At 37.6% G+C, this 72,089-nt stretch overlaps 1 protein-coding gene across 1 annotated transcript; it reads left to right on the top strand.

Moving 5' to 3' along the window:
• Positions 1 to 15,705: 15,705 nt before the first annotated feature.
• On the top strand, positions 15,706 to 40,544 carry st8sia3 (ST8 alpha-N-acetyl-neuraminide alpha-2,8-sialyltransferase 3). The gene is made up of 4 exons (XM_039750460.1): positions 15,706 to 16,223; positions 20,673 to 20,795; positions 23,960 to 24,517; positions 38,127 to 40,544. The coding sequence occupies exons 1-4, from the start codon at positions 16,060 to 16,062 to the stop codon at positions 38,407 to 38,409; spliced, it is 1,128 nt and encodes a 375-aa protein (XP_039606394.1). The 5' UTR covers positions 15,706 to 16,059; the 3' UTR covers positions 38,410 to 40,544.
• Positions 40,545 to 72,089: the final 31,545 nt, after the last annotated feature.

The following is a 72,089-nucleotide window of genomic DNA, read 5'->3' as shown; positions in this document are numbered from 1 at the left end:
CCCAGTTAAGCAGAGTGGGGGTCTCATACTTATAATTTATGGCCTGGAGCAACCTCTTAAGCAGAGTTTTGTGACCATAGGCAAGTTGTTCTTCCTCATCTCCATCTGCCCTTTATCCTTCTCTGGGGCCATGTCACCAGAAGGGACAGTTCTCTCACCCCTCTTCCAACCTTCCTGGACTGGGCCGTCTCCTGTGAACTTCCAGTCACCCTACGGGGCAACTCTTTTATGATGCACTTACAATATTCCTTCCTGAAAAAAGAACAGAACAGGCTTTGAAGCGTTCAGAGTTCTTAATCCCCTTTGCACGCCTGAAGACGCAGAGCAGACTGTAATAGAATAAAACCAGATAAAAAGTAACCAAATTCGACAAACAATCCTCTAAAATTATATTTTGTTAATATTTATTGAAAAAAAATCAAATTAGACAATATTAAATTCCTTTTTGTGAAATCTGTGCATCCCTAAATTGTTTTGCCCCTTTTACTAGTGATAATTTTAAATAGATTTTATTAATTGATCTGACTTTCAAAACACCAAGGAGGACCACTCTTTTCCACAAGTTTGTGATATTTTGAGATTTTGTTTTATATAAACTAGGGGACTTTGCCCCGCCAACCCTCATTTTTGTTTTTCCGGATACACACGTTTAAGATTTTTTTTTTCTGAAAAAACAATATTTTGAATCTTTCAAGTCTCAACATGCAGAATCTTTCTAATGAGGTCAGTGAGACATGTGTTTAATGTCCATAATTCAGGATAGCTTTCTCTCTTTGGAATTTCAGCACAGACAAAACGATCTACATCATCAGCAGTTAATTTTTTTGCAAAGTAACCAATAAATGCATGTGAGGTAAACTCCGTTTGTGAAATTCTCTTGACTTAAACTTCAGAGCCTTACAATGTCCATATATTCGATCTCTATTCGCCATTTCATTATTTCTCTGAGTAATAATTTCTCTTTCTTTGTGCTAATACGATGTTTACTTTCTTTGTGTTGACACTGTCATTTTTTTCTGCTTTCATATTCTGTATCTTGCTCTCCATGTGTTTCGCGCATATGTTTTTTTTGAGTCTTTTGAAATTAATTTTTCATTATCTCTAACCTGCTTTGCATGTGTTTGGCACCCTTGTTTTTTAATCTCTGTGTGATGTTTTACTTTGTTTTCTACTCTTTATCTTTTATTTGTGACCTCGCTTTGTCCTGCTTTTTTTTAATGACAGCTGTGCCATGGTGATTATTTTCCCTTTTCCAAGTAATGTTTGCTCTCCTGCAATCTTTACTTTCTTTTTTTATACTTTCTAATTTTCCTACTTTCATATTCTTTAACTTTCTCCACATGTGTATCACGCCAACTATTATTTTTGAGCCTTTCGAATTCCACTGCTTTCATAATCTCTAACCTGCTCTGCCTGTGTATAGCGCCAACGTCCATATTGAACGTGCTTTTTTTTTCCAATTCCACTTGTTCCGGGCTGACAATTACTTGTCATTACTTTCATAATCTCTAACCTGCTCTGCATGTGTATAGCGTAAACGTCCTGATTGGATGTACATTTTTTTCAATTCCACTTGTTCCGGGCTGATAATTACTCTCCTTATTTTCTGAATTTGCACCTAGATTATTCTTTTTCTTTTTTGTCTCTCCAATGCTTTTGAGTCTCTTTTCTCTGCACTGCTTTCTTCTTTGCTTTGTTGTCTATGTTTCATTTATAACGTATTGTCCTTATATGCTTTATATGCGCTGAGAGTCCTAGATCTGTGTGTGCTCAAAGCCATAATACGACTGAGTGTGTGACTAGCTGCCTCTGCTCTTATTTGGTTGTAAGTAGGGTGGGTCTTGCAAGAATCTCATGTTCTACATCATCGCAAGACGGTGCTGGGTCAATCTCTTGGCACAAAGTCTCATGTTTAAGGTCCCCGCGAGATGGTCCGTGGCCAATCTCTCTAGTCTTGCGGGACTTTTAAGTGTCTTCCGTTATCTTAATGTGAAGATCACTTATCGTCGCCCTACTGTTTCTCTCCAGGATTTTTTTTTATAATAGAGAGATATGTCCTTAGGTCCCACAATGTTTTTATGGTTTGGATATTGAATTTGTCATTCCAAAATCTGGGAATATTGTTAGATTACTAACTAAAGAATACAAAATAAAAAATAAATGAATAAATCCACAATGAAAAGTACATATTCAGCAGGATGTGTGCTCCTTACCTGCTGTGAAACCTGACAATCAGTGCGGTGTAAGATCTAATTTCAGGTTCGGTTCTTAGTCACTAATTTTCTCTAGAATGTTCTGGTAATGTGCACAATTCCTAGAAATGAAATATTAGCATGATGTCCAGGTCACAAGGGGAAAAAAAAAACCCTCCATACTTAGCCAAATATCGTCACTTCTGACGTGACTACCTCACTTGGTCAGGTTTTTATTTGAAAATGCCACTGTCCTATGCGCTGGCTAAGATCGCACAATAACAAAGCATCGGTCATTTTAATGCAAGAAAAGGAAACTACTGTATATACTAGCGTATAACTCGAGTCCCGATCAAAAATGCGACACTTAATTTTGTTCTTTTATATCTTCTTGCTTCCTTCAATGCAATGCATGTGCAATTAATTTAAGAATAAACTATGATCCCCCAAAGTTAACAGTGCTGCTAATACTGCTATCTTGGTTGATCAAGCTAATCTTGTTCTGTGCATTTATATGTTAAAGAAAGTCAACATCAAGTCATTGACAAAGCATCAGACATTGAGACTATGAAGTGATCCGATCTAAATTATGATGCAAAACATTTTAGAATTTGTTTCAATGTTGTATAATAACGTGTCCTGGTTTTTTCCAAATTTTTTCTTATCAATTCTAGTGTTAACTAGTAAACAAAATAATAATTAAAAAAAAAGGTTTGCTTCTGCTATTTGTATGATAACTCCATGGTGAAATTTCCCACTAAGTGGATCAGTGATACAATGCTGTTATTGACCTTGATTGAAAGACTTTCAAGGTTTATTTTGTTTTGATGAACACTAAATAGGCATGAGACATATCGGGTAGCATGGCTGTTTCACAGCACTTGGGCTTCAGCTAAGACTCTAGTTTGAATACTTACCCAGTGCGTGGCATTGTCTTTCTCACACAGTTTGACATGATTTTAGTTTAATTGATGAATTCAAATTGTTCATTAGTAAGGGGTCATATATGCATGTATAGTATATGTGTATGTATATACTCGCGTACAAGTTGGGTCTTGAAACCTGAAAAATCGACCATAAAATCAGACCCCAACTTATACACCTGTTCAATAATACAACACATAATTATTTTATTTTTTTTTTTAACATCTTCTTGCCTCCTCCAATCTTGCACCAGTTTCTCCGACACATTGAGTTTTGTTGCAGCAGCGCAGTTACCAATTTCTTTCGCCACTTCAAAAACTTTTAATTTAAAACCAGCTTCATATTGTAATGACCCGGCAGTCAGCGTTAACAGCATGGTGCATTATGGGTATTTCGTTAGAGTTTACATTTTGTATTAATTAAGCAAGGCAATCGATTTCTTTTGCACTATAAATGTTATATGTGATTATGTTTCAGTTAGTTGGGTGAGCTTGGGTCATTTGCAGCCCAGGTATATAAAAGTGTTACAGTTACCATTATGGAGAAAGATGTGTTGATGAATGACTTTGGCTATGGCCTTGCATGTATTAAGCTTTGTTTTTGACTCTCTGCTCTATTAAAGAGGTAATAAAGGACAGAGCTCTGTCTTGCTAGATATTCCATCTACGCAATTAGTTACGGAGACACTCGGGGTCGTGCGGTGTATGGGACACGAGTGTTCGCCTACTTAATGAGCTAGGTACAGCTGCGTGTATGGCGCTGGCATTCCGCTAGCCGATAGCTTGGGGGAAGTGCGCAGCAAAGTTCAGCTCCGAGAACTTCAATACTCAATTACCAGTTATTACAATATTTTCTTCTGATCAAACGCTCCATCATAGATAAGGGATGCTCTTACGATAAAAGAGTATGAGGGTGTGAGATACAAAAAACACAAAATAGTGCAAACGTTGCTTCAGTATAGTTTGGGTATTACCATGTGGTCACGTGGGCACAATACATAGAAAAAAAAGGCAGTGTGCTCCGTGGTTACTCTCTCAGGTGGGCATTAGCATATCATAACCTCTTGAACCAATAGCGTGAGCTTTCCACATTTAACTTATATGAGCGACAATATAAAATACTGGAAATTATACGGTAAAGCCCTGACTTATCCACTTAAAACGTGAGTATATACGGAATTAAACACATGCAGTTTCCTTTGAAGACCTGAGAGGCTTGTCCTGAAACAGCACAGCACCTACTCTCACTTGGACAAAGCTGGCACCACAGTCAGGACCATTTTCTTTAACTTCTCCAGTGTCTTTAATACCATTCTGCCTCACAGACTAGGGAGAAAGCTAAGGGCTATGCATCGGGGCACTTTCAAAGTCTCCTGAATCATGGACTACCTGACCAACAGATGGCAGTTTGTGAGGCTTAAGAGCTGCATGTAAGAGATGGCAGTGGTGTGTGATGTTGGGGCCCCTCAGGGAACTGTCCCATCGACCTTCTAAACAATGGACTTCAATTATAATAACAACTTGTGCCATCTACAAAAGTTCTCAGACAATTCATCATTGAGGAGGTGCAGAGCTACAGCATACAGGACTGGTCTGACAACACAGTGATGCTATATAAGAAGGACCCAGAAAGACCCAGGTCTTCTGATGTGTGCAGTAAGCTATTGGAAATGTTTCACCTGTCTGCTGCTTTTACTGCTTTTGCAAGTAAGTGGAGCCAACTGAGGGGGTTTTGGCCATGTAGGTAGAATCAATTCTTGATCCAATTTGAGTGAGGGTGGATATGAATCTCCAGCCCCCTGTGATAGAACTTATTTGAGGAAAGTACTGTAATTAAGGGAAAGCACTCTACTTTAGTTAAATAAAGTGCAGATTGGGATTATACTATCTGACTATTTTCATCACATATAAGAAAATTAAGGTTCTAAGGCATTTTACTGTACAGCAAGACGTTATAAATGATCACCGCAACCTTAAATTAAATTAAGCAGATTGAGGAAGGCCCAAGTGCATTTATATAGCTTTATGAAATTATTAGAAACTAGGGCACCAGCATTAAATTAAAAAAAAAAAATCTTCTATTACTATCATGTGCCATCCTGAAACATATTCATAAATTTGAGGCACCCTGCAAAATGGTAAACAGTTGCTTATTTTATTATCAGGTTTGCTGACAGATAAAAACGCTTCCTTAATGGTATCCTGGTCAACTGCAGTAATAAATTTACAATGCATTTGCAATACTGCACAGATGTAAATAAAGTAGAAGTTTTATTCTTAAGGCATTTAACTTAATGAGCCCTGAACAAGTTAAAACATACTGTGCTCTTCTTAGAGAATCTATGCATCCTCTGAGCACACCTTGTTCAAATGTAAAATACGCTGCAATCTCTGAGAACTTTTCTTGAATTACCACAAACTCTGTGTGCTCAGTAAATAGGCTTGGGGTCTGCTGTCTGTACACAATTATTTTACAGATCATTCAAAACTGTTTAGCCATTACTGGGGTCTTCCTTCTAACTGCAATAATTTTTATGAGGCTTTAATAGCACAAATCCATTTTTCCTCTGCATTTCCTGACTTGCCAGAGTTTTCTTTGTCCAACATATATATGTGGAAAAATTAGGAAAAAGATAAATTTCATGCTGAAAAGCAAGACAAAATAAACCGATATTGCCATACAAACAAGAAGGGTCTAGCTGCAGCTTGCAATACCTACGATATAGATCATCAGTTAATGCCCACTACGTCAATCACAAAACGCCCTTTAACTCCGATAAACCTCCTACAACCCTAATCTTAACCATAGTGTAACAGGGCCCTAATGTTAATCATAGTCTAATGCGATTGGTGTGACGTGACTGAGGTTGAGGGCATTTCATGATGTTGGGGCATTACATGGCTGACCTCATAGGTACTGCGGTCTGCAATTACACTCTGTTGATACAAACATATATGCCTCAGTTAACGAAAATAGATGCACTGTTATTTAGTTAGTTAGTTAGTTAGTTAGTTAGTTAGTTAGTCATTAGTTCCTTATAAGAAACTTTGTTATCAGATTTAAATGTACCATAGGAGGAATATGAAAAATGTTAGTGAGGAAAGAGGTCAAGGAGAGCCAACAAAAATTTGGGGTGTTATGTAGGCCACCCCACTTATAGCCAAAGTCCATAAAAAGAAAAGAACTGAGCATGTGGTGGCACAACAGAAAAAAGTATGACTAAAGCTTTTTATGGCCTCAAGGGCTTTTCAGTACAGTCAGCTCTCTCAAGTGGGGCAGATTCCGGAAGCTCCAACATGTGGGGTTTACTTTCCTGATGTGAACTGCCACGTCCCTGCAGCTCTCAGTTTCACATGTTTCCAACTGGAAGAGGCGAAGCTTCTGAGGTGCTGTGAGGGTTTCATGGCACTACAGGGGAGAAAAGATACAGCACAGTTAACAACCCCTTGTGGTCTGGTGGGGTATTGCATACCTGGTTTGAGCCTGGAAGATGGTCTTCAGATGCCCAGGTGGGACAATACGTAGAACCCCAGCTCAGAAAAAATCAGGATGGTATGCAAAATGCAAATAAAAACAGAAAGCAGGGAATAGTAAATGACAGTAAATGTTCTTTGATCTAAAAGCAATACAACAGACAATTATTTGATGTTACAACTTTTTATTGTTTTTTTCAAAAATATTATTATATTATTTTGATACTGATGCTTCAAACATTTTCGAAAAAAACTCTGGGCAGTAAAGAATTTGCTATTTTGTAACTTTACCTTACCTCCTCATGACAATGAATAAATAACACTGAATACATTTAGGTACAGAAGACATCAATTTAATGAGTGTTTCAGGTGTAATTTTGTCCCATTCTTCTTAAAACAGAGACAAGGTTTGCATCAGTATGGGGTCTTCATTGTTGCATTCTCAGTATGGGACAAGTCGTCATTGCAGGTAGGCTAGTTGAGCACCCGTACCCTCTGCCTATGCAGCCATGCCTTTGTAATCTGCACAGAATGTAGTTTGGCATTGTTTTGCAGAAATATGCAAGGATATCCATGGAAGAAATGCCATCTTGAAGTGAACATATGTTGCTCTGAAATCTGTAAGTTCTTTTCACTATTAATAGGGCCTTCATAGAAGTACAAGTTAGCCTTACCTAGGACACTGACACAACCCCGTCCCATCACAGATGTTGGCTTCTGGACTTGTAGCTGGTAATAGTCAGGATGGACCTTTTCTTCTTTGGTCTAGAGGACACAATGTGCATTTCCTTCCAAAAGACCTGAAATATTGATTTATCTGACCACACTATACATTTCCACTGTGTGATGATTGATCCCAGATGCTTCATTTTTGTACCATACTGTTGTACCCGCCATTTGTGGATGTACAGTGTCATATGAAAAAGTTTGGAAACCCCTCTCAGTCTGCATAATAATGTACCCTATTTCAACAAAAAAGACAACAGTGGTATGTCTTTCATTTCCTAGGAACATCTGAGTACTGGGGTGTTTTTTGAACAAAGATTTTCAGGGCAGCAGTATTTAGTTATATGAAATTAAATAAAAAATGTGGGTACCGTTGTAATGTTGCTGATTTGAATGCATGTAACTGCTCAATACTGATTGCTTACAACACCAAATTGGTTGGATTAGCTCGTTAAGCCTTGAACTTCATAGACAGGTCTGTCCAATCATGAGAAAAGGTATTTAAGGTGGTCAATTGTAAGTTGTGCTTCCCTTTGACTCTCCTCTGAAGAGTGACAGCATGGGATCCTCAAAGCAACTCTCAAAAGATCTGTAAATAAAGATTGTTCAGTATCATGGTTTAGGAGAAGGCTACAAAAAGCTATGTCAGAGGTTTAAACTGTCAGTTTCAAATGTAAGGAATGTACTCAGGAAATGGAAGGCCACAGGCACAGTTGCTGTTGAACCCAGCAGGTCTGGCAGGCCAAGAAAAATGCTGGTGCGGCATATGCACAGGATTGTGAGAATGGTTACAGACAACCCATAGATCACCTCCAAAGACCCACAAGAACATCTTGCTGCAGATGGTGTATCTGTACATCGTTCTACAATTCAGCTCAATTTGCACAAAGAACATCTGTATGGCAGGGTGAAGAGAAAGAAGCCCTTTCTGCACTCACGCCACAAACAGAGTCGCTTGTGTTATACAAAAGCCCATTTAGACAAGCCAGATTAATTTTGGAACAAAGTCCTTTGGACTGATGAAACAAAAATTTAGTTATTTGGTCATAACAAAAAGTCCTTACATGGCGGAAGAAGAACACTGCATTCCAAGAAAAATGCCTGCTACCTACTGTTAAATTTGGTGGCAGTTCCATCATGCTGTGGGGCCTTGTGGCTAGTTCAGGGATTGGGGCCCTTGTTAAGGTCGAGGGTCGGATGAATTCAACACAATATCAACAAATTCTTCAGGATAATGTTCAAGCATCAATCACAAAGTTGAAGTTACACAAGGGTTGGATATTCCAACAAGACAAAGACCCAAAACACAGTTTGAAATCTACAAAGACATTCATGCAGAAGGAGAAGTACAATGTTCTGGAATGGCTGTCACAGTCCCCTGACTTGAATATCATCGAAAATCTATGGGATGATTTGAAGCAGGCTGTCCATGGCAGCCATCAAATTTAACTGAACTGGAAAGATTTTGTATGGAACAATGGTCAAAAATAACTCCATCCAGAATCCAGACACTCATCAAAGGCTATAGGAAACGTCTCGAGGCTGTTATATTTGCAAAAGGTATTGAAGTAATATCTCTGTTGGGGTGCCCAAAATTATGCACCTGTCTAATTTTGTTATGGTGCATATTGCATATTTTCTGTTAATCCAATAAACTTAATGTCACTGATGAAATACTACTGTTTCCATAAGGCATGTCATATATTAAAAGGAAGTTTCTACTTTGAAAGCTCAGCCAATGATAAACAAAGGTCCAAAGAATTAAGAGGGGTTCCCAAACTTTTTCATATGACTGTATCTGTATATAGTGTTAATTGATAAAGGTTTACCTAGGAACTCTAGAGCTCTTGTGGTTATATCACTTATTGATGAGTGAGGGCTTCTCATGCACTGCTGTCTGAGGGTTCACTGATCACAGACAATCAGCTTAGACTTGTGCCCTTGCCCTTTATGCACCAAAATTTCTCCTGGTTCTTTCAATTATGCACTGTTGAGGGTGAAATGCCTAGAGATCCGTACCAATCTGTCTTTATATGTTTTACCTGCATGATTGTAAATGTGTGATTATGGTATGGAAGGTGTTACAGAGTATGCGGTTCTAAGGTCACTGCAGGTGCCATTCACTCCCTAAATTTCAAAGGACAAGCCACATTCATGTCCTTGACATTAAGTCTTCTCCGTTCAGAGTGGCTATTGGACTTCCCCACAATTTGCAGACAAGACTTGGAGACCAAGACTCTGCAGTTTAAGATTAATGCTGTCCTCGTGTCCTCATCAGACTGCTCCCAGAAGAGTGGTTCACCAGTAAGAATGATGCTGTCAAAATGTGAAATTAATTTCATCAAATATGAAGTCATACTCTACTCTGACAAAGGAATGGCTATTTCCATATAGGTAAGGGGTGATCACCTACTCTAAGTAGAATTGTTGAAGGATTTCAGAATTTTGCTCAGAAGTGAGGGTAGAGGTGATCATGAGATAGCACATGCAAGTGACCAAAATGAAGTTCTCATAAAGGGTTGCTGCTCTCACTGTCCATGACAGCGTGTGGCGTACCACTATCTCTCCAGATGAAGAATAGCTTGTCACAGTGGCTTGGGCATGTTGTTTGGATGCCCCCTGGCACCACCCACTATAGGTGTAGCAGGCATAGCTCATTGGGATATGCTCTGCCCTTAGAAAAACTTTATCATATGGCAGAAAATGGTGGCTTTTTTCAAACAGCAACATAAGTGTACTTAGTGTGAGCAACAGGCAATGCAAATGATATGACTCCTCTATAAAATATTTTTCTGAGGCTAATTTATAATTAGCCAATAATCTGCAATTTTCCTCAGGATAAATAATCTATCTAACTATCTATTTGCTGTCTGAAAAGTATGGCTACTAGTATAATTCACATCAATTTATATTTTAAATAATAATTTTCCTTTTACAAGCCCAGAGCAGTATACACACAAAGAAGATTCTCAAACTCAGTTAATCTAATTCAGGATTCTGGGGGCCAAATCCTGTCCCACCAGAATTAAGTAGGAAACAATCCTAGAGAGATTACACAGGACTCACTCACACAGAAAAATCCATAACAGATCCAATCTAGAGATGCCAACTTGCCTAACACATCTTTTGGTGGTGGTCTTTGGGATTTATGAGGAAAAACTGAACCTGCAGAAAATTGCACACATGTAGAAATGGCCAGAACGTGAAAATGTCAGACATATTAGAATAAATTGTACATGAACAGGCCATTCACCCCAGCAAATTTTTCCAATCCTATCCACCTAACTTTTTTATAGTCAAATCAAGTCAGGTTTTGAAGACCCCTAAAGTCCAACACTCTACTACATTACTATGTAATTTATTCCATGTGTCTGTGGTTCTCTGTATTAAAAAAAAGTTTCAAACATTTATGCAAAGTTTTCCCCTAACACGTTTTCACCTTTGTCCCCATAGTTTTGTTGAACTCATTTAAAGGTACCAGTCTGAATCCACTATACAAATTTTTTCCAAAATGTTAAAACCATAAATCATATCACCAGTGCCAGGGCTGATGGACGTTGGCCCTCAATGTCCATAGCGGATAGTCATTATTATTAGACTTTAATGACCTGTATGTATGGGGTCTACTCAGTGGCTGCAGTGCATATCCCTTCAATAGCACAAATGGCGGCCCTTTGGGCTTGTAAGGGATGCGCTCCATGATGTACAGGGCGTGTGCTCCTAAAGATACTACCCTCTCAGTAACTTCAGAGTTAGATGACCAGGGGGTCCTCTGTAGGTTTATTTACATTAATGGTGGCCACGCATCATTATCATCAAATCAAGAATTATCATCAATCAGGTTGGGGAGAGGCTCCACCTCAGTGTCCGAAGCGTGGACTGAGAAGGATTAATTTCATCAATCTAACCTCGTAACTCATACCCTGCAGAGTTGCTCTCCACTAGACTTTTTCTAGTGCTGCAATGTCTTTTTTGTAATATGAAAACCAAAACTGCACAGAGTACTCCAGTTGAGATGGCACCAATGTGTTATAAGCTAAAGAAAAACCTTCTTTGACTTGCACTCTACATATTGTGATATATATATATATATATATATAGTGAAATATTGAGCCTCGACACAAAACAGACGTTTGGGGCAGCCATTCGTGTACTTGACCTTGGCTGCAAAATGAGGCAAAGTATTCAGCACAACAATGTGCAGAACGGAGTCCAAAACAGAACTGATCAACACAGGAAGGCAGTGGGGCTTTATAGGGAGGTTTGCGGAAGTGATGTCGACCTCGGGGCTGAAACAGGAAGTTATGTTGTCCTCTGGGCCGGGACATGAAGTGATGTCATCCTCGGGGCCGAGGTGGAAGTGACGTCTTCATATTCATGTAGGATTTCCCGTGTCTGGTCTGCAGGGACAAAATAAGAGGGTTGAATGCACCCCACCAAATCTTGGCTGGGCATGAAGTTCCCTTCTTTTGGTCCCTGTGGCTGGCTCCCATGCGCATGTGTGTAACAATATATAACCTAATCTTCTGTTAGCCTTCTTAATGGCTTCTGCACACTGGATGTAGATAGCAGATGAGACCACAATGACTCCTAGGTCTTTACTGTGAGGAGTATTCATTCATGTATTCATAGCTAACATTTTAACTTATTACATGTAATATTTGACATTTACTTACATTTAACTTCAACTGCCACAAATCTGCCCAAGACTTTATTCTATCCAAGTCCCTCTGTAATGATCTGATTCTAGATTAGCTGCCATCTAGACTAGCATCATCTGCAGACCTAACCAAGCTGTAATTTGTATCCCTCTCCAGATAATTTGTAATTCAAAAGTAACTGATCACAGGAGTTGAACTCAGGATGCTGTATCCTCACACCAGAAGTGCTACTCACAAACATCCATCCATTTTCCAACCCACTGAATCCAAACACAGGGTCACAGGGGTCTGCTGGAGCCAATCCCAGCTAGCACAGGGCAGGAACCAATCCCGGGCAGGACACACACAAACGTCAATTTAGAATTGCCAGTCCACCTAACCTGCATGTCTTTGGGAGGAAACCCACACAGACAAGGGGAGAACAGGCAAACTCCACGCAGGGAGGACCCGGGAAGCGAACCCAGGTCTCCTAACTGCAAGGCAGCAGCGCTACCACTGTGCCACCGTACTCACAAGCAGTAGAGATAAAACAAAAAACAAAAATCCAACAACACATAAAACCACCAAGCTGAAACCCACCACACGCATGCAACTCCTGCACATACCCCAAGTGGTAGGAGTCTGGAAAACAAAAATGGCAGAGTTACTTAGATAATCTTAGTTTAATGTTTACTATCACAAAATATTACGTATAATAATATGTGTTGATTTGATAAGTCTGGTAGCACAGCGGAATAGGGAATGACATCTTTATTATAGCTAGTGATAATATTCATAATATTCAGTATATTCACTCTGTGTAAATAGTTGATAGTGTCACGGGCAGGAAGACTCGAGGAGCCCACAGTAATTGTTGGGGTGCCAGCTGGGCAACTCAGTTTAATGATAGGAACACAATAAAATTGTAGGTCACCACTGAAAGAAAAGTCAGCCAATCCAGCCTTTTTGTAACAATAAAAATCAGCCATGTGGAGTGTCGTTTTAGGATATTTAAAGGTTACTGATAATTGCTGAATATTTCTTTACTGGTTGTCCCAGCTGTCTGAGAGACACTCCCAGAAGATTTCTTTTCTGCTCAATCAAGAAAAAGTAGACTTTAAACTTTTAAAGTGAAGCACACATTTTAATATTTTTAATACCTGGGCAGCTCTTCCTGTTTGTTATGTACTTCTACCTCATGAAGTAATTCATTACATTTCTTGTGAACACCCTGACATCCAGCAGCTTACATTAATTCAGCCTTTTCTTTTTCTGATGCCTTTCCTGACAGGTCTCTCCTACAGTGTCGCATTGCCTGCCAGTATTCAAGCCCTCGTTCCTCCCTATATGGAGGTTGCATGTTCTCCCCATGTTCTCTGCATGTCTGGGTTTCCTCTCATAATCCAAAGACATGCAGGTTAGGTATAACTAACTGCTGGTGCTAAATTGTCCCCTGTTGGGGTTCATTTGGCCCTTCACCCTTTTCTGAAATTGTTCCTGCCTGTGCCCAGTGCTTGCTGCCCTGGATAAGTGGCTTTAGAGAATGGATGGTTCTACCATGAAGTGTCAAACTCTTAAGCAAAGCTGAATTGATTACCTACAAAATGAAATAAATAGTACACAATATCTTGTACTTGTCTAGTTTAACATATGATACAAAAGTAAAATATACTAAAGATAATTCAGTAGTCTTTATCTGATGTATGTTTGCGACTTTGACATTTGAAATATTAGGCCGAGTTTACTCAGGGCTGGATTAACCATTATGCCTGTCTGGGGCATCGAGGGAAGGGGGGCACTATGGAAATTTATAATTGCTGGATTTACCATGGTGGTGCAAAACTGCAAATGGTGCAGCTCGACAACTTCCACAATAAGGGGCTCCCACATTAAATTAAAAATTACATACATATATACACAACAGTAAAAATAAATATAAAATAAAATATAAAGAATGGAGATACCTGACAAATCTAAATCAGCCCCGTGTGAGTGGACACTGCAATCCACTGATGCCCTGTCCCAAGTTGTTTCTTTCATTGTGTGCAGTAATACTGGGATAGGCTCTGACCCCCTAAAACCCTTAACTGGATTAAATGGGTTTCAGAAAAATATGATATGGGCGGCATGGTGGCGCAGTGGTAGTGCTGCTGCCTCGCAGTTAGGAGACCTGGGTTCGCTTCCCGGGTCCTCCCTGCATGGGGTTTGCATGTTCTCCCTGTGTCTGTGTGGGTTTCCTCCAGGCGCTCCGATTTCCTCCCCTAATCCAAAGATATGCAGGTTAGGTGGATTGGCGATTCTGAATTGGCCATATTGTGTGCTTGGTGTGTGGGTGTGTTTGTGTGTGTCCTGCGGTGGGTTGGCACCCTGTCCAGGATTGGTTCCTGTGTTGGTGGGGATTGGCTCCAGCAGACCACCGTGACCCTGTATTTGTATTCAGCGGGTTAGAAAATAGATAATAATAGCGGTTAAGTACTGCTAAGTATAGAAGCAGATGTGTCACGTAAGTTGTGAGGATCTGATCAAAGGCTTTGCAATCTGGAAAGGTAGGAGAAAACCTTTCAAATTGAAATAAAGCAAAAATAAGCATTACTTTCCATCTTACTGTATATTTTATTTTAATTCAATAAATAAAATTTAATTTTACGGTTTATTACTGTTTTTTTTTTAACTAGATAGATATGGGGGGGCACCAAAATCTTTTAAGTGCTTAGGGCTTCTAAAGGTCTTCATCCGGCCCCTGTCTTTATTTGGATGTGTTTAATACACTAAATGTATATTTTCCTTACTCACTAAAACATGGAGCTACATCTACCTAAATAAAGTGGGTACAAATTGTTCCTTCATTTCTTTTTGATGCCTGAGAGTTTCCAATGCTATTCGTACAGATATTGAAACAAATACTTAAATAAGTTTCAGTCAGTAAAACACACCAAATGTTAACGACCATTTAATGTCTTATTTATTATCTGTGCCTGGCTACAATCAGTTTAATAAAGAGGTTAAGTAAAATTTGATGTGTAGTTCGTCATGCAAAAGTATACAGTTGTAACATCACCGCTGTTTTTTTTTTTTTTAAGAATAACATTCATGTTAATTTTTAATTCTTCTGCAGAGCACGAGAATTGTAAAATGCGCTTTTATGAGTATAGCATTTGTATAATAAATAACTATTAAAATGCTGTACAGTGTCGGGTCATCCATCGTCAGCGGGAAAATCTACAAGAGTCTATCATATCATCATAATCGTCTTCTTCTCATTAAAATGATCAGCCACCTTTGAAATCTGCTTACACTGACACAAAACCCTCGTGAAGAGGCTTAAAAAGGATGTTAAGTAATAAGAGCCTCATTAACCCAAGACCCGTTAATTTAGTCAAAATTATTTTCAGCATTAGACAGAATCATCCCCGATACAAATTAAATGGAATTTCTTTTTCTCAGAGCCCTGAAAAATCCAGCCAGTCCTTACGCAAGCGTCAAAGGCTCTTTTTTCATGTCGGAGTTAACGGTTTGCCTGACGGATTCCCAGGCGTGCGCCGGACCGACAGTAGGAATGGGAGATGGGCAGGACGCGCACACTCGAGTATAATACACGCCACAAAATAGTGCCGTCCCAGCGCTGGGAGTGCCACAAAAACCCTTTAGGTGCTCGGATTGCAGGGCTTTATTCCGTCTTTTTAATCAAAGGCCGTGTCCCCTTTAAATATCTGGCCGAGTTAGTTAATTAATTAAATCCACTGGCTTGTATCGAACAGAAACATTATTCCAATCACATTTATCTTGCAGTCTGGGAAAAGGGATGGCAGGTTTCTCTGGAGCCGTGCTTGAGAATGAGGGGGTATCTGATCACAGACGTATTACCAACGCAACCAGCTGCCATTTCAGCCACCGCAGCTCCTACGAGCCCTCCATTTTTCTCTAATTCTTAAAAAAAAGAAAGGAAAGGAAACGGGCTAGAGTATATATTTATTTTTGGGATCTGCGCACTTCCTTCTTTCTCTATTCAGCATTTAAAGGTCGCTTTTTAATGGACGTGTGTATATTGATTCCTTCTGATTTGTGATTTGTTTTCAGTTTCACGGTAATGAAAATAAAGCCACAATGGTTCGCATTGCTAGCGCGCTGGGTGTAGTAATGCTAAGCGTCGCCTTGATCATTTTATCCTTGATCAGCTACGTGTCAATCAAAAGAGATAACATCTTCACAACCCCAAAATATGCGGGTTCGGGGGCTCCTCGGATGTACATGTTTCACGCCGGATTTCGGTAAGTGTGCATGATTGGGTGTCTCTGCTTTGCCGTGTCCGAGCTCGTCTGCTGTGAGCTAAACTGCTCCGATTACCCACTACGTGCCAAAGTCGATAAGATAACGTGTTTTCTTGCAATTATAACAGCCTCGAGAAAAACCGACATCATTTTTCATAAGCGGGCGACAGTATTGTTTGAAATACGCAAGTCGTACATCATAGGAGGCCTTCAGAAATACAATGTGGAAGCCGGGCGGCGCAGGCGCCCTCAAGACGGCTGTGGCGAAGCCAAGCGTGGGACGAGCCTTCCACAATGGGGTCGTTTCGGTTTTATCCATCCATTGAGATAGATAGATAGATAGATAGATAGATAGATAGATAGATAGATAGATAGATAGATAGATAGATAGATAGATAGATAAATTAGATATATGTTAAGGTGTGTTGCTTTGGTTCCGTGTTAAATACAATTCCTAATATGAATAACGATATGCACCCATAGAATAATTTTGGAGAAAGTGCATTACATGTTTATAAAAATTCGATCACAAGTCCACAGGAGCTGCTTCATATACAATTATTTACTGGCAAATATGCTATTGAGGAATAGGTAATCGAACCTCTGTGCGGCAGAACTTAATGAATAGATACTGCATTTCGGGAAATATTTGGTAATTTTTGAAATGAAATGTCAATGTAAGCTTTTTTAGGCAAGGACCTTCAATACAATGAGAATATTCGCCCCGACTCGGCTAGAGCGCGTGCCGATTGCGCACATCTGCATCGCAGCCATTGTTTTATATGGGAGCCGTCCAGGGTGCTGATATACCAGTGTGCTCCCCAACACCCACTCGCCATCCCACCTCCTGCCACCTCCCCAATTTGATTGTTCTTTTTTGTTTACAGTCTCAGGGACCGGCAGCCATTTTGTAAATGTGGGTGTTGAGATATGAAGATAACTGATAAACCGTTGATTTTGTCTTTTAAGAAAAACAATAATTGACTACTAAATTGTATGAAGAAGTGGAAAATTTCGATTACTGTGACTTCTTTGTTCTAATGTACAGAGTAGCAAAACCACTATTGTATATTACTCAGGGGTAATGAAGTGACATATATACAATTTTATCATTTAGTATTTTAGAAAAATAATTAATTTCAAGCTGCAAAATACCAGTCAATCTGACTTTATTTCTGATAAGCACCTTTCACTAAGTGTACCCTGGCAAGACAGCTTGCAAAGCATACAACACTATAAAAAACAAGAATAACCCCCATGACACTCATACTATTAAATGTGATAACTATTATCATAATGAGCAGCTATGAAACTGGTTAAGTTTTTTCAAATAGTGATAGCTGGGATATAGTCTTAGCACACTACTGCTTAGTATTAATCAATCAATCAATAAATAGTAATACCCTGTACCACCCACTTTAAAACTATTAACCTTTAGTGTTGTTTTCTTACAGATAAAAATATTCTATAAGCAGTGTGATGCCAGTTTGAATGTTGTGCTTTCCTAGTAATAGCGCCAGGTTTTTCCTCAGTATACATAATGTCATTAAATCAACATATGGAAAATTGAGAAATTTATACTTTTTTTAAAAAAGTTTTGAGACTTTAAGGCAAATTTGAAAGTGTATAAGTGTAATGTGTATATCTTGTTTTTCGTATATAATTGAATTGTTTTTTGTGATTTTCAAATTTAACAAATCCTCATCTTGTTCACAAACATGTTTTTATCATTCATTTGTATAATAAATTGTGTAAAAATGTTCTGACAAAAGGTAAACATGTTTAAATATTAATGCATTCTCAATTTTTCTTCCTATCTATAGAATGTTTTTAAATTAATCATTTAAATGTACTATTTGATGCAAAATATTGTATTTCAAACAACATTCCATACAAGCAAGTCAAATTTTACAAAACTAGGATCAAATCAAGTCAATATATGATATTATTGTAATAGATGATTGTTAGTAATGATCGATTTTGATATATGGCCTTTTAATCCATTGGCTTCACAAAACAGAGTTAAAGGAATGCTCCACCCAGAAATGACCATTTTTGATATGTTACATGTCCCGCACTTTTAAAAATAATGGCACTTTACTGGGTTGTGTAGTTCCTTATTGAACCTTCGCTAATCAAAAGAGCAGTGCAGTCTGGGAAGGGTTCCTTGCATATGAAATCAGTTCTTTGGATTTTGAAAAGATTCCTAATTTGTGGATGAAACAAAAATCTTTAATGCGCAGTTGGCTACCTGGCAGTATGCTAACAGATCAGGAAAACCTGAACTTAGTGAGTGTCATTGTATGTACCAAGAGTCCTTTAAAAAGTATGAACCCATTGGTACTGTACAAATCTGTTACCATCTAGTCACCTGTTATGGATCTCACTAAAGAAAGGCTCTTTGTAGAACCTTCACACGGATATTTCTATTAGGAAACAAAAATGCTTCCCCTATGGCATCACTCTAAAGAACCACATTGGCACCCATTTGTAGTGATGGTCGAGCAAAAAATTAATATAATGTTTTCATACAGGAGAGTGATAAAAATAGTTTCAGACGTAATACAAGCCAATGGTGCCCATGGTAAACAATGTGGAAAACACAAACGGAAAAAGAAAAAAATAAATCTTGTTACTCATGTTGCATTTTCCACGGGTCAGATATGCAGTTGTGTTCTTATAACATGCAAAACGCAAGCATTTTTAGCTAAAACATTGTTAAATAAATACTTCTTAAAAAATCAGTGCACATCATAAACAGGAAATACAGTTCACATGGGATTGAGCATTGTGACTTAAAGATCCACCTCTCCTCCTCATTCATTGGTCAAGAGGCCTGCCTGGATAACTGTGACATTATTAGGATTATGTGATATGAGTAACATCAGTTTGTATCCTTTTTCCTTGGATGTTGTTCATGTTGTTTGATATTGCATAGTATTGTTCACCATTAGCTTGTATTATAGCATAAGCTTTTTATTTTATGTTCTCCGTCATCACCACAAAACACATGGAGTAAGCAACGTATACAAAAATCCTGTTTGGGTAGAGTATTCCTTTAACAAGAAAAGCCATTCAGAATCTTTAAAATAAAATGCAAAGTAACTTTCTATATCAACACTTAGTTGTAATGAAAACCACAAATTACAGTTCAGTAATAATGAATCTTATATATCACATTTCACAGTATACACTCTCACTAAGCAAATAACATCAACTACAATAGCAATTAAATGATCCACTTTATGTGGACTGTAATTGTATAAATGAACATACACTGAAATCAGCATCAGAATACTTCAAAATGCGTGCAATATAACATGAAAGCATAGGCATAGAATAAGTATGGGAGTTTTATAGTGCACATGAAAGAAGAGACACATATTTAGTCTAAATATAAGGTTTAATAAAATTACTAAAACAGATGCTGGTAGAGAAGCCCAATGAGCATTTCTCAGATTTAATATGGATCTGCTGTTCTTTTGCCAACGGTTTATAATGCTGTAAAGTTATTGCATGAATCTCTTATTTATACCGTACAAGGTGCATCTGCCTAAGGATAATTTTACGTGGCTAGAAACAATAGAGAGTTGTGCAGTAATAATAATATTCCACCCTTTGATTTTCAGAGCCTGCTTATTCAAATTCAGCATCAGGTGCCATAGCACCGGGCACAAGTCAGTAATCAGCCTTGGAGGGGCACCACTTCTCTACACTTGGAGCTCCCCTTAAAGGTTCCTGGAGCCCGTCCTTTCAGCAACAGGTGCAAGACGGAAAATAGCCCAGATGGCAGGCCTTCTCATTGCATTCATGGCCTAACACACACACAGATTTACACAGACAAACATACTGCACTTACTTACAAAGGCTCAGTTCAGTAGTCAAGTGTTTGTTTTTGAACTGTGCGTAAAACAGTCGTGAATAAGGGAAGAGCTGTGCTCTCTCAGGGGGTTCATAGACGAATGACAAATAGTGAATAATAACAGTGAGTAAAAATGGAGGTTAAATCATTGTGGTATAAAATGTGGCACTGAATAAATTATTTCTAACTTTTTAAGATTTCTTTTAATTTTAACAAAAAACTGTAAATGTTTTATATGATTTTTCACTTCTTATCATGTAGAAAGAATATTAATGTAGAAGATATTTACAGAATGTATAGAACTATGAAAACAATGTTTAGACAAACACTTAGACACCATTTTAGATTTGTGTTTGGGATAATGGTAAGCTAATTTCATTAAAAACAAAACAAAATGGGAATGGAAACTTCAAGGGGAGAAGAAACTGTAGTCAAACAAATGAAAATCAGACATGCAACTAATTAATTAGCTTCTGAATTGATTGTGTTAGGCTGGGGTCATTGATTAAAGCCACTCTTAGCAGCTGTCTTTCAGCACTGCAGCTTACTGACTGCTTTCTAATTGAAAAGAAATGGTCTTTTTATAGGTCACAGTTTGCAATGAAGTTTCTAGATCCATCTTTTATTCCACTTACAAATGCTTTAAATGAAGAACTGCAAGAGAAGCCATCCAAATGGCAATTCAACAGGACAGCTTTCTTACAGCAAAGGTGAGGCCAATTTAGATACAGAAAAATAATGGTTTAGGAATTTGCAGAAAATGTTTCAGTTAATGCTAGTTTGTAAAAGGAAATGTCACATTTTCAAATAATTAGTTCTCTTAAAATATCCTAATTAATTCAAAGCTATAATGCATGCGTAAATAAGCAGCCTACCTGCATGTTTAATAATAACAATTCATCATCATTATTATTATTAAAATGAAATTGTGTACCTTTGCTGATTATTGTCTGGTGTAATAAATAATACACATTAGAGGCTGAGGTATAGTCAGTTGAAGTAATATTTATAGTATTCTGGATTCCAAAATCAAAACGTTTCCCATTCAAAATAGAAAATCATTAAAACAAAGTAGCCTTAGACAAATAAACAGGTGTCATAGATAGATAGATAGCTAGAGAACAGGCACTATGCAATAGATAGATAGATAGATAGATAGATAGATACCTAAGAAACTGCAAATAATTAGCAGTTACTGCCCTGAGAAAAAGTAAGCACATGTCCCTGAGAAGTGTTTAGCCTTATAACATATATGAAAATAAGAAAATGTGATTCTTTGTGCAATGATACCAAAGGTGACTTCATCAGACTAATATCACTAGAAGCTATTTCAGTCAACAGAAATGTAACTCGGATTCGGTACTGTGTGGTGTCCACTATTTTGGCAGAAATTACATTAATTAGAATTACCTTTACATTGATTTACTGATTAGATGCTTTTACAAAAGCAACATACAAATGTGGTCAACATAATCAGGTTAACAAGTTTAGGGACAGTTTTGAAACACGTGCTACAGGTCAAGATTTGGCCTTTCTTGTCAGTTGCCCTGTCAGATATTTTTACTTAGTGGTATCTTAGCCCATTCTTTCAGGCAGAATTTTTTAATTATAACATTTGTGTTGCCTTTCTTGCATGTATAGCCTACTTATATGCCTTCCACAGCATTTTAATTGATTTAGATCTGAATTTTAAATCTGCCTTTGTTGTTGTTAGGTTTTTTGTTGTAGACTTGGACAAGTGTTTTGTATCATTGTCTTATAGCAAAATCCATTTTATGTTCTTTGTTGCTTTTAAGCAGGATCCCTCAAGTGCTGCCTGAGTATTTTATGGTACCTTGCAGAACTTATGGCTCACTTGCACATGTTAAAGTACTACTTGGACAATCAAAAATATTATATTATAGTACTAGCCCAAAAAACAACATGGGTCGTTCAACATACCAACCAATAACATATAAAAAATGGATTTATCGTGTTATCAATCACAGTGTAGAGATACAGTAAGTGGTGTGGTGTATATGAACAGAATGCTGCTCTGATTCCCATTACCCCTTATTTTTTAGTGTTTTTATTGATTTAATTGTTTCACGTGTGTATTTTTTAGATAATTCACTTAAGAAGTGATATATACTGTAGATAGATATGGGTATATATATATTTATATATATATGTTGGTTTATTAAGTTTATTAAGCTTTTCAGCTTTTTCACTCAATAATGCTCAAACCCTGAAGAAGCAAGGCACCCGAAATCATAATGGTCTTAATGCTCTTGTCTACAGAAAGGCAGCTTTTCATATTTGCCAAGCATTACATTTGGCATTACGCCATAACATCTACAACGTTGCCTCGCCTATCCAGCTGATATTGTCCCAGAAGTTTACTTCTACCCCAGATTTCTAGCAAGCCTTAGTCGCACATTTATGTCCTTTTTTGACAGCAAAGACTCCGTCCTTTCTAACCTTTTATGTACACAAAGTGTGTTCAATCTTTCCAGCTGCTGACATTAATTGGATCCTTTGGATCCTCTGATATGACTCTGGAGTTCCCGGAAATTGCATTATAAATAATTTGGTCAGCACATGGGCTGACTTTGATGGGGATGCCTGCTCTTGGTAGATTTTTCTCCATCAGTAGATACCCTGACTTTAAATTCCATTGCAGTTGGTTAAAAATCGTTGGTGACACATTGGCATCAATAATCATTCACCGTAGGGCCTCGAAAAGCTCTATTGATCTTGGCATGCTGCCTTATCACTCACCTGTACAGTCTGGATTAAACTAGACCAAGTTTCTCATCTTTAGGTGAAGCTGGGCCCTTCAAGCTGCTTTGAAATGGTTTTCAAATTATGTGATCCCCTTAGACACACTGTAACCAGTTTAGGAGGGGATTAAATTAGAGGTGTTCTTTCTTTTCCTGTATTTTTTTTGGATTATTACACATTAACTATTTATATAATGGTTATATCCCTTACTATGTTAAAAGGTAGAACACTGTTTCAGGGTGTGCTGACATTTTCCAAATGCTATGCATTGTGGTCAGCCATTTCATCTCTACTGCTGCAGTCTAACAGGGCAGACTGCATATTTTGATGTTTCCATCTTAGCAATGGCAGAGTTTTAGGCAGTTAGCAATATCTTATTGAAATTAAATGGCTCTTGTACCAAATATACTTTTTACAAGAAGCGCTTGATAGAAACCGATAAAGTGAAAGGTATAAAGTAATACAGTATGAAAGCCAGAGAGAAATACATAGAACTAATATCAAAGCTGCTACATGCATGGATGGCTACGTTATTTAGTATAGCAGTGCTGCTGGAAACAGTAATACCAGTATTAATGGGATAAAATCCAAAGAAAAAGTAAATGTGTAAAGGAAGGGATTTTGTTAAGATTTATAAGACATTTGGTGTGATGTTAACAAACAGTTAAATGGAAATGTTTCTGTTAAACCGCAAAGAAATGTGATTTTCCTCAATCTTTTGGTATACATTTTAGAATTTTTACTGCTTTTGTATTATACTCAGTTTGCAGATGAATGTAATTATTAGAAATGTTTCTTTTATTCAATATAAGTTCCAGGAGCCAGAGTAGAGTTGGCTCCTTCTTAGCCCACAATGTAACTTGGATAGGCCCCTGACCCCAACAGCACTTCACTGGCTTTAAAGTGTATGTGACTTGTTAACATCAATGTAGAACTCCAGCCATTATTCTGTACTACGTTAACTGACAAAGCCTCAGCATCTGGTGAAATGCCCTGATAAATTGAATTTATTGTGCAGAGAATGCCCTGATAAATTGAATTTATTGTGCACATTAGAATAAATGTCCTGACTTAATGTTAATGCATTATTTATGTGTGATCTTCTCTTTAGGAAAGAAATTCTACGCTACATCGATGTAGCAAAAAACTTCACCTTGACCAAGAGTGGTGTCCGAGTTGGCCAGCTGATGCATTATGATTATTCCAGCCATAAATATGTGTTTTCCATTAGCAATAATTTCAAATCACTTCTTCCCGATGCATCACCTGTATTAAATAAGCATTACAATGTCTGTGCAGTAGTAGGGAACAGTGGCATACTTACAGGTAGCCAGTGTGGACCAGAAATAGACAAGTCTGATTTTATTTTCCGTTGCAATTTTGCACCCACCGAGATTTTCCAAAAAGATGTTGGAAGAAAGACCAACCTCACGACTTTTAACCCCAGTATTCTTGAAAAGTACTACAACAATCTTCTCACAATCCAGGACCGTAATAACTTTTTTCTTAGTCTGAAAAAATTGGATGGTGCCATTCTTTGGATCCCAGCTTTTTTTTTCCACACATCAGCGACCGTCACCAGAACCCTGGTTGATTTTTTTGTGGAGCACAAAGGACAATTAAAAGTGCAGTTGGCTTGGCCTGGAAATATAATGCAGCATATTAACAGGTAAGGAGCTGTTTTTTTAAATCAACTATATATTAAAACACGAAGGTCTGTGTCTATGCCCGGTTCCTCCAAGCAATTTGATAGGTTAGTTTGGCTTTAGTAACGCAATCGAGAGAGGAACTGCATGTGTGAGACGCATGTGGAGGAGTAAAAGGGTAGGGGGCATGCTGAGAGTTGCCTTCAAAGACAGTAAGAGTAAAAATAGACAGAAGGCGAGCAAGGGGCCTTGAAATGACAGAGTCTGAGAAGCTGGCTTCATGGGAGCTCTGGTCAAGAGAGGTTCAGACACAGGTGAAAGGCGGTCAAGATATGCATAGGCAAGCAATATCAAATATTTTTAAACGTACGCAACTACATGTCTTCATCTGACTAGTACTTGATAAAGGAGTCAAGATTTGCTTTAGTTGCTCCTCAGCTTCCTCTGCCTGCTATTTTCCCTTGATGTTTCCACTTTGTATCTGTTACTTTCAGCACTAATTATACCAAAGTCACTGTTATGTTTTGGACTTCAATGTGGTTCAATGAATGTTATTTTCAGAATTTCTACATGTTTATTTCTAATGTGTGTTTATTTTGTTTATTCTGAAGAAGTCATTTTGTTTGGTATGGTGACCAGTTCCATTTTGTTTACTGTTGTTATACCTGTTGCTGGTCACAATGACACATTATGCTATTTTGGACTAGCTGTGCTGCCCATCTAAGACGTAATCCATGTAGACCTCAACATTAGCGTTTGCAGTGCACAATGCAATGCGTATGTCTCTGTTACATGTCGTTTGGTGTAGGATTTGTAAAAGCAGTGGTTAATGTTTGGGATGTACCTTCTGTTGGAATGACAAATGCAAAAAAATATTTGTGATGTGCCATGCTTTGGAATGACAGAGACGTAGCAACTGGACAGACACACTGACTCTTATCCTTTCATTCAGGTGGATGGCAGCACTCGGTAGATTCTTAGAGAAAAAAAGAACAAGTGGTAAATATTAGGGCAAGTTAGGAGCAATTACTGAAGCTAGTGTTAAGAGATATGACGGGATTGTTAAGAGAATTGTAGTTTAATGTTTTGGTTTTGATGATTTATTCTGAAGGCTTTTTAATTTTGATTTTGGCTAGCTCTCTTACCATGACTATGTTATTTTGTTTTATCAATTAAGGTCTTAACTTCTCCAGGGTTTTATTGTTTCAAAAAGGTGAGCAAAGTCTCACTTTCAAAATCTAGCCTTAGCTTTTCCCTTAAACTCAGAAGCAAACCTCAGCCTACACAGACTAAGAATGAGTAAAAAGGCTAAAAAACATTCAAAAACTAAAAAAAAAAAAATCAAAAAAGAAGAAAAAGGGGACACCAACCCTCAGCTGTGGTGTCAAGGGGACCCACCTCCTAAGGTTCATCAGTCAAGGCACATAATAAATTACTACAGAATAAATATAATGCAAAAATACAATAAAATAATCCATCTATACAATAAAACAATAATTCCAACAATAATCCTAAAAACATAAAAACAAGGACAAAAAACAAAGTAAGAATTTCTAAATGAGAAATAGACACATAGAAAAAGATTATATTAAATAGAAAGGAGACTTGAGCTGGGGCATAATAATACTCACATCAAAGAGCAGCAAAAGGTTGGGCTAATGGCAGAGACCCAGCAAACTACTATCCTGCATAATCTTCTCCTATTCAACACTAAGTCGAACTTTTACCTGGTAAAAGTTTGCATTTATTTTTCTATTTTCTAGAGTCCTGAGCTGTAAAAACTTTATTATCTGTCCATTTTGTTAACATGCTTATTGCCATTAAAGAGTCTGTGCAAGTCACATCTTCATGGAGTGCACATCAGCAACTAGCTAAACTCAAACCCTTAAGAGGTAAAAGTAAATTGCTTAGCAACCATGAAAGAAAATGATTCTTTTCTTTGTCTAAACATATCACATACGTACTGCATAATGAAGTAATGTGACAAACTTTGGCCATCTCTTAAAATGATTTAAGAATGTGTATTGTGATGTCTATCTATATATGTGTGTCCGAATGTCACGATAGGAATCTTTGGGCACAAAATCTGAAAAATAAATACCTTAATATAAATGAAACTTGGCACAGTTACTATTGCTTAAAAAGATTAGAAATCTTTGATTTTCTGCAAAACTATTTCATTAGATTTTGATGTACATACTACAACTATGTATAGGGAAATGCTGTGACATTTGCAAATAACAGCTTGATTCAGGGAAGTCACGTACAAGAGTTTTATTTGTAAAAGTTTTTCTGTTTAGCTACATTGTGCTGACCCATCAGATTAAAATCCCACATTCGTGGCAAGTTTCCTCCCCAGAATTTTGGACATTACAACAAATGTTAACTATAAATTGTGATGAGTTCTTGAGAGGTCTCAAAAACTGTGTTTCTACTAGTGTGACAAACTTGTGATCAGCAGGAATCTCATGTTGTTTCACCATTTCTAAACTAAATGGCCAAAATGCCATTTCAAGATTTATAGGAAAGTCATGTACAAGGTGCATTCATATTGTTTTTATTTTTCTGGTTAGCTAGATTGTGATCTCATGATGCCAATCCTTTAGGTTAACATAGCACAAGTGTAGCAGTTTTCCAGGATTCTGGACCTTACAATGCATTTTAACTTTAAATTATATCCTCAAATTGTTTTCTGTAACATCTCCAATTCTTCAATGAGACTTATTTCTTCTTTTATTTCTTCTTCTTCTAAAGCTTTTCCCACTTTCATGTGGAGTCACTATATTGGACCAGCCTCCTCCACTCTCATTTGTTCTGTATTTCTTGGCCTGATAGCCCTTAGGTCTACCTTCACAAAATTCACTTTCTCTTTGGTCGTCCTGTTCTCCTCCTTTCGCACACCTCCATATCCATGATTCTTCTCCCCACACTGCTTACCTTTCTTCTCATGACATGCACATACCACTTTAACCTTCTTTCCTGTATTTTTTTTTACATTACCCCAACTGTAACTGTACCTCTGATTTTCTCATTCCTGATCTTATCAAGTCTTGTTAGTTCACAACCCTAACCCTACGCTTAACCCAATTTCCGATTTTTCCAACCTGAATGAATTATGTGGTTTATTTCTACATGTAGCTCTACATTTTCTGTTGTTTTATGCAAGATTTGTGAAGTTTTCCACCCTTGTATGTCTTTCTTACTAGAGGCTAAGTTCTCATCGTGTTCTTGTCCCTTAATTGTTTTACTTTTTTTTCCTACTAATCCTGAGGGCCCTGTTCTTAATAGCTCTTCTCCACTGCTTCAGTTTCCTTTTCACAATATTCTTAATGGTGCCACTCTGCACAATGTCATCCACAAATAGTAAACATCATGGGGCTAAATGTACTCTTCTCCTGGTAGTAACATCCATAACTAGAATTAAAAGATAAGGGATCAGTGATGATCCTTGATATAATCCAACCTTAACTGCAAACCCATCTTTCATGTACATCTCTCTTGTGTGTTGGCACCCTCAAACATATCCTTAACTATCCTCACACACTTCCCTGATAATCCCACCTCCCTAATACATCACCACAGCTCTTGAAATCCACCTAGATTCTTAGATGGCTTTCATGATATCACACAGAAGCTTTACAATCAGAGTAGTTCTAGTAAATTGTTGGATATTTTAAAATAGACGGTATGTCTTGTTGGAAAAATTGGTATTTAAAGAAAAATATCTGAAGATATATGAATCATTAAATCATAGATACTGTACATGGAATAAGTTACCAAGTAGTGAAGCTGACAGTAGTACTTTGAGCACCCTCGTGACTCAACTTGATTTTTCCATGAAGAGTTTGATGAATAAAGATAGACAAGCCATGTTGTGCTGAATGGCCTGTTCTTGTTGTAATTATTCATGGTGTTTGTAAGGGATGTTGTTGTTCTTTATTTAGGTGAGTTTGCATGTAATGCACCAGCTATGTCTATCTGTCTGCTTATCTGCATGGAACAACTTAGCTCCCAGTGGGCTGATTTTGTTGAGATTTGGCACACTTATCAAAGAAATTTATTGATACAGTTCAGTTTGAGTTGAGATATCTCAAACAGATCTAGAAATTCAATTGTACCTTTCGAGCAGCCTGTAACAGCTAACTTTTCCATTGAAACAAATGAGTTACTATCTATCTATCGCAGTGATTTTCAAGTGGTGTGCCATAGCACACCAGGTTCACAGTTGTGCAGCAAGCGTTTTTAAAACAAATGAATTAAAGACGTCCTCTAAAGAAATAAAACACAAAAGAAGTCTACAATGCAATTTTTATACCATTTTACATGATTTATATATCATTTTAATAATATACATGTGAAATATAAAGCAATAAATGTATGATTAAATGCACTTAAAGCCAGTTTATATGTCTCAACTTGTCTCAAATTTGAATACTAAAACATATTTTGTATAATCAATTTATATGAAAATTTTCTTCAATAATATACACATTATGTTTATGCTACATGCGCACTATGCCTTGCTCCAATGAACATGTCTTATTCTTGAACACATCTAGTGTTCCTATTTATCCCTCACTATGCCGTAGCTGAATATGATCACACATACACATCACACATATTATAATAATAATAATAATTCTTTACAGTGTTTTGTCACTACTCAATGTGTTTTGCAAAAAGCACGTAGGGAGGACCTGGAACGCAAACCCGTAATCACCTTACTGCAAAGAAGCAGCGCTACCACTGTGCCACCTGCTTATAATACAAGTAAAGGAACCTGATAATTTTGAGTATTATTTTTTTTTTACAAAGTATTATAAATACATAGTTTGAAAAAGATTTTTAAAAAGCCACTTTGGAGCAAATAGGGTAGGTAATTACTATTATTTTTTTTTCTGTAAATCAATCCAAATTTTACCTATTTTGTTGTCAGATCTGCAAAAAATGTAACATATTTTTGGTGTGCCATAGTATTTTGGTAATTATGAGGGACATTCAAAAAGTTTCCACACTTTTCTTTACCTCTATTTCTTAAGAATTTCAAAAACAAATTACATCACTTTTCTACATAGTCACCTTCATTTGCAATGCAATTTTCCCAGCGTCATACCAACTTTTTAATGCCCAATTACTACACCACCCGCTATCACTGTTTCCAATGAAAATATAAAAGTGCAGAAACTTTTTGAATGTCTCTCATAGTTTATTTGTGCAATGAAATCACTGATCTATCTAATTGTTCAAAAAACAATTGTGACCAAAAAAGAGAAAATCGGAACACGTTTGGACTACAACAGTATCATCACAATTCTAAAATATGTATAATTGTCTATTAGGCTGTCAAGAATTTTGCACATGCCTGTCCTCTTCCACACTGAATCATAACCTTAGATTGTCACATAATGTTTTTCTTAGCATTCTGATAGTGAAACAAAATGGCAAGGCATCCTTCGACTTTTATGGTCAAAACACATATATTAGAATAGTATTGTTGAACTGCCAACTGGGCAAAATACTCTGCAGCTGATTTTTGTGGTGAAACGTTAAAGGATGCTACAACTAAGGTTGATACCCACTGCATTATAAATTCAAGGATTTTATATCATATCAAGACATTAATGAATAAGTTAATTTAAATAATTTAAATACTATGGGATGCCCTATGGGGTTCTGGGTGGTCTTTTAGTTTTGGGGACCCTCGAGTTTTTTTTTCCTCAACAATCAATAATAGCTGATATTTTTATTTTCCTCTTCTTCCTGGTCAATTGACCATACCAGACATTACATTTACTTATGTGGCTGACACCTTTACACAAGGTGACTTACATCATTTGACATGTAATTCTTTAATTTTATTTTATTTTTCCAATTGGGGCACAGCCAGGTGAAGTGAGTTTCTCATGGTCACACAGTCACAGCAGATTTGAACTCACAACCTCAGTGTGTACAATCCAAAGCCTAAACCACAACCCCACACTGGCTACCATACATTGACTTTGGCTGCTCTAACCATGAGAGGCCTTTATCTTTCTGTTGAAATGTGTCTGTTGTTATTTCTGAAGCACTTTGAGCTTTGCCTCTGTTTAATAATATGCTATATACATGATGTTGGGGTGTAAAGACACCGGGGGCCTCATGTATAACGTCGTACATAGAATTCACACTATAATGACGTAAGCACAAAAGCTGAAATGTGCTTACACACAGAAAAATCCAGATGCAGGAATCAGTGCGTACTCCAACTTCCACGTTCTTCTACTCCATAAATCCTGGTCGGCGTGAAAAGTAACGCTTGTGCACGCGCCTTCTGTCCCGCCCCAACTCCTCCTAGAATTACACCTCTTTGAATATGCAAATCAATATAAATTGCCCTTAAGCTCAGCCTTCTGTGAAAAGACAATAGGAAAAGCACGGGGAAAATATAAGAATTTCAGCGAATACCAAGTGGAGGCAAAGAAAAAAACATACTATTTGTTTATTAAAACTGGGGTACGATCAACAAAAGGAAGTTGATCGAGTGACATAGCGTGTTGGAGTAACTTGAAAGCTCATGTTCACAAAGTCGCACAGTGCCGGAAATAAAAAAAGAAGTTGTCAGATATCAAAGTCACCATGAAAAGGCGAGTCGTAGCCCACCGTCTGAGTGCCATATGAAAGCTTATTAGGGTACAGGTAAAAAAAAAGGCACACAGTGGAGAAAAAGCACGAAATGTCAACTTCAATCTCGAAATTTCCACTTTGATCATGTAGTTTATTTTGTCTTTAAAGTAGAACATCATAAACTTCATCTTAAAATCGTTTAATTAACCAGTTTCTAAAATCATATCGTAATTAAAGTAGCAAGTTAAATGCTTTGTTTTGTATGTGATCTTCCATGTGCTCTTTGTATGTGAATCACTACTTGCTTCTTAAACCGGCTCTCTTCATCCGACTGGACACAGAATCCATTACATTAGTGGTATTACAGCTCTCTGAATAACTAAAATACTGAGATGTATACGTGATGTCATTTTCATGATGATAGGAGTTAAAGCACGTTATTAAACATGGGTTTCAAGGCGCAGTGATTTTGCGCGACCTTCAATGAAATTATTTATTGCAGCAGTACTCATGGGCGGCTCTAGGCTTGTGGCGGCCCCGGGCAGAGAAAGAATCAGTGGCCCCTTCGCCCGCCAATGTCAGTATGGTATTTTATGCACAGTGGATGGCCATGTCCGTTGCAGACACTGCATAGCTGTCTTGTGCTCATGACACAAGTGTTTAACTTTTGTCGAAATTTGCCGCTGCGTTTTTAACTGTGTCGTTATTTTCTCTTTCTGTTTTATATTCAATATATGTTGGCGTGGCTGCCTCTACAGTCCTTGCTCTTCTTTCTCCAAGTAACTGATCGCCACACAATCAGCTCTGTAATAGACGTTAAGCCATCTGTAAGGTTAGAGCGCCGATTCTTCAAAACATTTGAGGAATATTGAAATATCTTCATAGTATATGTTTAATTATTCTATCCTTCACGCCAGTCCCAGTGAAGAATATAGATTATTAAAATGAAGTTAAAGTTTTATCTATATAATATAATAAACATATTTTGCTGCATTTCATCTTAAAAATGATATCATCATCATATGTAAATACGCGCTTTATAAAGTGGCGCAGGTTGTGCAATATTATAACTGTAGTACAAGGTTACAGTGGGGTGATTGTACTTATAAGTACAAACAGTTCTACAAGGAGCAATTGATTAAGTGCGTTTAAAGTTCATGGGATGAAACTGTTTCTGAACCGCGAGGTCCATACAGGAAAGGCTATGAAACGTTTTGCCATGGCTGAGGTAGCGTGTGCCTGATGCTGTATACCGATAATTCTCTTTCCGATCAGCTGCTGCTATGATTCCCAACTCAGATACAGTGATATAAATACTCCGAGTGGTGCAGTGAGAGTAACATGGAAAAAGATGATCCGCTGTGGCAACTCCTAACGGGAGCAGCTGAAAGAAGAAAAGGAAGATGGTGCAGTGAGAGTAACAACGCTAAACCAGTTATGGTATTTGGAATACTATGGCTATTCCCTGGACCATTATATTGTTACAAGTTAATTACAATCAGATGCATTACACTAATAAACAATATGCGGTTAGTTAAAATAAAATAAAAGAGTAACCACACAGGAACAGTAGCACTGCTTTGACGCTGGGTGTCGGCAGTCTGCAAAACCGAGCGGAGAACTTGCATACGACAAGGTATGAGGTACCGTGGAAAAGCATGTGGCTTTACACCAAGTGTAGGTTTTATACATTGTGTTTATACATCGTGATTTGAATGTGGGAAAGTTCTTACGCAACATTTCTGTTCGTACGCATCGTTTATACATGAGGCCCCAGGTTAGCGCTAGGTTTAGGGTCACTAAAAAAAATGTTAGTAGTGATTCAGTGGCTTAACCAGAGCGTTAGTGATCCGAACAGTGGGTGTCAAATATTCATAATCTTCCACTATTTATTCATTCAGAACGGAGTAAAAAAATGTACCTTTTAAAAAAGTTTAACAGTATGAGTTTCCTATTAATAATGAGGTTCTCACAGTGTTATGGTGGTTGCCTTTCAAAGTCCAGCAAGAACTAATCATAATTTGCTGCATATGTGGCATGTCAGTCTACTGGGTCAGCATCCTGGTATCATAATTTAGCTAAACAGAAACATAAAAAATGAACATACGTATCTCATACATGACTTTCCATGCGGTCTTAAAATGCCTTCTTTTCTATTTTGAGATATATCAGATACATTTTTAGATATATGAAATACTTTCTGAGATATTTAAAAACAACCCATGCATTTTTAGATCTCAAATATATTTTGAGAATTTTTAAAATCTTGAATTTTGAATCTCAAGATTCTTAAAATGTAATTAAGATCTCTTTAAATGCAGTTGTGAAATCTTAAACTTGACTCACCTCTTAGATATATAAAATTAATCTTCAGATATCTTGGGGTGGGTTCCTTCTCTATTGGACATATCTCAAATTGTATTGAAAGACACTTTAAATGCACTTTAAGAAGACAGGAATTATTTGAAATATCTAAAATACAAATAATAGTGTCTTGATATTTTTTGCAATACGTTCTTACCATTTGAAAATATGCCAGATTGACTTCCTCTTTATTTTACGATACATCAAATAAATGTTAAGGCTTATTAAAACAGGCAGGGAGTAATACTAATATCATTAGAGATTTCACTCAGATTTTTTCAGTTAAAAAAGTCAAAGTAAAATTGCTCAAGATATACCACATTTAAGATATCTCTAATGAACAGAAAAGTGTTTGAAGATATCTTGAAAGGTATTTCAGGTATTTGAAAAACAAATCTGAAATTTAAAATCGGCGTTTGGTTTAATGTCAAACTTGATGCCTGCTTTGTTGATCCTGTCGTCTGAGAATGTCAGATTACATGACCAGCAGCCGCAGGGAATGACAGATTAGATGACTCTGTCAGGACTTTCCAGCACAGTTTCACATTTCCAAATATTACAAACCTCGTCCCTTTTTTTGATCAGCTAATGAAGTGCTGCTAGACTGTGCCAGTGCTCTATGAAAAATCATCCGCATTCTTTATTCTTCATAGTTGCATTATATGCATTGTATTTCCGCACAAGCTCACATTTATTGTCAGCTCTCACATACACAGGAGCCCACTCTTACAACTAAAGACAAAATCAAACTGATGCTGTCTTACGGCGTATGGGTGGACTCGTGCCACCTCTACGACTCGATCTGACAAAGTCAAACAGGTGTTAGTTTACATGATTGTTTCAGCGATTTCCAGTCACAGACTTCTTTTACGTAATCATTATCCTGCAGCCACAACATACTGCATATCATAGTCTGATATCGAAGCAACTCAGTCTAACCAGTCTTAGACTCTAACAGGGCCTTTAAATATCATAAATATGTTTTATATCTACCGTAATTGATAATCTAGCACATTGAGCAAACTAAACCATTATAATAAGCAATGAATTTCCAAGGTGTAGTTTTAACCAGTGTAAATGAATTTTTTTGTCAATCTTTCACCATACTCTTGCTCAGAAAAATCATCAATAAATTATATTTTTTGCTGTAGATACCTTTTTAGTCAGATTTCAGATTTAAAATGAATAATCTATATACTCTAATAACCCAATGATTGTTGAACATGAAGTGCGTGCAGAGACTGATTGAGTAACACTGATGACAGCTTGATGATGGTGCAAGTCAAGAACAAATACACATTCGTTCAAAAGACTAGTTAAGCCAGAGAGAGAGAGACCTTTAAATAATCCAACAAAATCCTATTAAAGCAAAGCGCCAAGCAAGATGTTGTTGTAACCAATCCAAAGCTTAGTATATGTAAGGCACTAAGCTGTATTTTGGAAATTGATCTTTCTTTAGCTGGAAAAAGAGCGATCATACAAATCAGAGAATGGGCAATAGAAGCACAAACAAGATGTCATTTGATACTCTCGTCAATACTGAAATTCAGCCTTGCATGCCAAGAAAAGTATTAAACACTTCAAGAGTTAAGAGGATTCAAAGAAAAAAGTCATCCAAAGATGTGTTAGCACCTTGATTTGCAAAGTTTTTACTGGGTTGACTTGATACGATTTAGCTTTCCTCTTAAAAACCTGCATAACATTCATAATTTTGTTATGTTTTTCATTTGTTTGTAATGTACCTAAATCATATAGTGTTATATACTGTAGCACATACTAAATATGATAAAGCCAGAAATCTCTAAATCTGCCCACTCTGTGATTCTGCTACAGTTATAATCCATCGGTTCACGCATGCTGAATAACAGTTCTAGTTATGGTATACCACCATGTGTTTGTTCACTCCTACATGTTCAGAACTTTTTTATTCAAATTGAAAGAAAAATATTCTGAGTGCATCAGTTTAAAAGACTACTTTTGACCAATGAGCCAATATCAAATTTAACACATGTCAAGGGTAAGTTAAAGGATAAGGGATGCTAAAATGAAATGTGGTTTGGAAAGAACATGCCACAAGGTTAAATGCATGAAAGACCAAAGTAATTTTGGATGTAAAAAGACAATAGGTGTGCAAAAGGTGAGTGCATGGCCAGCGGCGTGTGTTGTAAAAATGTTGGAAGAAACGCAAAGTGAAAGGAACTCCTGAGGAGATACTTAGTGACTTGTAGAGAGAGAAGTACTACTTAGATTAAATAGGCTAAATTTAACGAATCACCAAGGCCAGATAATAGTTATCCTTGAGTGCCCAAGGTAGTTAGTGAGTACACATTATATATCTTGGCGCATACTTATTGAAAATCTGTACACTGGGGAAATTCTTAAAGACTGGAGGCTAGCAGATATTTTTCTGTTGTATAAAATGGCTGATTAAGCAGATCCAGGTAACTGTAGGCCAGTAAGCTTGACATGCATCACAGATAAATTAATGGGAGGAACGATTAGTGAAAACATTGAGAAACACGTAACAAGAACAAGAGCGTTAGAGAAACGTTAGCATGCGTTCAGTCAAGAAAGGTTGTGGTTCGACAATATGTTGGAAATATGTGAGAAAGCAACAAAAGCATATGATCAGAGAGGGTCAGATGATATTATTTATATTGATTTTCGGAAGGCATTTGATAAGGTCTCATGTGACAAGTTGGGAATCAAATTAAAAGAAGTGGAAATTCAGGGCATAGTGTGTAGGTGGATGAAAACTGGCTAAAACACAGGAAGTAGAGGGTTATGGTGTGAGGAACCTTGTTAGAAATTGGAGATTTTACAATTCATGTCCCTCAGGGATCTTCCGTTTTAATATACAGAAGGATCTGAAAATGAATATTAATAACAAGCTGGTTACATTTGCAGATGATATCAAACTAAGTGCAATGGTAGATAACCTAGAATTCATTGATTCATTACAGTGGGACATGAATAGCATACAGGCTTGGGCATATTTGTGGCTGATTAAATTTACTGTAAGTACATGTAAAGTATTGCATGTAGGAAGTAAAAATGTTAGGTTTGAATACACAAAGGGAAGTCTGAAAATTGAAAGTACACCTTATGTGAAAGGATTTAGGAGCCATAGAGAACTCATTGCTGTCAACTGCCAGACACTGTTCAGAAGCCATTAAGAAGGCTAACAGAATGTCAGGTTATATAGTGCCTTGATATGTGGAGTACAAGCCCAAGGAGGTTATGCTGACGCTTTATAACACACTGGTGAGGTCTCACCTGGAGGACTGCATGCAATTTTGGTCTCCAAACTACAAATAAGAGATAGCAGTGCTAGAGAAAGTTCAGAGGCGTGACTAGGCTGATTCCAGGACTGCAGGGGATGCGTTATGATGAACAGTTAAAAGAGCTCAGCCTTTTCAGTTTAAGCAAACAGAGATTAAGAGATAACATGATTGACATTTTTAAAATTTTGAACATTAATTGGTACAGTGGATCCAGGCTGTTATTAAAAATGAGTTCAACATGAACAAGGGGGCATTGAAACTTGTTAAGGGTAAATTTCCACACAAACTTCAGAAAGTTTTTCTTCACACAGAGAACCATAGACACATGGAATAGTTTACCAAGTAGAGCAGAGCAGGAGGGAGTAGGACTTTAAAAAAATTGGTATGCTAACCCAAATCCTAATGCCAGAAAAAATATTTTGTTTGCGAAACCAGAAGTCCATCAGAGAAAATATCTGTGAAATGAAATAGATTTTCCTAGTATCAGATGCTTAGGAAACCTTTGACCAACCTTTATGCTGGCACTCTAAACAACATCATGCTTTAGGCCCTCCTGGGTTCTGTTGGGTTGGATCACCGCGGCAATGACAAATGCCAACTCAACAAAACTCTGGCGCTCATAGATAAACAAAATGGCATCCCAATAAGATGTTATAAAACTTTGGCTTATTACCTGTTGTGAATTTTAAAAAACCAATATGAAATTCACTTTCTGTAGGGTTCGAAACTCTGGAATCCATGTAGAATATGTGCTCAACAGCCGTAGAGAAGGCAGGAAAAAAATAAAAGAAATTAACTCATTATAACTCTGGAGTGTTGAGCTTTGTTGGGCTGAAATTTGTTGAAAGTTTTCAAATGTTCAAATGTTTGTTGTCTTTTTCACAGGCACACAGTGACCAAGCCAATTTCTCATGGAAGTTGCAATGTCATTCTCAGGAAATTACATTTGACGTGTTGCGTGAGAATTGCATGGCAACTTCTATAAGTAAAGTAATTGACTTTTTTACTAATTGGATCACCGTGCTGGCCCTACGACTTCTGCAGCATTTTAGATACTAATTTTCTAGCAGAAGTGTTTCGCTTAGCCGATGGATTACCCACACTTTTCTTTCAGCCTCACTGAACAATTTCTGAGCACATGGGAAAAACCAAATGCCTGGACTAATAATAAAACTCTAAAACTGTGATATGTTACACAAATGTGCCATGGCAGGCCTTATAATTTACTCAATGTACATTGTATGTGCAATTCAGTAGACCACATCACAAACATTATAAAAGATGTGTTTTGGTTTTTCATGTCTTCTGCTTACTGTATTGAAAATTGTTTGAAATATTTTAATAACCAGTTTTTTCTTGTTTTGTGTCATACCTTTAACAGGTACTGGAAGACTAAGCATTTAGCTCCTAAACGTCTGAGCACGGGCATTCTCATGTACACTTTGGCTTCAGCAATGTGTGAAGAGATCCACCTTTATGGATTTTGGCCCTTCGGTTGGGATCCCAACACAGGAAAAGAACTTCCATATCACTACTACGACAAGAAAGGGACCAAATTCACCACAAAGTGGCAAGAATCTCATCAACTTCCAACCGAGTTTAAGCTGCTTTACAAAATGCACGAGGAAGGGTTGACCAAACTGACTCTTTCACACTGTGCCTAGTAAGTCAATATTATTAAAAGTGCCAAAATATCATTAAGTGATGCCCTACCTGGGTCCATTGTGGACATAATAGTGATCACAACTCACTTCATAATGTATTGTGTTACCAGACGCAGTGACTTAGTATGTGCAAACTGACCGCCAGTCTCGGAATTACGGTTTCAATTATTTTGTTTGCACATTTAAGGGACCAATTTTTTTTTTTGGAAATGCTGAATTAGAAGATTTATTACTGTTATGTTGAATGGGTTTGGAAAATATTTTACGCATGTAAGCCACAGAGAAAGTAAGAAAATGAAAAACAGTGAGTGAGGGCTGGATTATATGTATTCCTTTTGAACAGATTAATTTTCCCCAGAAAAGAAACACTGAAAAAGTTTGTGAACCTTTTCACTTCAAATCTGTTTGCTCAGAATATGTAAAACAACAAATCTCATAATGTCCACAAAGCTTTGAGTGCATTGTTTTAGACTCAAAGCACCACACAGCCAACATCATAACAGAATGAGAAATAAATAATGGCATATTCAGCTCTTAAAATCCAACATGTTAGGCCGAAGAAAGTTCATTCATTTAGGAGTCAAAACGATAAAACTGCCAGCATGTCTTTCAGGAGGACTTAGTAGGGCACCACCTCATTGTATTCCAACTCTCATCACTCTGCATTGCACTGTTTGCATTTTGTGGACAAATTCTCCTTAAGGGAACTATATGAAGGCATTTCCACAAAAAGTGTCACACACTTGTTACAATGACACTTCCTTTTTATGTATTTTATAATGTTGTCCAGTGTAGTATTAGGATGGTATGAGTTCAGGATTCACATAACTGTCTTTGAATCAGTGTGGCACATGTTTAAATGAAGTGAGGGAATGGTGGGCGGCTTGTCAATGAGGAGAAGCTAAATGATGCATGTTATAAAAAGTATCCGGATGAGGTATTGGGACACCGTGAATGGACTGAATGGTCTTCTCAAAATCCTATCTGGTGTTCTGCTGCATATCCCAATGTTTGTTTAGCTGCAGCCGAGGATGCAGGTGTAATTGTGTAATTGTGTTTCCTGAAAATGGTTGATTTTCATAAATAATGAACAAGACAGTAAACGACATAGGTAAAGAACATGGTGGACGGCTTGTCAATGAGGAGAAGCTAAATGATGCACGTTATGAAAAGTATCCGGAAAAGGTATTGGGACAACGCGAATGGACTGAATGGTCTCCTCAAAATCCTATCTGGTGTTCTGCTGCATATCCCAATGTGTTTGTTTGGCTGCAGCCGAGGACGCAGGTGTAATTGTGTAATTGTGTTTCCTGAAAATGGTTGATTTTCATGAATAATGAACAAGACAGTGAACGACATACGTAAAGAACAAGTGATTTTTGTGAGTGTTTCCCGAGCCCCTCATTATCTGACATTTAACAAAGATATTCAAAGTACATCTTTGTTTGCTCCCCAAAAACATCCACATCGGAAAATTACAGACTGTCGACAGCAGGAACATCCATCCCACGCATTTCAATTGTCAAATATATCTTATACTGTCACACCAGATGTGCAAGTAAAACTAATAATAAATCACGGAAAACTCACAAAAGCACTCAAAATAAAGACCAACTTTAGTTATTCTTATTAGATAAACATCAAAAAATGGGCACAAAACATGACGTGACTTCCTTGCAAAAAAGAACAATGGTGAGCAGCGATTAAAAAAAGGTAGCAACACTTCACAAAAGAGTAGTTTAAACAAGATATGAACAAGATGCCAAAAAATAAAGAAGTGTTGCCTTTCAAGGCACATCAAAGCCCCATGAGGACTTGTTCGGGCACTGGAACTGAATCTTTTTATGCCTGGAGCGTGCTGTATGTGGTGTTATAGCTCTCCTCAGCCACTGTTTGGGGACTGAACCATGTAGTTAGCAAGTGTTTATGAAGAGGATGCCCTATACCAGATAGAAGTATCATGTGTAATCTCAGGCCACTTGGCCACACTGTCTGTAAAAAGTTCTTGATGAAGGCATTTCACTTGGAACGTTTAGCAATGAGAACCCTTTTCAACTCGTGTAGATGGGATTCAAAAGGTTGGGAATAGGAATAGGGATAAGCATTCCATCCACTGCAACTGTAATGCCAGGTATGCCTGAAAAGGCCTGAAAACCAGCTTTATTGTCAAGCAAGGCAGACTGCCCCCTCTTACTGGAAATCCTATGTAGCTGCATGCATGGTGCAACAGTGATCTGATGACTGCATGCACAGATTTGGACATGGCAGCCTTTCTGAGGCCATGTGCATCATTGACGATCTGCAAGAATCCACTGGTGGTGCTGATGTTGAAAATAATTAGTGGATTGGTTCACTTTTTCATTTCTGAATGAGATTACAAGATATGAAGGGTTTCAGAAAACATTTGTTATGTAACGAACAGTCATAAATACAAGATAACAAAGCTTTTGAGGGTCCCAGATCACGTTCATTGTTTGCCCTTATGTTCTAAAGGGTGAATTAACGTGTAATCATTTTAGGTCTTTATACTCTGGATATGATACAGGAAATAAACACATGTTGACATTAGATAATCTCACTATTAAGGTGTTGAACTTTAAGTTTATTTCTTACTAACGTTACACAGTATGGAGTATTGGGGTCTGTATTTAGAAAAACTCCCCACGTCCTTATTGAGTTATTTGATTTGAATTGGTTTAAATGTCTATTATTTTACAGCTGCCTGTTAAATTACATTGTTTCCCTTTTTCTTATTTGCTTCTTTTTAATATGGAGATTCATTATAACTGCGGTGGGCTGGCGCCCTGCCCGGGGTTTCTTTCCTGCCTTGTGCCCTGTGTTGGGTGGGATTGGCTCCGGCAGACCCCCGTGATCATGTGTTCGGATTCAGCGGGTTGGAAAATGGATGGATGGTCTATTATTTTACAGCTACCTGTTAAATTATATTGTTTCCCTTTTTCTTATTTGCTTTTTTTTAATATGGAGATTCATTATAACTGTAGTGGGCTGGCGCCTTGCCTGGGGTTTGTTTCCTGCCTTGTGCCCTGTGTTGGCTGGGATTGGCTCCAGCAGACCCCCATGACCCTGTAGTTAGGATATAGCGGGTTGGATAATGGATGGATGGATGGATGGATTCATTATAATATTTCTTTAAGACAGTTAAAAGGAAAGTATAACAGGCAAATACAGTAGTATAGAAAATGGCAATGGGTCATCTAAGGGAAAGTGCAAGTATCGGTTGGTTTGCCTTCATAGTTTTTAAATCCTGTAAAGCTGTTGTGTCTTTTGCAGAACAGGTAAGGAAAAGCTAAAGGGCAAACTTTATTTCAAATGTTTAGTATTACAATTTAAAGTTCCATAAAAAGAGCGTTAATAGTAACCAAAATCTGTGTTCTCTTTTTTGGGTCAGCAGGGACACAGCTGTGTTCTGTTGATGAACTGGAAAGACACAAATCATTCAATGTGGGACATCACTAGCTCACTTTGTGGACTTTTTAAGATATTTTTAGAATGTGATCTTTTTAGTTCACAGCAGTGTAGGAGTAAGGAGATGCAGTATATGGGCCTCCATCACTCAGTACTCAGAAGCCAGTTCAGTGTAGGGTTTATATGATCTCACCTCTATTCAAGTGTGTCTTCCCTCAATAATGTAGTTTTCTCCTTCTACCTTCCTTCAAGTGTTTTATGTTAGGTTAAATGGCAGCTCTTTAATAATCCTCTTGTCTGAGTGTGTGTCCGAAGATTGACTGCCATTGGTTTCTGCTGGGCATGGGATAGGTGCCTGCTACCTTACTGGTAAACAGGGTTCATAAAAATGGACAACTGAATTGATACCAGGTAGGATTTTCCAATGTGTTTCAGACAGCTTTGGAAGAACTCCTTCTTATACTGATCTAATACACGGTGTGGAACATTTGAACAGATAGTATAGTTACATTGTTTACCATAGCTGTTCAGAACTGTCAAACAATCAAAAATAGTTTATTTTATAAGCACCTTTCATAGTGACGACTATTGCAAAGAGCTTCATGAAACTATTATAAAGTCCAGTGCCTCACAAAACACTTTTCAGTGGTGACAGTAGCGCATTAGTGCTGGTGAGTATGTACATTTTGTTTCATTAGAGCATTAAAAATAACAATAAAAATGAAATTAGAACTGTGTATCAATGAAACAGGAGTTATGTTATGTTTACATTTCTTGCTCTGCCTTCTTTGTCTTTTTAAATTGTGCCGTGAAAAAAAAAAATTGTCTGTGGCCCTCACTTCATTTTTCTCATGTCCACTCAAGCATACGGTACGTTTTTTACACAACTCAGTATTATGTATCATTGCAACATGTGTTGCAACTAATACAATAAGAAAATATTTCCTTTTAAGTACCTTGGATATTTATTTCGGTAAGAAACATTTTAACTGGAATTTCGATAAGCTTTGAGTCCCACAGAATACACAATTTAAAACTATATATTTGTACTTTTTCAATGCGATTTTAAAATCTTTAGGCTATCGTTCCAACTTAAGATTTACTATGACTACTAATTTAAACAAATATTCAAATTCTTGCTTCATTCTGTAATCTTCAAGAACATATGTAAAATGATGACTGCTACTTTCACTTGAATGGCTTTGAAAATATTCTTTTGCCAGTGTGGCAACCAGTATGAACTGTACAGATTAGGTTTTTGAATTGTGTACAAGATCTTATTTCATAAATTATTATATTACTCATGGCAGTTGAAAAAACACTTGCCCATTGTAAAGGTTTAATGTTTTATGTACTGAATGTTTTATGTACTGAATGACAAACAGAGAAAATGTTTAAAAGTGTTAAAACACTGTTGAATGTAAATGTGCCTGCACTTTTTGCTATATGTGCCAACAACTGCCCCATTTTCAGCATTAATTCAAAAAATATTTTCTTGCATATGGAAATTCGAATGTCTTTTTGCTTTATTCTGAACCAAAAATAAAAATAAAGAAATAAAAAGATTTTCAATATTGTAATTAATTCAAATATTAACTCATCATATTCAGCAACAAGGAGTAATGAGCATATGGTTTTCAACATAATTTTAAATGATGCCTGACAAATCAACAAGCCAGTAGAACAAAAAATATAAAACAAATACAGTAACATATTCAGGATAAAATAAATAATACTCATCACTCAGCCATCTTGTGATTCGGAGATGTTATCCTAGCAGAACTGGTAAAATTATTTTTGAGTAGGCCCAAGACAAATGCAAAAAAGGGTCAAAAACCAAGAGATCAAAAAAACAAGTGTCAGAAAATTAATGAGAGGCAGAAAACAATGTCGTAAAATAGCAAGTGGAGAGTCAGCACCAAAAAATACTACTGAGTAATTAGTTTAGAGCAGTGTTTCTTTTTAATTTGGGACCCAATCTTGCACTTCTTAGTGACTTTAAGACTCAGTCCATGGTGGCTGACAGAACAGAGGGGAATGCCAACCCCTTAGAGAATCACAGCCGACAGTCATAGCAGAGCATTGTCCACTGCTTCAAGAACTACCGTAATCCATCGCAAAACATTGCAAACTGTAAGTGAGTCTTTCCCATGAAATACAACAGTAAGTCACAAACCTGCGCAACCCTTGTTGGAGTTTAGAGAATAAATTTGCTCAACAAAAAGGATTTTGTATGGGCAGTCGCTCAAAAACGATGACCTTTAAACCTATCGCATCATACTCAGGAGGTGACAACGTTTGAGGAAACACCCCTAATACCTCGGGTGCTGATCTAACAATAGGAGAAACAAATATGTAAAAAAACAAAATGGCAGCAGTGACAGCGCCAAATAATGCATAACATAAAAAGTAAATAAGATTCATTAAACTGATATCAAAATTTAATTCTGGGCATTGAAAAAAACCCAAAAATTATAAAAATGTACCTTTTAACACTCATAATATGTTAAACACCCAAAGTCATGACAAGAGATACATAAGAGAGCCCTGCGTAAACTGGTGCGTTCTATAGAACAACAGATAAAATATACAGTAAATGGTTCCTCAAAGTGCTTACTTTAGAATTATAGTAATGGATGTTTGACAAATCCTGTAATAATTCTGTACAGACCCTTGTAGAATTAATCTGAAATTGAACAATTGTTTCCTAATGAGGTACGGAAATTCGGTCCTCATGCGAACATTGTACTGTAGTATAGGATATTCATTTTCACAGCACCATGTTATCTCATCTAGTATTAGACCTCATTTTTCTGACAGAACATTCAGAATTCAGATCGAAGGCTATTTAAGAAATATACAAAAATGTTTGCCGAAAATGCTTTGAGCATAGAGCAATCCCAAAACATGTTGCCTAGTGATGTGAGTGTAAACAAATGTCTATCTACAAATGTTAAGGGCATAATAATGATATATAGGGTGTGAGTGTGCCATTTCACAGCTACGCTGATGTGTCTCGCCACATATTACCAAATATGGAGGACCCCTGCTACAGATGATCGTATACTCAATATTTAACCACAGCAGCAGTGCGGAGTGATAGCGAGGACTTGAAAGGACAAAAAAATGAATGTCCAGTGATACTTAACAGTGTCATCTCCAGACAGAGGAGTAGCTTCAGTGACAGACTTTTGTCACTGTCCTGTTCCACTGACAGACTAAAGAGATCGTTCCTCCCCCACACTATGCGACTCTTCAATTCCACCCGGGGGAGTAAATGCGAACATTAATTTTATTTTAATTCTTTTCATTTTTATTACTATTTAATTTAATATTGTTTCTTTGTATCAGTATACTGCTGCTGGATTATGTGAATTTCCCCTTGGGATTAATAAAGTATCTATCTATCTATCTATCTATCTATCTATCTATCTATCTATCTATCTATCTATCTATCTATCTATCTATCTATCTATCTATCTATCTATCTATCTATTCCTCTTGATCTCCTCATCAAATCTAGAACTGCATATCTAAGATTTTCCATTCCATCAAAATTTGAAAACGAGGGACCAAATTTCCAACCAGTAATTGGAAGGAGGAGGCACTGGAATCATATTATTAATTTTAATAATGGCCAGGCAAGATTGAAAGGATAAGGGCGTGCTTGCTCAGGAACAGGTAGAAACACTGACTTCATTTAATATGTGACATAATTAGAGGAGGCTGTTGCACTAATTGATGCAGAAATGATCACCCCAAGATACCCAAAGCTGTTAGTCGGTGGGATTAGAGGAGGCAAAGAGGCTTGTCGGGATGAATTATTGAGTGGCAAGAGGGAGGATTTTGTTCAGTTAATGTATAAACAGAGAGGTTGTGTAAGTCAGAAACAACAATAATATCTGAATAACATTGCCTAGGTGAAGGAGAACATCAGCAGCAAAGAGAGAAATATCTATAACAAGAACTGCGACAAAATTGAAGAATTACAGATTGCTATCACCTGTGGTTCATGTCTGCTCCCTTTTTAATGAGAAGTAAGTGGGAGATTGAAGAATTGATGAGGAAAACTTCTAAAACTTCTATATTCATATAAAGTCTGTGGTTAAGCTTATAAATCCAGGTATGACTCAGACTTAATGCTCATACATATTAATATTAAAAAAAATTGGCAAACCTGTCAGATTCCACTTTTTTGGTGTGTTGCATGTAGACCTTTGAACAAATTGAGTTAATAAAATGAAACCTGCCCATTCTCCCTCCAGTACATCATTTGATCCACTTGGTTTGCAATTACTTTGGAGAAGCAACAAAGGAACAAGTTAAACTTCTGATACAAACCTCCGTCCTTTACTCTATAAACATAGAATTATCCCATTAAATTCAATGAATCAAAGAAACACACTCCATCAGAGCACCTACTATGAACCACAGGAACTTCACTTCCCTGCCTTGCTTTTACGATCCGTTATCCTGGGGTTCCACCTTGAAAATATAGTGTGGGGACCCAAACATTCCCAGAATTGTTAAAAAACATTTTTATAAAAGTAGAGCAATTCTATTTCTTTCACCTTCAAAATGCTCTCCTTGAGATGCAATATGCTTGCCCCAGCAATTCTCCATTTCCTGGAAACATGACCTGTACTAATCTTTTGTCACCATGTCTAGAGTATCAAGCATTTTTTGCTGGATTTCCTACAGAAAATCTTCTTCAGTTCAGTCTTAATTCTAAATTCAGAGCTATAAAGAAGTCACTCGGAGAAGGATCTGGCAATTTCAGGAGGTGGTGTGAAGCAACAATTGCATTGTTTTTGGTCAGAAACTCTTTGACTGACATCATGGTGTGTGCAGGTGTGCTGTCATGAGACAAAATACAGTTACGCATGTGCCACTTCTCCTTTTTCCTGATGCTTTCCCATAGACATCTTAGCTGTTTAATGTAATGTCATTGATTAACAATTTGGGAACAAAATCTTTATGAGCCAGTCCATCAATGTTGAGAATCAGGGTTGTCGTTGTCTCCTGAAAATCAGCCATGGTGGCTAGAAAAAAAAATCACTGAGGTTTCCTGCATGATTGTAGAATAAATGAAAACACCAGAAATACTCGATCAACTCAACATGATGCCACTTGGCAGACTGATTAACCAGACTGCAAGCATACGATAACTAGAGGTACACTCTATAACTACAGCCTACTCTCATGCTATTGGTCAATTCCATAAATTGTTGATTCCTCACTCATAAAATTATTTAAAGAAAGAGTATATAAATATTCTAACATAACATTAAACATACTGTATACGCTAAATGAGAAGTGAAAAGTAAAATAGTAACAGAAATAATCATAGTAAATAATTTAAAATGAAAAATGAATGAAATTGTCATGGAAGAATATAAACATGAGCCAGGGAAGGATCTCAGGCAAGAACATATCATAAGCTGGCTACAAAAAATGTTGGAAAGCTGTGATTTTTGCCAATATGCGTGCTGCTAAATAGTAACTTAGGGTGCCAAAACATTTACAAATTGCTTTTAATTTATTAATTTTTTATAAACTTTTTTTTCATTTGATCAAATAAATTGTAACTGCACATTAACATTTTCACAAAAAAGCTGTTCTTTTAGTCTGTCTGATGTTAAAGTTATATTTACTATTTTTACCTCAAATATCAACAAAATATGCAATTTGGCCAGGGGTGTCCAACGTTTTACATGGAACTGCAAGGGACACTAGCTAGAATCTTCTCTAGGGGCACAGTAGCAGGCTGTGGGTGAGGTGAAAGCAGGAGAGATGGAGACTGAGGGAGCCTGTCGCCACTGTTTTAGAAGACAACATACCAGCTGCGGTGCAGAAGTCACAAACCTAATTGCTCAATTAGGGTGAGGATGTTTCCCTATTGCTCAACTGGATAAGGTAATTTTCTTCTTACATGAGGACCTTGGATTCTTGGTCACCCTCTCCGTGTGAAGATGAGAAATGGAGAGGGATGAGATACTGAACAATTCCTTTGATGGCAACAAACTCCTTGTGACTTAATTTGCTATTAGATTGCCAGGTATTCAAGAATGCTGTGTAGCTGCCTGTCCTTTTAATGGAACAACATGTTTCATAAGGATTCCACATGTTTTCTTCCAACCTTCTTGGACTCTTTCCATTTTAATCAGATAATGTGGTATCCCAGCCTAATGCTGGGTCATTTGCCATCTAATATCCAGGGAGATTATTGTATTCTACAACAAAGGCCAACATTCTCTTTATTTACCACTCATGCTCATACCCATTGCCATCCTAGGGTTTCCACTATGGCATGTGCATAAACTATCCTCCTGCCAGTGTGGCTGTCTTTCTTTCTGTGAGGTCTAATAGGACTTACTCTTGTTCAAGCTCATGCTGGTGTAGCTCTTTTCAGATGTGGAATCAGGAGATGCATGTAAGACAACAATAAAAGTAGATGCCGGAAAATCACAATTACAACATGAAGCCAAGACCTGAGACAAAAATCGAGGTTGAAAGAATATGCAAGAAGTCAAAAACAATATTTAGAGCAATATTTTTTGATGAAGTTTAGGTATCCGTAATTTGGAAAAGGGAATGAAACCCATGTCTGAAGCCGTCTTTTTAAGGCTTTCATGGTTTCTGGCGGCTGAGTGCAGATGCGCGCTCCTGTAACCGCTGAAGGAAAAAGTGCTATATTTAAATTCAGAGAAACAGGTCAGAAGGATATTGAACTCAGTTTCAGGATAGCCAGCAAAGGGAATTCACATGTTTGGCAGAGAATGGGAATAAAAGCAGGTGAAAGTACACAGCACTCACTTACCAGAGACTGAACGGGTAGCCATCACGTCACCAAGACAGGTACAGGCGCAAGTAAAAGAAGGTTTAAATAGGGTTGACTGCACCTGAGCAGGTGTTGACGTTCAGTGCACGTCCTGATGTGACGGTTTATTGGGAAACCACAGGTAATGTAAATGAGGATTAGATGGAAATAAGGGCTCACAGTATAAAATCATGGGCGGAATGCCAGGGGTCGTTATTTGACCAGGTCTTTGGGCTTAAGTACAAATCTGTGCTACTGATTTGCTTAGTTTAGCAGTAAAGATACATATCGATCCTTGTATAGAGTAGGTGCTAAGATCAGATTCACTTCCGGGTTAGTGGGTGGAAGTAGTCTGTGTTTAAGGGTGCTCAATGGTTTTTATTTTTATTTATTCTTCTCCTTGTGCTTGATTTTTAACTTTTTTTGATTTTTGATATTTTTCAGCCTGTCCTTCGTGAACTGTCTTGTAACTGGACGAAGGAAGCAGAAGAGTTTTTTATTATTGTTGTTGTTTTTCTTCACTTTTATTTTGTAAATATTATAAATAGCACATGCACTAATTTCCTTTTATTTGGATAGTATCTTTGCATTGGACTTTATAAATATTTTTGAAAGGTAGTTGTTTTACAAATACTTTAGACACGGCTGGAATTAAACAGAATCCTGTTTTTGAATAGTCTTTTTTCAGTGGGAGTTTCACTTTCTCTATCCCCTGGTCATTCAAGTGCCTTGAGCATGGGAAAGGCGCTATATAAATAAAATGTATTATTATTATTATTATTCAGTCTCATCTACTAGCATCCCAAGTCGGAAATTGTACAACAGTGTCAATCCACAGGGTGTCACACTCAACCTTGTTGGGTTCCGAAGAAAGAAGACAAAGCTTGCTGGAGGAAGGAGGAGGCAGTGAAGAAAAGGGAAAGGAAAGGAAGACAAAAGGGATGTGTGTTGTACTTTGTTTGTGCTTTGTGTTTTTATTGTACTCTGCTTTGGTGGTGGGAAACGATTGTGAAGAGTTTCCCACAACAACATAAAAGCCATGTGTTTCGCTAGATTTGTGCCTGTGTCTGTCTGTGTCAGGTTTGGGGAGCTGGATCAGCACCTTAGTCCACATGAGTTCATTTTAAATGGTTAAATATGATATTTTTTGGCCATCAATCTACTCTCAATAAACCATAAAGACAAACTGAAGAATCGTTTTCAGAAAGGTTTGCATATTTATTAAAAAAAATCAAAAACTGAAATATCTCATTGATATAAGTATTCATACCCTTAATTCAGCTCTTTCTGGAAGCCCATTTGACAGTAGTTATAGCTTTGAGTCATCTTGGGTAGGTCTCCACAAGCAATTCACTTCCATAATTGGGCAGTTTATTCCATTCTTCATGGCAGATCCTGTCAAGCTCTGTTAGATTGGAAGGGAAATGTCTGTAAACTGCTATCGTCAGGTCTCTCCACACATGCCTTTTGTGGTTTAACTCTGCGATTTGTCTATGCCACTCTAAAGTTGTCTTGGCTGTGTACTTTAGGTCATTGTGGTGATGAAAAATGAACTGTCGTCCCAGACTGAGGTTGCATGAGGTTGCACTCTATGGAGCAGGTTTTCTTCAAGTTCTGTGTTTGGTTGCATTTGTTCTTTCCTCAATTCTGACTGGTCCACCTGTCCCTGCTGTAAAGAAGCACACCTCAAATCATAATGCTGCCACCACCATGTTTCACGGTAGAGATGGTTTTAGGCAGGTAGTGCCTGGTCTTTACCAGATGTAGTGTTTGGACTTCTGCTCTAAGAGTTCTATTTTTGTCTCATTAGACCAGAGAATCTTTTTCCACCTACTCTCAAAGTCCTTTTCACCTTGTTATTAAAGAGAGTCTTCCATCTAGATACTCTACCATAAACATGTTATCGATGTGCTGCTGAGATGGTAGTCTTCCCAACATGTTCTTCTATCTCAGTATGACATTCTTATCAAGCTCTGTTAGACTGATCATTGGGTTCTTGGTGGCCTTCTTTACCAAGACCCTTAATGCCCAGTTACTCAGTTTGGCCAGATGGCCAACTCTAGGAAGAGTTCTGATGGTTCCAACCTTCTTCCATTTCACAATTATTAAGGCCACTGTACTCCAGGGAATGCTCAAAGCTTTAGAATTTTTTTTGTACCTTTACAGTGATGTATACCTCATCAAAACTCGATCACAGAGATCTACAGAGTGTTGCTTGGACTTCATGACCTGGTTTTTGTCCAGACTTCCAGTGTGACTTGTAAGACATTATGTGCACAGTTATGTCTTTGAAAAATGATATTCAGTCAATTCAGTTTGCCACAAGTGGATTCCAGTGAGGTTCTAGACACATCTCAAGAATCATTAAAGCAAATAGAATTTGCCTGACCACAATTTGGAGTGTCACAGCAAAGGTCTAAATACTCAAATGAATGAGAGATTTCAGCTTTTCATTTTTAATCAATATGCAATCCTTTCTGAAAACATGTTTTTACTTTGTCATTATCGGTCGTTGAGTGAAGATTGGTGAGCAAAAATGGCAAATTTACCCATTTAAAATTAAATCTATGACATGATAAAGTGTGTAGAAAGTGAAGGCGTCTGAATACTTTCACATCCACTGTATCTACCCATGCATTTTCTAGGAAACCTTTTTCTTAGTCAAGGTCAGACAGAGCTGGAATTCACATAAGCAGCAGATCAGAGGTGTTACACCAGCTCTTGAGGGGCTGCTAGTTTGTTGTGGGGCAGTCTCACTCAGAGAGCCTTCACAGCAGACACAGGGTCAAGCATTTAAGATTCAGAGGACATGTCCCAGTTTGAACTTTGGTTCTTGTGATGCATCAATGCCACATCCAGTTCCATACCATTCCATCCTGCTTATAATGTCCAATTTTAGAAGAAGTGTAAATACTGATCTTATCTGCGTTTGAATTATGTGAAAAGAGTGGCTCACAAATAAGATGTCATATTTGAGGTAGTTAAAGAAGGAACACACATTTTTAAATGCACTTCTGCTGAAATGTTTTTTAATAACTTTTTATAGTTCCACTATTATAAAGTGGCCAGTTTTGGCATTTATTTGATAAATCTGTTTTGTAAAGTCAAATGACACTGTAGATGCAGCCTCCTCACACATTGTGAGCAAGCCATTCTGAAGCAAATCACTGAAAGACTTTGGTGTATTTTTGCCACTTATGGGGGTTGCCATGGGGATGCAAATTAGTGTTTAGTGACACAGTGCAGTCGGTATAAAACAGATACCAGTGGCTGAAGGAGTCGATAAAGACCTCCTGCTGTGCCGTGTCGTCGGTACCCTCCTCTAGGATGTAAAAGCAATACATCTCATCTATGTATCCTCTGATTCATTTCAAATATGTGTATGTTGGCAAAATCTATACACATTAATGTGGTTTTTAAAAGATGAATACAAGGCTATGAACAAAAGGAACAAAATGCAAGCCAGTCATTTTTGGACAACAGAATGTAATAGAGAAGTTAGATATACCTCTCTGAGCTGAATTCCCTTCAAAATAAAGAACATGTGTCTAAATTGTAGGAACTTCGGTAGATATCTTCTCAGAGAGCTTGACTCTCAGATTCTTCCACTTTCCAAACAGGACAAATCTTTTTAATAATTTCGACTTCTTAGAGAGTCAAGCCTGGGGGGCTGTCTGGGGGGCTGTCAAGAAGCAAGACCCATTAAATCCCATTGCGTGATTTTGGGCTATGCAAAAAATAAACTGTACTGTATTGTATTGTATTGTATCTTAAATTATCTCACAATCAAGGCCTGGAATGAAACAAAACCACTGAAGGACACCAAGCACGACCTGCAGACCGGTGTTGGGCAAAGTTAAATATTCAATGCTGTGGAAATTGATTATGAACTGGTTTCAATTTTATGAATATTAAGTATAAATGAAAATGTTCCGCCATCTATTATGGCATTCAGTGCTGTGGGGGCTGAAGTACATCCTGACAGCACAGGACCCAAACTCACACACACACACACACACACACACACACTACTGTTGTATTAATGATCCAACAGCCATACTTGAGATACCTTTCTGGAAAGTGACTCAAGTAAAAGTAGAAGGTGACCATGAGAAAGCTACTCACCTAGAACTTGTAAAGCATCTGATATTAAGATACTTAAGTATCAAAAGTGCAAGTGATTGTAATATTTCTGTTCTATATATAGTAAAATACAAGAAATACTTACAATAATTCAGACTCGTAGTGTGTGAGTCGTCGTACAATCACTAAAATATAAACCAAAGAGCTGCAACTTGAAGCAATGCCATTCAGCATGTGTGGACAATTTAATTAAATGTTTTCCTAAAAACACCTTTGTAAAGTGAATTTTTATAATGTGAACACCAAATTACAAATAAATTCAATGGAAAATTATTAAGTGTTTCCTGGCCCCAAAAATGTCCCTTATTTTTGTTCAAATAATATCAAACTACATGCAAATCGCAGACTAAGTGTAATATTAACATTAGTCAACAAAGAAACCCTGATAAGGCACTGCACTTCATTAAATAAGGTTTAATTAATTAAACTTCTAGTTTTACGTACTCATGACTGCGCCTCTGTTAATAACTCTTTTGGGCTCATCTGAAGCCGGTACTACCACCCCAGGTTGAAAGGGGGCACTCGGGTTTAACCTTTTATGCCCTCCACAGCACAGAGAAAATGCCCAGTGAGGGCAATTGACTCCACCCCTTTCGGTCTCCTGCCTTTAAATCCTACCACTGCCTGAAGGGTTCAATCAGAAGTGAACCAACTGAGCGGAGCTCCATAAAACGTGACAGAAGATGTTAATAGAGCCAGATGGATTTCTTTACTAAAATACTTTTCCAAAGTTGCTTATACTGGTGTGCATGGCGCCTCTGCTGTTTGGTGTTCTGACTGAATTATAATGGGGGTCAACCGGGTTGGCGCCCCAGCATTTTCCTGTGGGAACTTGAAGTGCCTTATTTGACCACAACATTCTAAGGTTTTGGTTTTTCTTAAACTTTTCTAACTAGTTCATGATCTCCTTTAGACCCGTAATGTCTAGATATTATGAGAAAATATGTGAGCAGCACACATGACAAGGTGAGTTAATCACAGCACTTGAGCATACGAGTACATCTCATTGCAGCCTAAAATCAGCCCTGCCCTTTTTTGGTAGGCTGTGTAATAAGCAAAGCAGAGACAGTAAGGGAGTGTTTAAGCACCCGTAGGCCCATATAACTGGAATCTCAAAAGAGAAACAAAACACGAGTAACAGCGCTGAAGATGCATCTTTTCAAATGGGAGTCTGCTTCTGAGTGCCAAAGATGGCGGTCTTCTGGTTTTGATTTGTTTTAGCAGGAAGAGGCGGGTCTAGGCCGACAGACACTGGAAGTGACATCAGTGGTGGGACAGCCAGTCTGCAGTGTGAAGAAAAGGTGTTATTATAGAGCACTAACTCCAGGAGCACTGGAGAATTACCATCATCAAAGCCCTTAAACTGTCCCAATGCACATGTGTGTGACAGAGTGCCATGAAGAGATCAGCTGTAGAAATTACTGACACTGTGATTGGGCATCTCCAGCATCCAGCCCCCTCCCCAGATATCCAGCCCCACCTCATTTGGAGGCGGATGTTAGGACAGAGCAGCTCTAACAATGACTGAGAATGGAACGGCCCATTACCATCATCCAGAGTCACCCCGTCCTATGGGCTGCAGCAGGGTATATATGGAATGACTTTGTATTTGATCAGAAATGAACACCAGCAGCACACATCTGAAAATCATTCCAGATTCTTCATAAACACAAATTTTCTTAAAGTGAGAGAAGAATGTATTTTAGATAATCAACTTAGCAAAGCATTTGGGTAGCCTACTTGTTTTCTGGTTTAAAATTGAAGTAATGAATGTGTCTAACAAAATATATTGGATTAAAGGTAAACATTTGTGTTTGAAAATGTAGTAAATTAAAAGTGAAAGTAGACAGAAAATGGTATAGTAGAAATATTCTCAAAATATACTGAAGTACAGGTTACTTTACAACATACTTTGCCTGTTTAGAGACACTAAATACTCTGACTCAGATGTCGTCAGGATAAGAGAGAAGACTTGTGGCTGGAGGAGAACTCAGAGAGACACACAGAGAACGTGGAAACTCTACTCAGACAGAGCCTGTGAGGACTGACTCTGGGTCAGTGAGTTAGCAACATTAACCTTTGCACCACTGTTTTGCCCTGGAGAAATATTTATATTAATACATTTGATAACTCTTACTCAAGTTACTTTAAGCTTAAGGGTTTCCTTTTTGATCCTTTTATACTGCTATTCTAGCCAGTAATGATTCCAGAGGAGTCCAACTGCACAGCATCTGTCAGAATGGATAGCCTGACCGCACTTGTTGACACATGGATACTTTGGGGATTTCCTGTTATTCAATGATGGAAACCACCTGTGTGGCAACATTGCCACAGTGCTAAAAATTTCTTCCAGTGATGTGTTGGTACACAGTGTTAAAGGCAAACAAAGAAAGGAGCCACAAAACGGTTTGGGGCAGCCACCTACAGTATATATTGTTCCTGGCTGCAAAATGGAGATAATTGATGTGTACAGGTTAGAGTCCAAAACAGAACTGATTTGCTGGCACATAGATGGCGGCTTTAAGGGAGAGCAGAGGAAGTGACGTCATCCATAGGGCCGAAACCGGAAGTGGTGCCATTGGACCCGGAACTGGAAGTGATGTCATCAGGGGTGGCTGACCTGGAAGTGGTGTAATTTGGGGGCAGAACTGGAAGTAAAATCATCAGTGGGGGCGGAAAATGGAAAATGGCATCATTTGGGCCAGGTGGAATTTCCCGTACCTGGTCTGCAGAGAAGTGAAAGAAGGAGTTAGTGCACTTGGCCACCCCTTAGTCTGGCATGGAATTACTCTCATTCAGGCCCTTTAGCTGCCTCCCATGAGCACGTGTGTGACAACGGACAATCACTTTCAGGTGAGAATTGCTGTCATTTGTTTGAAATTCCATCTTGGACCAACATTCATGGGGTATTTTTCTCCATTCATTGCTCCTCCTTGAAAGTAAGCTTTGATCTCAATAGCAACTCTCTCCATTAAGAATCAGCCTTCTGCTTTATTTGCCCTTTCACATATAATTTCTGATTATCAATAACTGTTCAGTTAGCTATGTACATTTTTCTTCACTCATTTGGATCATAAATCATTCCTTGTGTATGAGACTTTTTGATAAGCATCCTACAGTTTCACTATAATGACAAGTCCTGCTTCAGGGTTCTAGTGACTCTTTTAAATTTTTTAATAAGATAATCAATTAGGAATGCATTTTATGATGTAACTTCTGCATTAGCTGTTGAGGAAAAGTAATATAATAAATGTACAAATATTTGTTATCTCTTGCCCTGTGTGTAGCTTGAGTGCCTTTCCTCAGTATTTTCTACTTGGAACCACTGCAGATGTTGTTTGTTTCTCCAGCTTAATTGGAGTTTTTTATTCTGTCCTTCCAGTCATATGACCTTATCATTGGATTCATGTTAAGAAATTTAGAATACAATATTACATATACGTATATTAAACTACAGGGTGAGTCAGAATTATGTTAACACTATTGGTACTGCTATGTATATACTTGTATACAATTTTTGTGTAAAATTTCTGTGCCACATAAGGTACATGTGTTGAACATGATGGCGAACAGGTTCAGATTGTCCTGTAAATCATCTTGCACATATGAAGTATGTTTTGTGAATAAATTGTTTCCACCATTCAAATGTTAACATCGGTTTGACTCACCCTGTATATACTACTGTGAGTGCTGTGCACAACCATTAAAAACTCATCTTTGAAAACAGCGAACAAATTCTTATCTACAAACTTATTCCACCACCTTGCCCACCTACATTTGACAAAATGACCTACTTAAGTAACAGAACAATCCAGTGGATGTCACTAGGGAAGTTTGGAGAAGCTTTTTTTCAATCTACATAAAACTTAAAGTTAATTTGGGATTTTAAGTTAAGAAAGACATTGGTGTATAAAGAACAGCTTCAGTGTAATTAACCCTATTTAATTTAGTATTAACTACACTTTAAGAGTCATTAAAGTAGACAAATTGAAGGAATAAATATCCTTCCTTCAGACAGACCTGCTGTATAGTTTGAAGTAGAGTAAGACAGAGGGGACTGGGCGGTCTCGTGGTCTGGAACCCCTACAGATTTTATTTTTTTTCTCCAGCCTTTGGAGTTTTTTTTTTATTTTTTCTGTCCACCCTGGCCATCAGACCTTACTTATTCTATGTTAATTAATGTTGACTCATGTTTATTTTTTATTGTGTCTTCTATTTTTCTATTCATTTTGTAAAGCACTTTGAGCTACATTTTTTTGTATGAATATGTGCTATATAAATAAATGTTGATTGATTGATTGATTGACATAATGACAGGTTATGAAAAGAACACTTGCTACGTAGCACAATAATGGTCAATATAGGCAGATCTGTTAGGAGGGCTTAAGCATTGTTTCCAAAGATAGGCAAGCAAACCTGAATATTGTTTGTGTCCTTTCACATTAGTTAAAAATGCACTAGGATAAGACATATACAGAATAATAGGAGTTTAGCAGTTAGGCACCGCCGTGAGCGGCAGCCTTTCCAGCAGCTCCGTGTATGACTTTATCTTCTTTATTTTTCTACCTCTTTCTCTATCTCTCTGATCACTTCTACCACTTTCTTTTATGTGGACTCGCTTCCTGGACACTTTTTACTACTTGAACATGGATTTTTACACACCAAGACTCGTCTATTCAGGTAGACAACTTGTGAATTTCCCCTTGGGGATTAATAAAGTATCTATCTATCTATCTATCTATCTATCTATCTATCTATCTATCTATCTATCTATCTATCTATCTATCTATCTATCTATCTATCTATCTATCTATCTTATATAGTGCCATTCCTATCTATCTATCTATCTATCTATCTATCTATCTATCTATCTATCTATCTATCTATCTATCTATCTATCTATCTATCTATCATTGTCTGCTCTAACTGCTTGTTAGGTCCAAGATTGGAGCACCGAAAAAACCTGTAGGGGAGCAGCAAAGAACTTCAGATTGTTCTGTACCAGAGGTCAAAGTGAAGAAACAGATCCAGGTAAGTCATGCCCCATGAAGTTTCTACAGCAGAACAGATGTTACATCCACTCACGTGGTCCCAGGACTATTTAAAAAAGAAGATAAGTCTGAGACATTCACTTTCAGTCAGGAAACCAGGATAAACTCCATCATCCTCGTGAAAGGATCCATGTCCCTGGAAAATACCACAGACAGAAAAGGGAAAAAAGACTGAGATGTAAGCCATCTGAGAAGAACATTTGGTGTTTCATAAAGGAAATCCTCTTCATTAAATGGCTTTGACTTATGAAAACTGTTGTAGAACCACAAATAAAGGCATCTGCATACTTGGGAAAAGAAAGACATGTGTTTAAGTGATTGTTCTGGCCCTTTGATATGCTCTGCTTGGTCACATTATATTCAGTATATAATCAAGCTTTCTTGATATTACAAAAATATGTATAATTCCATAACTACATTTCCGTTCCTTATGCAAAATACATTTTCAGAGTCCCTTATTTCATCAACCATACTGTAAGTGCCCACCTTTTCATTACAGATATAAATATTCATGAGTGGTTGCATTACTACTGGAATTGCATTAAAGTATTTCTTAATAGGTATGGTGGTGTAGCCAGTAGAATTATTGTTTTACAGTGCTCTGGCCTCAAGTTTTAATTATCTAATATGTTCATAATAATTTACTTCCCATAAAAACCGAAGAAAGGAGATCAGACCATTCAGTCCATCAACCTCGTTTGTTCAGCTAATAGCTAAACTGTCCTACTATCTCATCCAGTTGCTTCTTAAAAGGATGTCAAGGATTCTGTTTCAACTACATGACTCAGTAGTTAGTTCCAGATTCCCACAACTCTGCGTAAAGAAGTGCTTCCTGGCTTTAGTCCTAAACACACTTCCCCTTAATTCCCTTTACCACTTACTTTATCAATGTCTTTGACAGTCCCTTCTTTGCAGAGTCCCTCCTATATTGGGAGCTCATTACAGACAGAATAACATGCTTAGAATACAGCAGATCAAGAACTTTGTATTCAAATTAACAGAGTGTTGCCTCACCCATCACATGACAAATGATCTCAGAATCCCAAATTAGGACTCAGGAGCAGTTGGACAGCGGGTGACACCTTAGCAGCACACTGGAACAGTGTGAGGGTTTTGATGGTGGCTGGAGTGCCAATCCTGCCACCAACCCCCACATTTTCCTTGCAAGTTGGAGGACCTGCCTGCAGGGCTGGATACAGGTTAACATCATACCCAGATGGGTACAAATACAAATAAAACAGCAGATACATTTAATTTGGTGGATTTTAATGAAAACTGCAAAAAAGCACATAATTCTATATATGAAGGAATGGTGCAGACAGATATACAGTAATTTATTTCTGTATAATTAATAAGATAGTACAGATTTATGTTCCCAAGTTAATTACACAACGACATTCAAAAGTCTTGCATCAGTGGAACTATGGTCTCTACATACCTACACCATTTCTCCCTTTCTCGCTTGCTTTACTGTAAGGATACAGTAGTAGCCATAGAGCTAAAAGATACTCTTGTTAGTGTGAATATGAGGAGTGATAGGGTGATGAGGGTCAAGATGGGCCTTGATGAGACTGTAGTTAATGCTTTGGGTGTTACAAGTGGGAGAAAAGGTGATTGTTGGTGGTGCTCTAAATGGGCATGTGAGAAAGAGAGATGATAGTGACACTGTACATGGAGGGTGGGGATTAGGGGAGAGAAATGGGGAAGAGGTGAGTATAATGCATTTTGCTATAGCATCTGATTTGGTAATCGTTAACACAAAGGGACAAAGAGACACATTGGTGAAACAGAGTGGTACAGGATGTGCTGAAGGCTATGATGGAGGCCAAAAAGACATGGTATCAATCAGGGAGGGCAGAAGACAGAGAACTGTATGGACAGACAAACAAGAAGTCAAAGAGGGCAGTGGCAAGAGCAGGCACAAGCTTTGGAGGAGGTGTAAGAAAAATTGGAGAAGAAAGAGAAAGAGAAAAGGATTTTTAGAAGAGCGAAGACTAGAAACAAGGCTGGAAAGGATTTAAGTCAGATAAAGCAGATGAAAGATGAGCAAGGTGTGGTACATTTATCTAATCACCATTTATAAAAAGCATAATACATTTAAGCGAGTTGTTCTCCATACATCTTTTAACTTCACTCTGCTCTATCGCTGTACATACAACATTATAACCTTCACAGGTAATGTTCTTCTCTGCCTTACTAAAGTTCCATTGGGCACAAATATATTTATTGCAGAATACAATCTTATTTGTTATGAAGACATTTGCACTTGCATTTTGTGATGTTACAGTGTTTTTAGATTGAGAAATATAATTGTTTATATGTATGGTCTTCTTCCCATTATTTACTGACCTCCCCTAAAAATCGAAGAGAAGAGCACCACCTTAGGTATCTGCAGTTCCTCAGCTGTTTTACACAGAGCTCAGAAATCAGAAGAAAGAGGAACAAACTGTGTTACCACATAACACTTAAAAAATGGTAAGTTTGAAGTTATTTCTTCATAATCATGGTCTATATGAATTTGCATCATGAAGCTATAGTGTTAAATGAAGCAAGTTAAAAAATACCTTGTCTGTTCTTGCCATTTACAAGAATGTCTTTCAACCTAAGAGTGTTAAGGTATTACTTGAGATTGCCCACATTTTTACAAAACAGTGTATCTATGTCATTTTAGGAAGGGAAAGAAGCAACATTTTTGTGAGATTCGGCAGTTTTGCACTTTGCCTCACTGCTCGTCTTCCTCTGCAGCAACCTTTCAGCTTCAGGAGTGCGGTTTCCTCCAAGATATTTTTTCACCTCTAAGTCATCATTAAATGTTGATACCCATGTGTGAATTTTCGTGTTTGTTGTGCAGAAAATGGGACAATAACTGCTGAAAAATGTCACACAATCACAGTCTTTATGCTTCAATACACAACATGTAGTTTACTTCACAGCACATGAAGGACTAAAATTTATCGATAATTGACAACTATCACTAACACATCGCCAGAATTTTTTGTGTTAAACCAGGTAATCTCCCGCAGTTAAACACACTGACTGATACCAATCAATGTATAAATATAGAGGGAGAACATTCAGACTTCATGCAGACCCTGGCACTGTGAGGCAAGAATGACAGCTCTGTGCTACCACTCTGCCGTTGTTAAAACATTTCTACTAATATCACCAAACTTCTACCGGATTAAAACTAAATGTATGCCTATAATGCCTGCTCAGTTCTTGTCATTTGGTTGTACACTATCCTCGTGGTCGACCTCTCTCTCACTAGCTGTCACTGAATTCTCAAAGCTAACAGGTGTATAATGTTACCACTGAGAGCAGGGTATATTTGATTTTTGAATGGCATGAACAAGCTTCCATATGATTCAGTATGTGTGCCAGTATTAGGTGCGCCCAGAGTAAATGTCAAAAGTCTTGCCATGGTGGCCACTGTTAACAAAGAAGTGAACAGTGTGGACCCCCGGGAGTGTACCAGCCATCCTACCCAACAGAAACAGACACGAGACACAAGTTCTGTGCAGCACACACGTTTTTTATTTACAGAGTGGAGCCGCTCCCCAGAGCACAGCACAATGCAAAACAGTACAAGTCTCAGTCCAGTCCTTTTCTTCTTGACTCTTCTTCCTTTCAGTTCTTCCACCTCCACTCCCTCTTTGGCAAGCTTCATCCCCCTAATTCCAACTATGGCTCCTCTAATGGAGTGTGGTGGGCCCTTTTACAAGGCACCCGGAAGTGCTCCAGGTGCTCCCAGATCTTCTTCTAGCAGCAATTCCAGGTGTGGCAGAAGTGCTGTAACCCAGGGCTCAGAATCTGTCCAAGCGCCCCCTAGCGGTGGCCACGAGCCCCAGCAGGGTTGAGCTTGTAAACTCCAAACCTGTGGCCCCGCTGTGAGTTTAGTTAAACAATAAAAGGTGTCATTTTGCTTGACTTTCATAATGGCTAACACAGTACAACACCCTAGTACTATATCCACTTGAAAGTGGATGCATTTTAGTATGTTTTAAGGCTTTTGTTTTTACATTTGGACAATGGGCATCATTATTCCCATTGTAAACTACAAGAATACACAAAGCATTTTGTAAAATTTATTTCAAAAAGTGTCACCTTGAAACTCAATTTTAAGTGTCCAATTAATAAATATCTTGATTGTGAAGAAGTACCTTCAATTGAAGAATACCAAACTCATTTCAAGGTTTCCAGCATCAACCTGCAGATAACAAATGTTAATTTTTTTATAGCACCTTTCTCTAGTGAACATTTCAAAATTCCTTTCAGGTATGAGAGCACCATTATTTACATACATACTGTATTTTCTTTTGTTTGGAGCACAGACACAGTAAGCAAATCATCCTGGGTGAAGTAGTGATAGCACCTAACGTTTTTGGTTTACAGGCCAATGACTTTGCAGCTAGGCCACTAAAAATGAAGATAAGTAACCTGCTCAAAGTCAGACAGTAAGCCGCGGGTGAGATTTGATCCTTGTGATTTCATGTTCTGCTCTTCATCAAAAACACAACACTTACTCTTTTTCCCCCTGGAGTCTACAGTCCAGATTTCAAGTCTGTAAATCAATAATTAACCACTGTAACACAAAACGTGTTTCTTTGCCTTTTATCTAGCAGTCATTAAAGAGATTTGGGTCAAGATTCTGGGCTCTGAGATGTTTTTTTAACCATTCCCAGACAACTGGGTTTTGTGTTTTGCACTCATTTAGTTTTATTAATTTTCACTAAGCACTGGTGCTTCACCCAGGGTTGATTTCTACTTTGCACATAATGCTTTCAGGATAGGCTCTGGCCTCCCTTCACTCTGACCTGAATCAATTGGGTTGGACAATGGATGGTTGAGTGAAATTTCTCCCTAAGCCACTTGCCTATGATCTAAAATTTTAATGTACAATAAAATCCTCCTAGTTGTAATAACAAGAAACAGCACAACCTAAATAAGACCATGGCACTATCCTGAAAAAAGTCACATGACCATCATCATCTAATTCTTCTGAATGAAGCCTGAAAACCATGAGGACTGATTGAGATAATTGATGTTAAGTAGGATGCCCAGTGGGGCTGGGTGGTCTTGTGGCCTTGGAACCCCTGTAGATTTAGTTTTGGGTTTTTTTTTTCTCCAGCTCTCTGTAATTTTTTTGTTTTGTTTTTTTCTGTCCTCCTGGCCATCAGACCTCACTTTATTCCTTGTTACTTAGTAGTCTCAGTGAGCAAAAAGAACAATCAACAAAAGAAAATGTAAGGAAAAAGAAGAGGAAAAACTGAAAGGGAAAACATGGTCCAAAGCATCAATGTGCAAAATGCTCAGACAAAAGCTATTGCTTTGAAATATCAAGAATAAACATGACAAAGATGGAAACATGCTGTCAGTCCTAACTGTGTCCTCAGGCTTGTCTTTAGAATAGAACACCTTTTATTGTCACTGCACAGATGCACAATGACATTTTGGTGTGTCCCCTGAATAGTACATACAATATAATAAAAACAGAATCTACAACACATTCCACATATGTTCTGCATTTTAAACTATACACGTACATTAATGACTGACTGATGTACATTAATATAAACCAATAAAACATTAAAGGTGGAAACATATAAGTGGATTAGTTCCAATTTTTTAACAGTGATTACAAAGAGTCTCCCAGATTGCGCTTTTGTCCCACTGATGTCTTGTATGACAGCGAAAGACACAAGATCAAAAGCACTTACGTGCAGTAAACAGTTATTTAAGAGAAGTCTAGTTCTCTAATAGCACTCATGTAGAAGAAGCTTTCCAGTGGTCAGGAAGTGTGCGTCTTCATGGAACAAATAACACCTTCCAGAAGGCAGCGGAGTAAAAAGGTGGTGGCGTGGATAAGATGGGTCCAAATTGATTTTTTTGGCCCTTCGTAAATATTGTGTTCTGTTTATGTCCTCTAGTGAAGGTAACTGGGTATCAGTAATTTTTTGCCCCTCGCATTGTGAAGGAGACACAGTCGCTCCTCTGAACCCTCTCTTAAATGGTGATACAATGGGAAACAAATACAGGGGTTTTTTTTTACCTCCTCTTTGCTTGATCAGCTGCCGGCTTGCTGCTGCTGCCGTGCCACGTGATCTGCATGTCACGTGGTGCTTTCGAACATTTAAAAGCCTGTAGAGCAGCTGTCTTTGTCATCTACTCTGTCTTTTATTTCTGGTCCCGGGTGTGGTTAAATCTCAAGGTACAAAGTCTCGTCTCACGGAATAAGAATCTGAAAATCTAACAACATCACATTAAATTTCGATAAATTCTGAAAAAAATGATACCAAACATATATATATGTAGGTGTTAAAATAAGACTGATTTAAAGCATCACAAACACTGTGACATAAAAAGTCACATAAAATCGTTGCACAAAATCGTTGCATTTTTATATTGAGTAGATTTACTTTTTTGGTTCCTACCACAATTACTTTACATTACGCCTTTCCTATTCTTTCAGCATTGAATATTTAAGGTTGCTGTGCTTAGCTCACTTGAATGATCCATCTTGGCTGCAGACAACATTAGAAAAGATGCCAACTTTAATGTAAGGTGTATTCTCCATCTTTATATCAATATGGGATTTTATTTCACACCATAACACACGAGTGCCACCCTTTAACCTGCCCAATATTAATCTGGCTAACCCTTGCAGCGTATTATGCTGCAATCAAAAAAATTTCCTAAAAACGGTAAGAAAAACAGATTGTTGCTGTTAGTCTGTCTACTTCTCAGTGAAATCTCTAAGGCCAGCATTTTGATAGCTCAGACCTAAGCAGGGCCTAAAACAAGCAGTGGGCTGAAGGAAGAAAAACATTTCCTAGTGCTCTAAGAGACTAGTCAATAACTACAGAACATGTCTGGTTACAGAAATTGCAGCTCATAATGGGGAACCAATTCCATGCAATTCATTTTTTACATACCACATTGACTATTATGTATATTTCAGTAGCAAATACATTAAAATATTGGATTATTTGTTCATAAATAGTGTGGAAAAATCAGTCCAGCTACAGACAGACAGACCACAGAAGTCCAAAATCACACACATTTATTTTGCTCTTCCTTCTTCCCAGCACACAATGCATAATCTCAAATAAACCAACAAACTCAGTCCCATCTGTCTTTCTTTACTCTCCTTACTCTTCCGCCACCTCCGGCTCCTCAAATAGAGTGAGGTGGCCCCTTTTTATAATGCACCCGGATGTGCTCCAGATGCTCCCTGATGACATTCCTGGTGTGGCAGAAGTGCTGCATGGCCAGCCAGAAGCACTCCGGGTTTACCTGGTTCCTGTTCCGGCATCCAGAAGTGCTGCATTCCATGGCTACGTAACCATCCACGTGGCCACGGGCCCTGATAGGGTTGAGCTTCTAAACTCCGATCCCGTAGCCGTGATGCAAACCAGGGCAGCTGCCCTCTCATGTCCCAGGGGAGATATTGTCCTTCTCACATTCCTTCCATCCTTCAGGCATCCTGGCTGGGCAGGAGCCCCAGCCGTCCACCACAACAGTGCCTTTTAATTATTAGTAGGTGTGGGGAAAGATTTGAGAAATCCTCAATAAAAGCGACTCAGTAATTCAAAAATGATGCAAATTCTTTTTTACAATACTGTATAAACTTTATATATAATATAAATAAATGTTCACAGATACAACCAGCACTAGATAACTGGGAACACCAAATGGAGCAGAGAACCTTCCTGTTGCTCCTCTCCAGAGAAGATTACACTCCTTCCGCAGCAGAAAGCACCAGTTTAGCATCGCAGCGATCCTTCTTCACAGAAACCTTAAAAAAATAAAATTTTGAAGAGAAAATTAACCAGGTAACCATTGGAGGGACAGATTCTCCAAATTACGAGAGAGACAGATGGGGACAGGAGTGGACCTTTGAATTGTACTGTGTTGTGTAAAATTATTCTCCTCAGGAAGTCTCTTCTCAGGAGTAATGAAAAGGAAAGCCAAACTAACAATAAACGCGACTCAGAAAGTTACCATCTCTTCTTTTTGTGCATCAGTAGTTTCTTTGTTGCCACATTTATAAAAGTGTTTGTCAAAGTCGCCTTCATCCAGAATAGTCTCATAATAAACTAAGAGTTTTCATTCCGTGAGCACCATAATCCCAAAAGGTATAAAAAGGAATTAATCAAATATGCATGTTAGTAAATCAATCAAAACATGATATTCTGGCATTAAGAGATGTTTTTTTTTTTATTTTCACATCCATAATAGCTCACTTTATGTAAGTCTGTGAGATGGCAGAAGTGCCTTTCTACGCTTCAAAGCATGTGAGTGTTAATCCTGCGGCATTCGTTGTCAAAGATGCAGTGTTTAGTTTCATTTATTAGTATGAACGGTGTACATCACTCTTTAAATTGTGGATGGCACCTACACTGTTTAAATAACCACAGACTGAATGCATTAACAACTATTTATAAGTGAGTTGCCAGATTTTTCATACACTGCATATGAATCACTATGGTATGTGCAGTATATCCACTTATTGTTCTCTCCATTATCTGAATCAATATCTAGCACACATGTCACTTAGGAAATAAGAGTTCTCAAATATTCACAACTAGCTAACTGTTCTGTGTTAAAATATAACTTTCCTTATCTTTGGTAGGCCATTCTGTTCTTGACATCGATTGCTGCATTTTCAAACCAATTTAATGCAATTCAGAGAGCTGTGCGCACCATATCTTATGTCAGAAGTAAGGAAAGAACGAGACCTGGGCAGGACTCACTAATACACTCTCACAGAGTTAAATTAATACCACCAAATAAAATAACACAAAACATACTTGAGGATGTGGAGGAAAACAGGAGCACTTTTGGGGGAGGAACATGCAGGATATGGGAACTGTGGAAACTCTTCAAGGGCAACAGCCAGGCAGAGTATTACAGAATAACAGGATTTTACAAAAACAAAAAATACACACACAATTCAATGTACATTAAGAATAGAAAACAAAATACATTTAATTAAAATAAACATTTTTATTAAGCACAGATGAAGAAAAGTATGACAAATTTCCATAAATAAGTTGATTCATTACAATAAAGTTTAACAAACATTTATAATAGCATACATATGGCCTCAGTTCTAAATTGCTTTACATTAACCAAGAGATCTGATCACCTGTCACGTATTGAATGAGACCTGCACCTACATAACTGGGAATTGTAGGCCAGTCAATATCAAATTATTCACTCAAATCTAACAGCGACCAGAAAAAAATGACAGAACAGTTAAGGATCCACTTCATATCAGTGGTGTGCAGACTACAGCACCGAGCACAACAGCTCAGGTCTAACCTCCCTGCAAAGATCCGTTCTAAGCCTGGCCATGACTGAACCATTCAAATGAAACAAATAAATGCACAGAACATGTCATTGTTACAATTAATTGCCTTCAGATTATGGAAAATCTTTTTAGGTTGAACCTTTTTCAATAATATATAGAAATTCTATGTGAATTAATTGAGCAATTCTTAAAACAAAGCGCAAAATTATTGAAACATAATTCACAGTTGCTAATTTAACACTATCAAGGTGGTTGATAGTGCCAGGTTATGAACAGAGATAACATTTTGAGTTGGACAAATGTGTTTAATTGATGAGTTTTGAAACAAACAATTTTCTTAAACGTAATTCTGTAAAATGAACAAAACCAATTTATGTTGAATTCATATTTTCAAATTGCATGACAGAATGACTTTTTGCAATTAAGATTGCAACATACTGTACATTAAATAAATCAATCAAGCATACAAAACGTTAACTTATACAACACTTAATTTCAAATATTAAGATATTTCAACTCAATTCAGTTCACTTTATTTCTGTATAGTGCTCTTCACTGAGTGTAGGTGCAGAGGGCACCTGTAATGTAAGCTGCAAGTATACATTTTACACATTACTAAATACACAATTAGTACACATAAGTTTAAACAGACAGGAGGACAACGTAGAAATGAATTAACATTAATAGAAACCAACAGTTATCTGTCCAACAATTAACTGCTAAACTATGGCCTAATCAAACATGTTTTTAGAACCACTAACACCAACATATCAAGCCATACATTACATTAGCTGATGAATTTTTCACATAGCATAAAATACATTAACATATACACATACAGTGTATATATACTGTGTATGTATATATATATATATATATATATATATATATATATATATATATATATATATATATATATATATATATATATATATATATATATATAGGGTGGCACGGTGGCTCAGTGGTTAGGAGACCAGGGTTCGCTTCCTGCGTCCGCCCTGCGTGGAGTTTGTATGTTCTCCCTGTGTTTGCATGGGTTTCCTCCAGGTGCTCTGGTTTCCTCCTACAGGTCAGGTGCATTGCCAATTCTAAATTGTCCCTAGTGTGTGCTTGGTGTGTGTGTGTGTGTGTGCATGCCCTGCCTGGGTTTTGTTTCCAGCCTTGCGCCCTATGTTGGCTGGGATTGGCTCCAGCAGACCCCCGTGACCCTGTAGTTAGGATATAGTGGGTTGGATAATGGATGGATATATATATATATGTATATATATATATATATATATATATATACACACACATACATACACTGTATTTATATATATATATACACATATACATATATATATATACATACTGTATATACATATATATCTGTACACATATACATACATATATATATATATATACATATATATATACTGTCGCAGGTGGCTGGGTGTGGTCGGCAATCAGCCACCTATTTAAGGAGCCGCCGCCCTGCAATCAAGGCTGGTCGGGTGAGGAGGAGGACAAGGTCGAGGCAGAGGAGTGAGGAGAGGCCCGAGTGTTCTGTGAAGAGGACTGTGTTTGTTGACTTTGGGGAACTGGGGGTTTGGTGGTGGTGCACTTAACATTTGTGACTTTGTGTTAATAAATGTGTGGTGATGGAGCAAATGGTGTCCGCCTGTGTGTGTCCGGGCCGCTATATTTTACAATACATACATATTTTTTAGTTTTGTTAAACTTGACTTGCTTGTATGGAATGTTATTTGATTTTAATAAAATTAATAAAATGTTAAAAAAAAAAGAAAAAAAAGGATTCCCTTATGTTCCAGTTCTATATTTCGAATTACAATTGTAGGAAACATAAATTTATACATTTAGGAACAATTGCCATTGAAGTTATTAATTTGCTTATTTGATTTCAGCTAAAACAATTTTGAATAACAGGCATCATTGCATTACAGATGTGAAACAGTGAGCAGGAGATCACTACTTGTTAATTATTCATTTTCTCTTAATGAGTAATGTGAAAGCCTCCTAGGGTTTACTTCTGCAAGATTTGAGAAGTTGTAGTAGCATTATGAAATATCTCATTTCTTATAAAGCTCCAGTTTTCAAATGTTTTTTTTTTTCTTATTAATATCTGTGATATCGTTGAAATATTCCCATATTTAATGCTTTATTGTTCTTTTATACACAGATGGGCTAGGAATTTAACTCAGGTCAGTGAGGCTGTGAGGCCACAGCTTTACAGAATGTTGCAACGGGCTGTTTACGTTCAAGATGGATGTCGGTCCATTGCTGGGCCAATACAGAGGCTCACATCCACCCAAACTGTGTGTCTTTGAGATGTGGGAGGAAACCAAAATACCCAGCAAAAATCCCCTCATACACTGGGAAATCGGGCAACTAGCAGCACCCAAGCTGGGATTTGAATTTAGGACTCTTGAGTAACACTAAACATTGTATTCTATGTAGCCCCAAATTTCATATTGTATCATACAAATACCACATATCACATATGTACTTTTTTTAAATTTCCGAGTTTTTTGGCCAGGTGCCAAAAATGGTATATAATTTAAAACTCATCTGTCAGACCTTTCCTTCATTTTTAATTCATATTCAGCATTGTAAAGATTATATTATATTACAGTATCTCACAAAAGTGAGAACACCCCTCACATTTTTGTAAATATTTTATTATATCTTTTCATGGGACAACACTGAAGACATGACACTTTGATACAATGTAGTCAGTGTACAGCTTGTATAACAGTGTAAATCTGCTGTCCCCTCAAAATAACTCAACACACAGCCATTAATGTCTAAGGGTGTACTCACTTTTGTGAGTACACCCCTAAGTGAAAAATGTCCAAATTGTGCCCAATTAGTCATTTTTTCCCTCCCCGGGGTCATGTGACTCGCTATTGTTACAAGGTCTCAGGTGTGAATGGGGAGCAGGTGTGTTGAATTTGGTGTTATCGCTCTTACACTCTCTCATACTGGTCACTGGAAGTTCAACATGGCACCTCATGGCAAAGAACTCTCTGAGGTTCTTAAAAAAAGAATTGTTGCTCTACATAAAGATGGCCTAGGCTATAAGAAGATTGCCATAACCCTAAAACTGAGCTGCAGCACGGTGGCCAAGACCATACAGTGGTTTAACAGGACAGGTTCCACTCAGAACAGGCCTGGCCAGAAATTGAGTGCACGTGCTCAGCGTCATATCCAGAGGTTGTCTTTTGACGCCACACACTGCATCAAATTGGTCTGCATGGCTGTCGTCCCAGAAGAAAACCTCTTCTAAAGATGACGCACAAGAAAGCTTGCAAACAGTTTGCTGAAGACAAGCAGACTAAGGACATGGATTACTGGAACCATGTCCTGTGGTCTGATGAGACCAAGATAAAATTATTTGGTTCAGATGGTGTCAAGTATGTGTAACGGCAACCAGGTGTGGAGTACAAAGACAAATGTGTCTTGCCTACAGTCAAGCATGGCGGTGGGAGTGTCGTGGTTTGGGAGCTACAGTTCATTGAGGGAACCGTGAATGCCTACATGCACTGTGACATACTGAAGAAGAGCATGATCTTCTCCCTTCGGAAACTGGGCCGCAGAGCAGTATTCCAACATGATAACGACCCCAAACACACCTCCAAGACGACCACTGCCTTGCTAAAGAAACTAAGGGTAAAAGTGCTGGACTGGCCAAGCATGTCTCGAGACCTAAACCCTATTGATCATCTGTGGAGCATCCTCAAACGAAAGGTGGAGGGGCGCAAGGTCTCTAACATCCACCAGCTCCATGATGTCGTCATGGAGCAATGGAAGAGGATTCCAGTGGCAACCTGTGAAGCTCTAGTGAACTCCATGCCCAAGAGAATTAAGGCAGTGCTGGAAAATAATGGTACCACACAAAATATTGACACTTTGGGAACAATTTGGACATTTTTCACTTAGCAATGTACTCACTTTTGTTGCCAGCAGTTTAGACATTAATGACTGTGTGTTGAGTTATTTTGAGGGGACAGCAAATTTACAGTGTTATACAAGCTGTACACTGACTACTTTACATTGTATCAAAGTGTCATATCTTCAGTGTTGTCCCATGAAAAGATATAGTAAAATATTTACAAAAATGTGAGGGGTGGACTCACTTTTGTAAGATACTGTATATTATATTATAATAGATATGAGATATTGTGTATCTCATTGTGTTTCTATCCATCAAATCATTGATGTGTACAGTAGGTTATGTCAGCAAAAAAAATGAAACCGAAACTTTTGTACTTCTAATCTATTATTTTTTATCTGTGCTTGTCCAAATGACAATGGCTCTCCTATATTTTGTAGTACACAGTCATTGCATTGAGGTGATATTTCATAACTTGTGATTAAATAACTTAAATAATTAAATTAAACAACTTCAGATTTATTTGCAAAGAATGAACTTATAGTTTTAAGAATACTGAATTCATTGATTTATTGATGTCTTATTGTTAAAATATGTATGCAATAAAAATTAAGCAAAAACATTTCCATTTCAAATTGTTAAGTTTTAGAATAATTGAATTCTGCACCTCAGACATTAATTCCAGACAGAAAAATAAACGTAATGAAAATGTCCAGTACATTATCATTACAGAAATTAGACCGTGAAAAATTGAAAAAATGCAATATTTTTTTTAATTTAAAGAATAAGCCAACCTGGGTCTGCTAAAGGAAAAAAAAACACTTCAGTGTTCGGAGACTTTCCGAGACCCTCCCAAACATGTATCTTTAAGTACCTCACAATTAAATCATCAGGATTTAAAATCAGTAAACAGTATAAAGTCATATTTTCTAGGCCATTGTGTTGAGTTCTTTGTAAAGTATATTCACCTCTTACAATTGTTTAAAGAAAACAATAGCACTCTCCGTGTCTTCAAATGACCCCACGACCTCC

The sequence above is a fragment of the Polypterus senegalus genome, chromosome 4 (genome assembly GCF_016835505.1).
Source record: "Polypterus senegalus isolate Bchr_013 chromosome 4, ASM1683550v1, whole genome shotgun sequence".
NCBI lineage: Eukaryota > Metazoa > Chordata > Cladistia > Polypteriformes > Polypteridae > Polypterus > Polypterus senegalus.
This window is presented reverse-complemented; position numbering and strand designations above follow the sequence as displayed.

Coding starts and splice junctions, on each gene's coding strand:
- st8sia3 (XM_039750460.1), top strand. CDS start 16,060: ATGGTTCGCATTGCTAGCGCGCTGGGTGTAGTAATGCTAAGCGTCGCC. Junction 20,796..23,959: donor ACAGCTTTCTTACAGCAAAG/GTGAGGCCAATT, acceptor TCTTCTCTTTAG/GAAAGAAATTCTACGCTACA. Junction 24,518..38,126: donor ATAATGCAGCATATTAACAG/GTAAGGAGCTGT, acceptor TACCTTTAACAG/GTACTGGAAGACTAAGCATT.